Raw genomic sequence first — 71,040 nt, forward strand, 5'->3', positions numbered from 1 at the left:
ATAAATCGAATAGTTACAAGATGTTCAAAGGCTAGATGATAAATACAGTAATTAGTTACATTTCCAATGACCATCTAATAACTATCAAAAAATGGTATAACAGTAAATATTTCGACATAGGCCTTAACCTCAAAAGTAAGTCGAAAAGGGATCAAGTCCCGAATATCCTCACGGCCCGTAGGCACAATCATCGCAAGGACACCCGTCGCCATATTCCTCAAACACGGCCTCCGGTTCCTCCTCACCAATCTCATCGTATCCCGAGGGCTGAACTCCAAGTCCCGCGAGATATCCGTCACCTGCATCATAATCTAAAAAAAATGTGCGCACGAGGGGGTTAGCTCCACTGAGCCAGTGAGGGGATGGGGATGCACAAACACGCAATTCACATAGTCCAATGATGCATGCACATGTTAAGTCCATTTTTCCACCTAACAAACAACTAAGTCAATGGCATATGCTACTGTGACAACTCGGGAGACACTGTGGGTCACTTAACTTATCGCCACAATGAAACCTCAATTGTCACGTGGGACCTACGCTGATCGAAGCCTCCAAGACCACTCAGTGGCAGACCCCTGATAACCAATACTACCATGACTGGCCTCTCCCACCTCCACAGAATCCGGTGTACTGATTACCCAACACCTAAACCTCTGTTGGTAAGGGTCGTAGCATAAGGGTGTGAAATCCTAGCCACAATTATACTACATGCAAGTCCTATCGTCTCGAGAGGTAATCCGGGCGCATCAACTTTTCATCTGGTTTAGTGCCCGGTTACCAGCACGGCACGGCGCATACAGTTCAACATGACATTCAACATAATTTCTTCATAAATGTATATAGTGTTGGGGTTCCGGCACCGTACCCACCGCAGAGACCCATCAAGGTACAACATTTCCAATCAACATTATAACAATTATATATAAAAGTATGCAATATGCGCAAACATGCTTATTAATTATAATGATTACATAATATATAATGCTATAATAATAACAAGCCCAAACAACCAAACCCACTCACAACGTATACGCCAAGCACCAAGATTATCAGTTGTCGCCTCGATCAAGCAATAAGCCACAAGATGAATATATTAACCTAAACAAAGAGTGAAATAAGGTTAAACGAGCGAAGGGAAAGGATCCCCAAAAGGTCTCCCATAATCACTTAAGTATAAGGTTTTAGAAACAAAGTGGTTGCAGGAGTGGTTTCATGCCCAAATTCTGCAACCACATGTAAATCCTAGGAAACCAGGGGTTCAGGACAGTTTTAGTCAAGGTCGGTTGCAGATGTGGTTTCAGAAAACTGAAACCGAGTGTAAATCCTAGGAAACCAGGGGTTCAGGACAGTTTTAGTCAAGGTCGGTTGCAGATGTGGTTTCAAAAAACTGAAACCGAGTGTAAATCCGAGCTTCACAGGGGCCTTCTCGGGAAGGTAATTTCAGGGTGGTTTCTTGCAGGTCTGAAACCACATGTAAATCCTCACACCTTCAGGTCCAAAATCCGAAGGATCCCCCTCCAAGGACTCCATTTTCAAGTGGTTTTAAAGCACAAGAACTTCTAGGAAACTCCATCCTAAGCTCATTAGGGTCCTAAGACCTCTCTAGGTCCAACCAATCACAATAGGTTCAAGAAAAGGAACCGAGAAGAACCTAACCTAAGCATAATAGGGTCCAAACCTCAAATCTCTCAAATGGAAATGAGAACCCTTACATTAGAGCTCATAATGGAGTGAAATAACTCCACCATAGCTTAGGCTTTAAGGCTCCATCGACTTCCTAGGTTCCAAGAGAGCTCTAGGTCAATCTCTCCCATTACCCAACCCCTTTTAAAATCCGAAATAGAAGAAGGAAGAAGCTTCAATAGCTTACCTACCCCCAAAATGAGAGAGCTCCACGATTTATGGCCCAAGAGATGGGGTCTCCACCTTCCACCAAGCCTCTCCACCTTCCTCCTCCTCTTTCTCTCCTCTTTCTCTCCTCCACGATTTAGGGTGGATGAGAATGATGAAGGAGAAGTAATGTTCTCTCTCTCCGTCTTGGACTCATTTATAATAAATGGGTATTGGGGTACCTCTAGTCAAATGAGTCATGAGGTTTAATGGGTCGACCCATTAGTTCTATGTGGGTAAGTGGATGGAATAACCCATCATTGGGTCAATAGGTTAAATGGGCCTGCCCACAACTTTAATTAGGGAAAAGCCCATTCATAGATGGGTTCATATGAGATGGGTATAAGTCCCCAATGTACTTCCCAAAGGTAAGTGGGATCCGAACTTAAAATATTCCCTTCTCTCATGAATTAGCTCGAGCGGTTCAGGCCTGGACCCGCACTTCGAGGTCACCAAGGGAAGAATAAATAATAAGACTTGAGGGCTAGAACTTACTTTTCCCCTGTCATGGTTTATCACCCATGACCCCGAATAGCTTCGCCACGGCAATGCTAAGCTCATCACTGAACGAATTATCCAACTGAGGTGACGGTCCAGGATGCTCTCTCCTGAACTCCTCGCTTCCCGGGCTGGTACTTGGAGGGTAGTCGACGAAGTCGCCGTCAACGAACTTTCCCCACTGGCGGTTGAGGAATCTTTCCTCCACAGGCAAACCCGTACTGTGGTCAACGATTTTGTAGCTAGGTTTGACCATCATGGAGAACAGGTCACCAGCATACATGGTAGCGGTATCTACACGTCACGAGAAGAAATTATAGTTAATTATATCCCGGGGTACGGGTATAACAAGCATGCTTCCATTGGTGGTTCTTATCATTGGGAATCCCTTCTGTCATTGCATAGATGGGTGTTTCCTGTTGATCTGCAAAAACAGTCAGTTTGCTGAATTTGGAAGGCGAATAACTGAAATAATAGGATCTGTAATGTTGATTTAACCATTCAGTCCAGTTTGAGAAACCAAGACCCCTCTTTCACTCAATTTTTAGGAGTTCCATACTGTTGTGCTCCAGAGGTTTGGTGAGAGATGAAAAGTTAAATTGCTCAATCCCTTGGAGTGTGAGGTCATGTGAAAATTTAAACCTCAAGCTTAACCTTAACATAGATGAGTGGAAAATGGGGGACTTTCTGGCATTAGGGAAAGAAATTTTACAAGGACTGCTGGAAAACTGTTGAAGTGTCATTTTTGAGTTGAATAGAGTACAGTTTTGTATGAACTCAAATCATTTTGTGTATCACGGATGATGGTTAGCTACATAGAAATCTGGGCAGTGTTCCTGTCCAGTGGGCCAACGGAGGAATAGCTAATTTCATTTTTCATTGTTTGGAATCTTTGCTACTTCCATATATACAACATATACACAACGGCCTTATTCCAACTTAATGGGGGTGGGGTACATGGATCCTAGAAGAAAAGAAGTAAAAAAAAAAGGGGGGGGGGGGGAACAACATCGACACAAACTCTAGGGCATCAACCTTTCTTTGCTACATACCACTTCTTAACTGGCCAACATTCTGCTCTAGGCCTCGAGATGGAGTGTAATACAAAAGAAACAACATCACATCATCAAAGTCCAACAAAATGGGGTCGACCGCAAGGATCTTTGACCTCCAAACAGCTCTATTTGAGGTCATACTAGGAACAAGGCCTAAGCTAAGCATGTCTTTCTTCACCACTTCTCCTAAGGTTATCTTAGGCCTGCCCCTGGTTCTTTTGGTTCACTCAATCAGGATAATGTCGCTCCTCCGAACTGGGGAACCTGAATGCCTCTGTTGAACATGGCCATAAAATCAGGGTAGGTGGGTGGTTGTGGGAAAATCAGGGGCGTGCATGGCTGTAGGGGTGAATCAGGTTGGTGAGAGACAGATCGAGATTGGGGAGACAAAATTGGAGAGATAATTGGGGCGAAGAAAACTAGATTGGAGAAGAGATCAAGGTTGGAGAGAAGAAATCAAGATTTGTGAGAGAAGAAATCGAGAATGGAGTGGTGAATCGTGGTTTTGGAGGTGATAATTGTGCGTGTGGTTGTGAAAGGATCAGGAGAATGGATGAAAGTAGGGGGTGGGAGTGAGGGTCGTTGATGTGGGTGTTATCAGCGGTATGGGGAGAATCGAGATTCGAGAGGTGGATCGTGGGTTTGGAGGTGAGAGAATCTAGGAAGAGGCTGTGGGATAGAATCGTGGGTTTAGAGGAGAGGGAATCTAAGACGAAGATGGGAGAGAGATCTACGGGGGGAGTTCAAGGGGGAGGTAGAGCTAATCGGGGGTGGGGTGTTACTTACCTGGTCTCGGGATTTCGTCACTGATTTTCACCTAAAAACCAGGTTTCGTAGACCTGGAGAATGATCCGCTGATGAAATGATGAGGGCCTTCGGAGTGAGGGAGGAGCTCAGCGGTGCCCCTGTACTCGCCTTAGGTTTTTCCAAGTAAAAGTGTCCATTAGCGCGAGAGCGAGAGTGGGTGAGCGACAGGGATGCGACTTCCATATGCAATCAAAAAGAAAATACTGATATTTAGAAAATTGAAATGTCTCCTCTGTTTTATATTTCGTATCAAGATCTATTTTTTTCTGTCTGTGAAGTGTGCATTGTACATTGTTACCAAAAAAAGAAGTGTGCGTTGTACATGTTAACCTCTAGCATATGATGTTACTATTGGGATAATAATCCCACATTGATTACCCCAAAACCCTTCTGCCGCTGTATATACCTGTGAGTCCCCCCCACCCAAATAGTTCAAGCTATTGGGTTAGATATTTATGTAGTGTCAGAACAGGTCATGATCTTGCCCATATTGATTATAGCTTAAATTGCTCTTTTTTTTCTTGCTGTAGTTCTGCTGAAACAGAGACTGATAGACCTAAGACTGCTGGCAGTCCATGATAGATAGTTTGTGTTCTTTGGACAGTGATGTGTCAATAAGCTCGTCAATCTGACTTCTACAGGCATGGGATGGAGCAGTGTTCTTGAACTAGCAGGAGTGCCATTGCTGTTGACCATTTAACAGTTCAAGCAACTCATTTGTTGTGAGTAAAGGTCAATGGGAATATCTAAAGCCATCAAACTTGGGCTTCATTGGTTGATGTAAAGCATCCTACGTCTGAAAGTGATTGCTTCGATCCGTAGCTTACTTATTTCATGGATTGAAATATTATCTTGTCTGTGACAGATCAGAAGATATACTCTTTGTAGGATTCTGATTATGGGTGGCATGGGGAGAGGGTTAGAGTATCAATAGTACATCCATCATCCATGACGATTGACTGATTGAGGAGCCTTCCCATGCCATATTTCATCAGATAACGCAGGCATAAGTAAGTAATCAGAACCATATCAATTCAGTTGCATTTTGTTAAAGAATAGATATGTCCTTGTTACATGGTTGTCAATCTCTTTTGCTTCTGGGTTCAAACTCTCCTTTCTTCCCTTCCTTTTTCTCCTTTTTTTTTTTTCTTTCTTTTATTATTTCCTTCTTTTTCTAAATTTGCATAGGACATAAAAAGAAGTAGGTGTTTGGAACTGGTCAACATACATTCCCTGACTGCAATGTTGACCATAAGCTCTCTCTCTCTCTCTCTCCGTCTCGGGAAAGAAACCCAGTAGCGATTTCTTTGTGTGATTGACCTGCTCAGGCGAATCTACAAAAGGCCAGTTATAAGTAAATCCAGTTATAAGTGTGTATGTATGGTCTACCACGACTAGGGTTATAAGTATCAGTATCGGTTGCTGCATCTTTTACTGCCGATACCGATATGATACCTGATCGGGCTCTGTTGGATCCGTATCAGATGTAAATTCACAACCCAATCCATATTGGTATCAGGTACCAGTGATACCAATACATATCATATGGCCAATACAATATGGATACCTTGATCCATGACCATGACGGCCAACCCACATGATTGACAAAGATGAAGCCCTAACTCCATAATCAAATTCATTAATGTAATCAGGGCATCTCTCACACTCTCTCTCTTACATTATCCTCTTGTCTCTTCGAACATGGAAGGTGAAATGTAATTAAAAAGGGTGACGTGAAGAACTCCAACAGCCTTGTATGATTCTTTAACCATTATCACAAGAAACTTTGGTCGGCAATAATTTTCCTCCTGTTTATTATTATTAAGATTATAATATGTTTTCGAGTGAAGCACTTGAGCATATACAGGCCATAGGGATTGAGTATCTAAACCATTAATTTATATTTGTAATATGCCTTCCACCTTGTTTGTCCAGCACAATGCGTGGGGCACAACATGTAAGAGGGCGTCCTGTGCTGTGATTGTGATCCTCCATTTAATTGGGTCATCAGGAAGTCATATGATTGTGATGTTCTGATAATTTTTTTTATAAAGTTTCTTTTAAGCTGACCTTCCAAAAGGATCCGAGGGAGGTTAAGATTCTTATGATTCTATATAAATAGGTTGATTTAGATTGTTTCTTTCTTGTAGAGATGTTCCAGGTGGAAGCTAAGGTTGTTTTTAGATTTATGTATAGCTAATTCCATGCATCTAACCAAAAAAAAAAAAAAAATTACTTTCTTCTTTCAATTGTTCTTATCTTCCCATTCATTAACTGAGTGGGACTTTCTTCCCTTAATTCTTTCCATTTTACCAATTAAAAATCTATAACAATATGTAAATCCAAATTGGCTAATTCTTCTCTGATTGCACCTGCTCTCGTAGAGGTTTCTCGAGTTCGAAATGTTGTTGCTGTATGTATATATATATTCCTTGGATAGAGCCAAGGGCTGTTGTGGGTCATGAGTCATGACCATAGTAATAAAACTTGCATTCTAGACCCGGATCAAAATTCACCGGAATTGATCTGGAATTAGTACAGAAGCTAGCATAATGGGCCTGGACTGAGTGAACCCTAGAAGTGCTGTACAGAGGCCGATCTGACCACAGGCTGTTGTGGGTCATGACCATAGTTAAAAAATTTGGAATTGGGATCCGGATTAGAATTGACTGGAACTAGTGCAGAAGTTGCTGTAATCGGCCTGGAACAGGCAGAACCCTAGAAAAGCTATACGGAGAGGCTGATCTGACTCGGGAAGGATCAGATCGGTCGCAATCAATTCCGATCCGAATTGGCCGATTCAGCCAATCAAACCCCAATTTTTTTAACCTTGGTCATTCATGACCATTCCATATCATCCTCTCACATTTCAAGCAACTATTGATCAGAAATTTTTTTGGTAAACAAACTATTGATCAGATTACCTCAAGCAATATATACAGACAAAACCAAACTAGTCTTGGCAGAGAGATTGAAATGATTAATTATGTAGTAAATCATTAGTATTATGGAAAAATAAAAAGGGTTAGCTTTAGAATCATTGTGACAGAATCCTATCTGCTTGTCGGTCGTTCCAACTGTTTCAATAGAAACATTTATCTTTCCCCTTACTTAAGAGGCATATATGCACTGGACATGTTACAGGGTTTTAAGAATTAGGAAGAACAACCACTTCAAATTAATGTCTTCCAGGATTAGTTCCACCTGGCTGGAAAGTGGGTAAAGAATATTATCTGATTATATTCTTAGCCAACAGAACCTCTCAGCCTCTCAGGGGTAGAACATATGGAATGGTGGGACTTCCAAGTTTTACCACAACACAAACATTCTCTGCTAGTACCAAGTTCTCTCCTAGATTTATTAGTTTTTTGGGAACTGGGGTCTGTATTTCAAGTTTAGGAGACTAATTTACAATATAATTTACTTTGGTAATTTTCGTGGTTGTTGCAGATCAAGAGAAAGTAAGAAGAACATTACTTTTGGTCATCAGAGTAAAAGCAGATGCAAACAGTGTCACCATAGGGGTTGTTTTTTTCTTGAAGATCCGATCATGATAGCATTGGGGAATTGGGTTCTTATGAGGAATTTTACTTTTTTTCCCCCTCAATCTGAAAGGAGAGAAACCCCATGTGCAGAGATTCTTGCTTCCACAAACGAGAGATGTCTATGCCCCTCTTTCTTCCTATTTCCTCCTGCCTTCCCTACTTTTCTTTCGTCCTCCGATGCCTCTCTTTTATTCTCTCTCTGCTTTGTATAAAACAATTTTCCTAAAAAACGGTTTGCCTTTTCATAGTTAAAGCTGTTTGATTCCATGCAGCAATGAGTAGCCGTAATGAGTAACTCTCTATCTCTCTCTCTTCTACATTGAGTGGCCTTCACAAAGAAACACTTGTGGACATTAACGAGTTCAGAAGATCCTCTGCACATGGTTGTTGCAGTTCACAGGAGCAGCCGAATGATGGCAATTACAATGCAACATATGTTCTTGTTAGAGATTTTAAACGTTTAAACGATAATCTTGTTATTTGATTTGCCAAATTTCTACTGGTTTCCTAATGAAAATGGAGCATGATGGACAAGAGAAGCAGATTGGGAGAATTGATCTAAGTAACATTGGAGTTAAATTTAACTATGATTTTTATTCTCATTGCCGGGTGGGGATTGTGAATCCTCAATTTCTGATACAAGACCAACTGAAAGAGTTTTCATGGACCTCTCCTACAATAAGATGAAGAAAAACTGTTACAGCTGCTGCTTTCTTCATGATCAGATCCACCGGAACATACTTCTGTAATTCCACTCGAACCTGAACACGAGGAAGAAGATGAAGAAGGAGCAGGAGCTGAGTCGTTCTTGTCTCTGACCATCATGAAATCAATGAAACTAGGCCGAGCCGTACCGATATTACTAACTTTGTTCTCTTTCGAGGGTTGTGAGAAGACCTCATCATCATTTTTAGTACTCCTCCTCTTCAAAAATATGCGACAGAGAACCCAATCTTCCACTTGCGTGGCAGAATTCTGCCAAAAAAAGAAGAGATTTGGAATTAATTACAACTGGGTTCTCTTCCAAAACATTAGGGAATGTAACAGAATAAGAATGACACTGTTCCATTCTCTGAGTGCACAGAATTGAATTGAACTAATAAATCGAGAATGAAAATAAACCATTAGGATTGTACTGCAACTCACCTGGGTTAAGTTTTTCTTTTGTGGGAAAATGCAGGGAACAGTTGCAGAGCCAGCGAGTCGATATTCATGCATGATCCAATCGGTTCTAGACCCATGAGGAGGCTTCCCTCTGTAGAAAACCAGGGTCTTCTTAATCCCTACAACATGGTTAGAAGCTACGATTTTCCTGTCAATTCCAGTGGCTTTCCAATAACCGGAACCTGTTGCTCTATTGCATCTGTTCCCATTTGGATACTTGGCTTCTTTGGTGCTAAAGAAGTACCTCTCTTGCTCCAAATCACCTATATATGATGAACAAAGCAAATCCCCCATATTTAATAGAAATTTTTTTTCTTTTAAAAGAAAAGGGTATTCACCAAAGAAATGGGTCAGCAAAAAGGAACGCCTTTCTGATTCTGCTTTGAGTTGGTAATCCAAAGTTTATGGTAGTTTACAGGAAAGACCCTTCTCGAGGCAAGAGACTGTCTTGAGTCTCTTGACCCATATTGGAATGGCATTGTTAAAGCTCTGTTTCGTCATTATTTGAGATTGGGGATAACAGAGGCAGATGATCTTCTCCCTCTCTATTTTTTTTATTTTGTGAAGGAACTAACCTGGCAAATCCCACGGATCGTTCTTGCAGACATCGACCTCAGGGATGATTGAAGCGGGCAATGGGCAAGAGAAGACCTTGCGCTTCAGATAATGAACGACGAGCTCTTCGTCAGTAGGATGGAATCTAAAACCTGGAGGTAGTTTAATTACTCCATTCTTAACAAAATTAAGCTTCTCCATGCCGAACGATTATGAATTCTATACTAAAAGCAGAACTGCAGACTCACTCACCCACCCTGGAGAACTGGGTCTCTCTCAACTCAGCGCAATTTGGGCGGTGGAGTCTGTCGAGCTCTTACAATCCTTCCATCGTCAGATTCACAGAGAGAGAGAGAGAGAGAGATAGAATAACGATAAGAACAAGGAGAAGAAGAAGAAGAAGAAGAAGAAAGTGGGACTAAGAGAGAGATCAAGGAAGAGAGGTTGGTTTGAGAGGAAAAGGGTTGGTTCTTTATAGTAATGGCGTTGGAGGGGGTGGAGAATGGAATAGCACAAGTCGACCTATTTGGCGTAAATGAGACTCAAAACCTTCCTTTTGACGCATCTTTTACAGAGAAAGATAAGAATTTTTTTCTTTGGGGGAAGGATGAAGGGAAGCCCCTGTGGCCTGTGCGGCTCTGACCCTGCCAATCGAAAGTCACATCTTTATAAGCTTAAAACGCCTTTTAAGCAATTTTGTAAGCTTTAGTCCATGACGCCATGTGTGTGTTCTCTTACGCTTTCTCCTCTGCTGCTTCTACCGCTCCTTACTCTTTTATATATAGGGTAAAAAATGGCTTCTGCTCAACGATTTGAAACTCGGAATCGGTGTCGGTGTTGAATCTTTAAATCTGCATCCGCCAGTGATTTAGTATATGGTATCAGATACTGTATGTATCGGTCTGCCCGATACTGATCTGGATTGGTAATACAGCCACTAGCATAGTGACAAGTGGTTGCCGATTCCAAATGGTAAAAACCGGTATTGGATCGGTATCAGTCTCCACCAATATCGATACAAATTATTGATTTGGTTGATCCGACACTAATTACTAAAACCCTGGTCTCCGCTGATTCATCCGGGATTAGAATTGATCTAAAATCCTAGAAGCAGCTTCTCAGACTTGAAACTCCTCATTTCGATCCAAAAACCCTAGAATTGGTCATAACCATCCGAGATAACCAATTCAATTCCGATTTTTGAAATCTTTTTTTTTTTTTTTCGGTAAAGGATTTTTGAAATCTTGCATCTGCTTATTGTTATTCGGCTGCTCTTGAAAAATCTGTAAACTTAGCGTTATAAATATCGGTATTGGTGCCCATATTGGTATCTGTCCATATGCATATATGTCTTCTTATCTTCATTTATTATTGCCTCTAATCATAATCTTGTTTGGGGTTATATGGATTATGTAACTGCAAAATGCTCACAAGAAGCACAAGCACGAGTTCCGGGAAAGGACAATGAGGGGCTACAAAAATGGAGTTCCAATAGCTAGACATCATAATGAGATGGTTTGATAGATCCACCATGTTGGACATTGGGAATATACCCTCTACTACTTAAAAGGACAAGAGAACGCTATCTGGTCGTATAGCGAATAATTATCCTCTTCAATTTGCGGATATCTTCAATTTTTCCAATTCTTCTAATACGGGGGAGTGGACCTCACCTTGGATAGTGTTTTCGGGTAAGGGGTAGGGTGATCATTTTCGCCCCATGTGATGAATTAGAGGAATTAGAGGGGGCAACGAATCGGAGGGGACAACGATTGTCGTATAGCCCATGCACAAATGTGGTAGTCAATAAAAATGCGCATAAAGGTATTGGTTTGGATGTGATTTTCGATTTCACTAGGCGTGGAATAGTCTTTTTTGGTTTGTGTCTAGGCACAGGAACCACACTAACCACACGATCAATTAGTGTTCTTTTTCCCGATTTGAAATCAGCAAGTTAATATCAGGTTTTAAAAGTAACAACTACATCTTTTGTTAGTAACTAAATAATCCGTACTAGCAAGAAGTAGTTTATGTGCGGACCAAATTTTAATCCAAAGTAACTAAGAAAAGTTGTTCAAACTATGATATAAAATTATCAAAATGCCATCACATGGAGATGAATATAAAATACAAAATAGTATATTTTGTAATTTTAATTATTTCCTCTATTCAATTTAAGCTGAAATTATAGCAATGAGATGTTTGCCTTGCTGTCGTCTATCATATAGACTAAACAATGTTATTACCATGTGACAAATGGTAAAATGTTATGTTTAACTAGGTGTGAGGAGAGGAAAGAAAACCCATTAAGATTTCTTGTAAATGATCCTCTGAATTTATATGGCCAATTTTTGTTATCATCAACAATACAATTCTATTCTGCCACCAGGTTTATTACAACCAGAATTTCAAAGTTACCGAAGGGAGGGAGTGAGCTTCGTGATTTAATGATCTACAAACAAAACCAAAATCTACATGATCAAACTCCTGAGAAAGAGACAAAATATCCTCAAGAATAATTGTCATCGTCCCATCCTTGCCCGATGAGGCAACATTCAAGGCCTTGATAACACCTAAACAGTAAAATTCTGCTAAATAACAAAATTTATGAACAGTTACAGGGTATTTTTGTCATCTTAAGTATACCCCAAAAGATGTTACAGCCTCTTACGGGTGAGGTCATCCTTTGTCATGCTTAGAGTTGCTCTGGGTGTTCCCCACAACCCTTCGTTAACTCCAAGAGTACGTAATTGCCCCTAGTGCTTTCTCCCAACCCCTTCCCCTTCCCCTTCCCCTTCCCCTTCCACTTTGTGGTAGTGCAGAGCACGTACACTAAAACTTTCTTTTTAATGATTTTTTTGTTTGGTGGGAGGAAGAACGCTACCTACCTGGGGGGCATGCAGTGCGCTGCCCAGGCGTACAAACTCAAGGGCTGGCAAAATGACGGCGGCGCTCCAATGAAAAGGTGAAATTTCCTAAGGGTGCGGTGGTCATTTCACCGGTCTTTGTATTTGATACAGGAGCAGTGATCGTACACGCTTAGGTAATGTTCTCTTTCCCTTTTTTTAAAGGTAAATATGCTGCTATTGGTTTGTTTTCTTTCGTTTTATTCCCCTTTTCATATTAAGAAGTAAACCTGAAGATACTTGGGTCATTTGACCATATATGACGTGGGATATATTTATGTATGGTTTGGTATCATTTATTAAAAGTTGCAGTTATATAAATTTAGTAGATACTCACATATTACTTATGTTAATAATTAATAAATTTTAAATACAATATATGTAAAAATATAAAAAATAGGGTGAAATATACCTAAAAATCTGTCATGTAGAATGGAATTAAATTTTGTTGATAGATAGACCCTGTGGTTCTCTATTAGGCAGTTAAGTTTCAGTCCAATTGAAGTTGGCCAAGTGAAAAATTTGAAGATTTCAAATATCAATTCGTAAACATTAGAAAGTAAATGACTACATTTGGTTGAAATTGACATGTGCTGAATCTAGATGTGGCCTTTTCTATCCAACGGTAAGATTCACTACATCATTTGCGATTACATGGCCCATTAAGATAAGCTTATTTGCTTTGGCTGTGAAGTGGCAAGGAATAATTCAAAATTGACAAAATTCTACAATGATATGATCGAGGTGTTGGCTGTACGACAAGCTCTTATTCCGGGGTAATCTTGGAACATCTCTCACCTGATAATTGAAGTCGTCAAGATCCTCTCCCGCAAGACGTGCAGAATTCCCTGGCGTATTGCAAGCATAATCTTGGACTGCTGGTACATGATACAATGATTTAATACTGTCCTTTTCCACCACACTCTTTGCAAGGGTAACTCTGTGGCTGACTCTCTTGCAGACCTGGGCCGTCCTCGCAAGACTCCAGAATTTGGCTTCAACAACCACCTTCATGTATTTCAATTCTGCTCTTTGTAGACTCCTCTGGAACGTTGTTCCAAAGATAATAAGTTCTCATTGCCCAAAAAAAAAAAAAAAAAAAGAATTGATCGAGGTGTAAAATATATAATTTTTATATATTAAAAGAAGAAAGTTTTCATACATAGTCGTGTAAACCGTGTAAGTGAGAGGGTGAGAGTTTCAAGGCATTAATTAATGGGTGGGGATTTATGACTCTTCCAACTCTTTGTGAGAGACCCTCTCACATACACGGCTTAAACAATCGTGTATGAAAACTTTCCCCTATTTAAAAATAAAAAATTCCATACATATCATTTAAAATATGATTTTAATTTTTTTGTTAGTTAATTATGATATTTAACTGAATAATTCCTGTGTTTACTAGTTATGCTCTTAGTAAGTAGTAACCAAATGTCAAAAGATTCTTTGCACGGCCCACATAGGAAGGTCTTCTTGTGTGGTCATTTTGATTTTGCCACAAGGAGTCAATCTTATACATTTCTATGTATTGATATTTTCTCTTGTCTATTTGTTTTCAATTATTCTTTAAAGGGTAGTTGTAACAATGGGATACAATTTTGGACCATCTATTTTTATGTTTTATTTAATCTAAAATCTAAATCCTCTGTTCTCACTCAGATTGGGAGAGTGTATAATAATGTCTAGAGTACTGGTACACATGTATGGTCATATACGGGATCTGTGCCAATACAAACAGGAATAATTGATTAGATTAAATTTTGAAATTGAACATGTGGCTAATCTAACTCATGTCTTCTCTATTCAACAATCAGAATTTATATATCATTTGTCCACGCAGAAGAATAAATATGGCATTTTTTAAGAATATTTTCAATAGATATTATAACTTTGTTTTATCGTATGGTCAAATGTCATTTGAGTTGATACTTGACATATAAGTTGGGTGGGCTCAAGCTCTATCTATGCCACACCCCATGGACAGTGTGAGATGGTTTGGTTGGTTACCTGCAGGAGAGAGGAAACCTGATGCACAAATTTGGACTGATAACTATATAATAAATTGTTCAACTTTCCTTAGCCCTTTGGGGCCAGCCCCATGGCTTCTATGATTCTCATAGGATCCAAAATTGATCCGAAGCGCAAGTGTAAAGGTGTATGTTAGTGTAAGGGTGTATGTTTATGTTGGGGACTACTCGGGTTGAAAGTTTGGACATCCTCATTAGAAAAAAAAAATAAATAAATATATATATAAATCAAAACCTCAATTTGACCATAAATAAAAAAATAAATAAAAGAAAAGAAAAGAAAAAATAAACTAGGGCGAATCTACTGGTGGGTCCTGATCAGGATTGGTAAGAAGAGCTTGATGCTACATTCTTTATCGTGTTCTCATATAGATAGAATAAGAAGATATGGAGAGTGAGAGAGGAATATGCCACTTGATTTGTTCCCAATATGGAGTATATATGGTCGTTGATGGAGATGCCCTGGTGTTGAGGTGGGGTCCTCCGAATGCTTCAGTATAGAATCTACGCTACAAGGGCAACTATCTAATGATTCTAATCTACCTTTACTATTCTTACTCTCTCTATCTCTCTCCTCTTAGAAGAGAAAGGGCATTTTTGTCCTTTTAAATGTTATTGTGGTGGCCTTATGGGTTGGGTTGGTGCCTTTGGTGGAATTGGGAACAACAGGTAGGGTCCTACCTGCCCCAAAACAATGGACACCAAGTCGGATTTTGGGTAAGTGACAAAAATGTCACCTTCAAAAGATGCCCTTTCCAAGATTTCCACTATCCTTCTATTATACTAAAAATTCTATTAGTGAGATGGTTTCCTACGATTTCAGTGTAGGAGGAATCTGAATGTCACATTAACGATTGTTGGTTCATATATTTGTAGCATGAGAGAGAAAATAATTAGAAAAACTCAAATGAGAGGCTTTTTTTTTTATTTTTTTTGGGTAGAAACTTATGTGAAAGGTAAATTGTACTTTCGGGTAAGGTTTTCCATTCTCAATTGCATATTTACATATTCTTTGATTTCTTTTCCCTCTAAAATTAATTGGGGTATTGAAAATTTAATTTTTTGGAAAAGGTTCTTTGAGCAAGTGGCATAAAGAAGCACAGCAATGAAGGGCGTTAAAACGGTATCATGCATGGCAGGGCAGCAAGGTCTTTTCATGTTTAGAGGAGAGAGATGCACAGCAATGCTAGTGTATCGTGTGCCAAAAGCTCAGAGAACATTTTTCTTTTTCTTTTTATAAATTTCCAAACCCAATTTGTATGATCCCCCCCCCCCCACCCCCACCCCCACCCCCACCCCCACCTAAATTATGAAAGTGCCCTTCAAAACTTGCTTAGCATGGAAGGAAACATGGTTCTAAGTATTGATATTGTATCAATATATTGGTCGATATGTATTAGTATCATTGACAATCAATATTCATATGATATCGATGCAAATCAAAAGTATAGAGAAAAATTGATTCCTTTTTTATTTATGCCCAATGCGACCTTATTCATATCATATCGGTGTTGATATTTATATAATAACTTAGGAAAAAAATTCCCACATGATGCCAGAGTGGGGATTCCTATCCATGCCCTCTTATATAATGAGTCATGGAGTCCATACTGACACTCTCTTATCTCAATAATATGTGAGTCTTCTTCTCGACGAATCTATCTCATGCCTTTTAATTTGTATTGCTTTCCACTTTGATATTGTGGGAAACCTCTGCCCAAAAACTTAACAAAACTTGATATGAGTTCAGGTGTAAAATAGTAATACAACCAAATTCCAAAAAGAAATGATCTCATACCCAAATATCCACCAAGCACTACCACTTTGAAGGACCATTTGCACACTTGTTACATGATAATTTCCAAGATCATAGTCGTCTATCACACTTAATTTATTATTAATGTCTAATTTTTTATTTGTAAACTAATGTCCTCATTGCCATCAATGCAGGTTTTATTATATGTACCTTCCTTCATACCACAAATTTCCTTGCACTTCTAGTTTAAATGATGCCTCCCAAGCATTTTTTTCAAAAATTTGGAATGTGGATCGATCGAATTGGCTGATTTAGATCAAAATTGATCATGAGTGATCCCTATTATGGATGTTCAGAGCAGCCAATTCGAGGTTCTTAGGAACAGATCACTAGGTTATTCAGGTTCAAGGGGTCAATTCTAGGGTTTTTGGCCAAATCCATGGGGACTGATTTGACTCTAAATTCCGAGATTAAAATCCTTGCTTCCAAGGGAGGAAGAATATTCACAAATGCTCTAGATAGAGTCAAGCAGACAAGTGAGATGAGCACATATCATCTTCTGTTTGAAATTTGGATTTAACCCTGATATTTGTACCTTATCTAGCTAGACGTCGTTAATAAGTTGTGTGGCCTGGCCTGACCAATGGGTCAACCATGTCGAACCTATGGGACTTGGAGATTTTAAAATTCAAATCGGGCATCGTATCTCTCAATTGATTGAAAATGGACTAGAGTCTACTAGAATAAAAGGCTAGACTAGAGAAAGATGTAGTCAAAGAGGAGTATAGATTCCAACTTGAATCAGACGATTTCAATTCTGATTTTTTTATCCAAATCAATCAATTCGATCAATCTATATCAATATCGGTATTGGTATCGATGGTAACGGATACCGGCACAGATACCATAAACTAAAACTTGAAGAAACTGGATTTCGTAAGAACTAAGGAGAAGGGAAACCATTTTTGTGAAATTTATTTAAAAACAAGGCGACTTTGTGAGTTTATGGCTTTACGCAAGGGAAAGAGAAAGAAATTAGAAAGAGAAGAGAGAGATAGAGATAGAGATTCTTGTTGTATGGTCTCACGCCCACTCGAAAGGATGGAAAGAAAAGTTGGGTTTCGTAAGCCAAATTTCGGCTGGTTTTGATTCTCTCTAAATGTGATGATATCTCTCCATATCTTTTTTTGTTGTGTTGGGAGTCAAAGTAGTTTGCGTGTGGGCGAGGAAGAAGGTTTTAAGGAGCAAAAGAGAAATGTCAAAGACTGCAATTATTGTGTTTTTGAGTAGAAAATTGCTTTCTCAGTGCAAAATTTTCTTTCTTTTCTGGCTCTTATAAACAATGAAGAAGGGATCTATATATATATATATATTTTGACACCTCTTCACTTAAAAAGTCAATGGAAACACAAGTGGAAATGCCTCATGATGAAACATAAGAAGCCGAAAAAAAGAGAGAAGAAAAGAGGGCGTCACAATGAAAGAGAAGGAACGAAAGAGTGTATATTGACATGTAGTTTTTCTTTTTTTTACCAAAAAAAAAGACATGTAGTTTTGGTAGTGTAAATATTGTTTTCTCCATGGTTTGAGGTATCATCGGTATTGTATTGTTTGTATTGGGCGATATGTAATGATTTTGTCAATCATCGATCTTGATATCGTGTCAATACCGTATTGATGACATGGTATGACCAAAGGGTAAAGTAGTTAAAATTTGTATGTTTTTTTAAAAGAAATCGAGGGAAATTTGTTTGATACGGCCGATACATTTTGATATCATATTGGATTGTATGATTATTTGTATTAGTTTTGCAGGTGACCAATAACCGGTCCAATATCATGTACTAAAACCATGGTTTTCTCATAAAGAAATAGGTAAAAGGTTTTGTGCATGATACATGGTTGGATGGGGGTACTGTGGGGTTCTTTACCATACATGTTTGGCCCATCCAACCGTTGAAGATACAATTGTGTATTGTATATGGTTGTACATAAAAACTAAATCCCATAAAATATAAGAGAGGGTTTGCCTTGTGGTGAGTAATCTACAAGCCACATCAATTGTTGTCTTAAAAAAATATGAGAAGTAGTTTTCTGTCCGAGAGTGGGACCTACATATTTAGAGTAAGACAGAAAATAATGAAAAACCCATTTGAGAGGGAAAAGTAATGTGGCAATTCTGGACATTGGTGTCCTCTCTCTTTCTCTCACACACATACATTCATGCTATGGATATTGTTGCATGCCATTGGTTGAAGAAATTTGAATGGCCCACCTAAAAGTCTAGAATTCCTATCCTCACTAGCTTTGAAATTAATGTGTATTATTATTATTATTTTGGATGATTTATCTTTCTCTCCAGAGGACTTCCTTTCTTTGAAACATTTGATTTTCCATGAGGGAAGGAGTAGACGAAAACCATGACTCATTGTCTCCCACTTCAGATCGTGTGTGAGTGGTTTTCAAGGGTTGAATTTCCGTCTTATACTTCACTTATTAGAGAATTGGGTTTCAAAGAAGCCCACAAAAGTTAACCTTTCAAAGGTAACATAGAAACCTAGAAACCTAGAAATCCAGTGGTGGATTGAGATTGTTTTTTTCCTTCTTAAAAAGGAGAGTGAGAAGCTTATTTGATATGTTCACTTATTTATGTTAAGTGGAAGGTATTGTGGGAATTCTAATGGTTGGATACTAAGAAATAACTCCAATTGAATACAACAACTCAGCCTTATCCCAACTAAATGGGGTCGATTACATGGATCATTTCAAAACAAAGTAGAGAAAATGTAAATGAAATAAAGAAATGAGACAAGAAAAGTAAAAGATGAAAAATGGAAAATGAACAATGAAGGTACTAGGAAAGGGGATTAGCTGAGGAAATCAGGAAAATTTCAACTACATGGTATCAATAACGTGGATCCTTGCCCTCCAATAGGCTCTATTTAAGGTCATACTTAGCACAAGACCAAGGCTGTGTGTAGTATGTATTTTTGGAACAAATTCTAGGTCAATATAAATTAATAAATTTAGGTTGTGTGTGGTATGTATTTTTGGAACAGATTCTAGGTCTAGAACGCATTTTGAAAGTTTCAGAATATGTTCTAGACCTAAAATCTATTCCAAGAATACATACTAAACATTGTTTATAATATTTAAACTCAATCACATATCCTTTTATGTATCTCAATGCTTTAAATTGCATATGATGGTTTACCAACAAAAAAAAAATAAAAAATGCAAATGATGTACTACTAAAACTGACCATGTGAGGAACAATCCACCCTATCAACTAGGGAACTTTTTCCTCTTATGTTTTGTTTTAGTATAGATATGGTCTAGGAGGTTTCTTTAATGAGGAGTTGCTGATCTGTGTTCTTCTACTTTCGTAGTAGCTTTTAGAATTAAAACTATTTTTCAAAACAATATTAACAAAGATTGGCACCTCATAAATAAAGGTGATTATTCCTTTGATTGAACTTTGAAGTGCTAAAGTAAAGGATAAATTATTCTAAAATGAAAATGAAAGCTTTTCTTTTTTCCCACTTAATGTCAATCATTTAACTATAATGGTTCACTTTTGTTCTCTCTCTCTCTCTCTCTCTAACTATTTTCTTATATAATTTTGCAATTAGTATCTTCTATATCCACAAATATGATTTGGCAAAAAGAAAGTAGGTTGGCTAAGGCAATTATGGATTTTATTTTTGTTGGTCAATTAGGTCAACTGAGGTTTACTGGAGTGGTGTTGTCATTGTTGGCTTATTAGCCATATTGATGATGCGGCAGTGGCATTTGATGAGTCGGAAGAACTGAAATGGTCAAACAGTCACCTACACAGTAATAAGGGCATTTTGATCATTTGATAGGGTTACAAGGATACCCGCACTTGAAGAACACCATTTAACAGTATATTAAGTCTTTATATAGTGTTTGGCAAAGGGGTGAAGCAGCAGGTGAAGGTTTCATACTATTAAAAGTTGTGATTTCACAGTTTCATGCAATGGCAGCAACTTTAATACCATTTTTAGAAGGTTTAATGGTAGTTTTTGGTGAAGTGCTCTTCACAAAAAATGAAGTTCATCGAGTCGCGGTTCCAACGCAACTGGTTTTGTATCATTTCAATGTTGGACAAGAAAGTTACAGATGTTTTCGTGTCGATGTACGAAACGGAGCGTCGGATCGACATCTTGCATCAGATTTGGTTCATTTAAAAAAAAAAAAAAAAAAAAAAAAAAAAAAAAAGAGAAAAAGAAAATGGAGAAAATATAAAAAATAATTAATTTGTAGTGGAATGTGATGTTGGCATGACATCACCCCCATTTCTAACGTCACGAAGAATCTATTTAATTATGATTCTGCCCTTAGTTACCAGTTTTGGAGCATTTAACTTTGGAAGGTCGTATTTTGGCCATTTAGAGTCGAAATTGGATGAATTTTTTTTTGAAACTGCACGTTTTTTTATATCTATCCATTGGAGCCACTTTTAGAGACAGAAAACACAAAGACGAAGGTATAATATATGGAATACTCTAATTGATCGATCTGAGATGCTGTTTTGAATATTGGAGAACGTGCACGACATCAGGAAGGCTTCAAGTAGTAGGTTGGTCACGAAATTACTCAGGGAGAAGTAATCTTTTGTTTCACAAGTCCTATTTTATATATAGGGTTTGATTCATGTTGAAAGAATCCTAATGTTGTTCATGTTATTGGGAGAGACTTGTAATTGAGTTTTTATATTTATATTGTAATATCAATCAAGTTGGGACTTGATTGACTTGAGTATTTGAGGAAATACGAAACCCTTACGGGTATTCCTTCGTGGATGTAAGTAGCTTGACAGAACCACGTATACTTGGTGTACTGTATGCTTGTTATTTTGTTTTCGTATTCTTGGAATGTGTTTGTTGTAGAGTGGTGGTGCACTGTCTGGTAGACCTGGCCACATAGTGGTTGCGAGGTGGACGTGCATGTGTGATTGATAATTACGGAATTACCTCGATCAATCTTTGTGTGTGATTCTCATAGTCACGGGATCAAGTTTGGAAGAATTCTCGAAGACACTGATTCACTCCATTCCTTCTTAGTGCACCTGAGATTATCAAAATTTTCTATCAATTTTATAAAAGCCCAGATCAAAGCCAACCAGATAAGGATTCGATTTAGCCCGGGCTGTATTGAACGATTTCTATCAATTGGACCGGTTTGTTCTGAAATTTGATACTTGCCCCTATGATAGTTAATGTCATCTAACTTCCGTCCCTAATTATTAAAAATGGGCATACCTAGGCTCCCACCACTACAAGGTCTAGGGAGGGTCAAAATGTTTCTAGCCTTACCCCTGCTTCATGAGGAGGCTGTTTTTCAACTCGACCCCGCAACAACTAGGTCACCATGAAGCAACCGGAAAACCCTTGATCCATCTTTTTCATCATTTTAGGGAAAGGGGAAAAGAAAGTGGAGAAACACAAAAAAAAAAACGAAAGGTAGGAAAATTGACCAAAGGATGTGTGATACACGAGGCAATAACATTAAGAGAATTTCGTTCAAACGTGGGCATCATGGACATCAAACTTGACCAAAGCATTCCAGAAATTATCACTTGCTTTCAAAATCAAAGGCATACATGAAGTTGTTTTCCTTTACTCTAAAGTTAAGTGTGTCATGCAGGAATTAACAACACTTAAAGAAATTCTACAATCTACAAAGAAGAGTGTGTGTGTGTGTGTTTTCCCATCAAATGGATATTTTCTTGGGAAACAATTAAGGAAAGGCAGCCAGACGCAAAATTAATTGCTCAGTGGTCACACGCCTCTGCTTGCTTGCTGATGACTGGGACTACTTATTAGTGTTTGTAGCAAGTCATCGTGTAGTTGGGTAAATCTCATTCTCATTTTATATGAACAATTCAACTAAAGAAGACAAAGGAGAAGCTCCCAGCTTTGGAATGGCTGAATCGTTCAATTCCCACCGATTTTGGATCAGAATCAGCCGTGATTGATTCAGCTAATTCCGGTCAATTCCCACCGATTTTGGTTGATTTGGATCAAAATTGGTAATGACTGATTCGATCCCCAATTTCAATTTTCATAACCCTGTCTATGGTCATAATTTGGAGATTTGGACTTTGAGTTATGATTGCATTATAGTCCATTAGAGCATGATTCAAAATCCAAATGAGTTACCAAAAAAAAAAAAAATTCCAAATGAGTTGTAATGTGTCTAGTGGGATTTAGGATTCATTTCGTTGCAAAGGCAATTAAAGGGAAGGAAAGGGAAGAGAAATTTTTAAACTTAAAAAATAAAAAAAATTATTTTACATCCAATTTCTTTTGATTTAAAAGGTAAAATAAAAATTACATGTAGTAAACATGGTAAGAGAATTAAATAATTTATATAATCACATGGAATAATGATTGCAGAAGGTTTTATTTTTTATTTTTTATGATTTAAAAATTTTCACTTCCTCTCCCTTTATTCTGCTTTACAACCAAATGTAACCATAATGAGACACTTGGAAGGGGGTTGTTGAAAAAGATTCAAAACACAGAATCAGGATTTGGAATAGAATCGGCCTGGATTGGTATCGATCCTGGAATCGATATATTCTTTGGCATCTAGATATTTTCTATACAAGGAATGAACGAGCTGGAATCGTCCCAACTCTCGTAACTGTTGGAGGTTAGTTGAATGCCTAAACTGCCATACGATTTTTTCTGAAGGGGTGTGGATTTCATCAAAGCTCAATGTTGAAACATTTTGATCAGGATAGAGGAAAAAGAGTATTCAAGGAAGAGATTAGTTGGGTAACCTAAGAGTTGAGTGGACAAAGGTTTCCTGGGTGAGGCCCCCCCCCCCCCCCCACCAAGCTTGGCTGGCTGGAAGACTTAATTGTGCCATGTTGCATGTCAGATAGGGCCCAAGTTTAGTGGATAAATAAGCCCAAGATCCTTGCCCATATGTTAAGTTTCAATTATTCAAACAGGGTTTGTCAAGTAGCCAAACAAAATATAGAAGAATTTGAGACTATCAAAAGAGTGCTGAGAGGGTATGCCACCTCTTGAGAAGGTAAATGATAGTGTTATGTCTGAAATTTGATGTGGCAAATCCAAACTACAAGCTTTGACAGTTTGACTTGCCCAGGCCCTGTGTGCTTGGAAGCTCTACTCACGGGCTGAGCTGGGCTGGGCTGGGCTGAATTCAAGTCATTCGTGTTGGAGCCCAGTCTAAGTGCATGGATTTTGTGTGGGCTTTTAACATGAGTTAAGCTTAAGCCTAAACTAACAAGGTCAGATAAATCTAACACCATGTGCGATTCATGTGCATGGATTTTGTCTGGGCTTTCGACCACATGAATAGAGGGTGGGAGTAGGAGTGTCAAACGGTTGGTTCGGCTTGGTTTCGGTCGGACTGAATCTGGTTTCGATCTTGGAATGGTGAGATCAAAACCAAACCATTAAGAAACTTCGTTTTTGGTCGGTTTCGGTTTTGATTTATTTCGGGTTTTCAATATCGGGTTAATACCGGTTTAGATCGGTTTGCTTTCGGATTTGAGCCACAATGAAATCTTAAATTCATAATTTTTAGTGAGGAAAGATTCAATAAAAACACTTCAATTCACCTTCCCAAGTTAAAAAAAAAAAACACGTATACAACCGAAAATAAGAAAAATGATTTAATATGTTCATCAGTTCATGTTGTAATTCAAACAAAGAAGAATAAATTACATGGGGAAGAATAGAAGATAATTAATATTCAAATCAATGGATAAATAGAGTTTGTAGCGAAATCATTGTTACAAATCATATAGTTATTTATCATTAATTGTAAGGAGAAGGCAATTAAAATTGAAATCATTGAATAATCACTGAGAAGATAATTAATATTGAAATCACAAAAAGAACCCTACTATCAAATCATTTTGGATAACCAACTAATTTTGTATAGTAAACAAGGAGATCAATGGAAGAAGCATGGTTACAAACCAATTTCCTTTTTTTCAACCTCATGCTCATTGATTTGTAACAATTCCCCTTACAATCAGAAAATTGCTCACTAATATTGAAATCAATAGGTAATCAATCCACCTATTTCATAACTTTATACTCTTCTTATCGGTTTTATTCTGTTCGGTTTTCGGTGCGGTCCGGTTTTCAGCCAGTCTTGCAATACCCCAGCCCAAAACCAATCCGATAAGGATCGGTTCGATTCGGTCCGAGTTTTTTCGATGAGTTTCGATCGGTCTTAACTGTTTGGGCTAGGTTTTGACACCTTTAGGTGGGAGTATAATGATGATCAAAAAGTCCAATCACATGATCAGTTCACCCATGGAGAGGGAATTCTTCCTTCCATTTGGCTGTGAAGGAAAACTTGCATTATTATTGGAAAAAAGAACATTATCCGATTGAGTGGACCCTAAGCTCAAACACAAGAGTGTGAAATTACCACCTCGCCTCCCAGAAATACAAAAATCTCATCTATCATGATTCTTTGACGTGAAATCTCATTGGCCCCTGTGCTAGAGCAGGAGCCACACGACCAAGCAATGCTCATTAACCAATCATTGTTTGCGACACCAACCTCAAGAACTCTCTACCTTATTATCATTAGGGAGAAAGTTCTTTAAGCAAGCGGCATAGGGGAGCAAATCAATGAGGTGCGACAAAACAATATCGTACATAGAAAGATAGTGAGGTCATTTCATGTGAGGAGAGAGATTGACACAACGGCACAAAGCTACTAACGCACTCTACCTAGGTGGCTTATAGAAACTTTTCTCATATTATTATTATTATTATTATTAAGTAGGAGTATCATTTTTGGTTCGGTTTTGATATCAGTTCCAATATAACTCTTTATTTGCTTATCAAACGATTTTGCCCTCAAAGATACTAATATCATACCCTTTTGACAACCCATATAAGTGAACCATATCGGATGGGTAGTAGTGTCGGCCAAAACCGATACATATCCGCAGATATAGCCGATACCAATCCGATAATCAAAGTGTAATACATCAACGGGGGGATGGGAAACCGAATCTAATAGGGGGTTTAGAGTGTGGAGTTCACTGGCAAGTTATGAGGAGTCGTGCGTAGGAATTCTACAAACCAGCATCGTGGCAATCTTTTTCCCTTAATCTTATTAGCATAGACAGAAGATATTGTCAAACTAGGGAAGTCTCTTTCCAATCATTCAAAAGTGTTTAGTGAAATAAAAGGTTGTGAAGTTGCACGATCCAATGGGTGCCACACCAGGGTTCTAAGAATCGGGAATCAGATTGGTGACTCGGGTGATTTGAATTGGAATTGGCTGTGATCACCATTCTGATGCGGCCGATTCACACCCAAAAACTTTGTAAATTCCAAGATTTTAGATTAAAGGTCCAATTGAGACAAGCGTGTGTCCATTAGAGAGTGCTGCCGTGCTAGTAAAGGGAGACAAGCTTCATTTGTCTGTAGGCCAAGAGAGAGAGAGAGAGATATAGGGTTTAACAGATTGATCGGATCCCGAGAATCAAACCTGCATTTTCGATTATTCGTTCTCCAGTCTCCCCAAGACACAGCAGACGGATATGATTCGCTCTCTCTATCAATGTCTCTCAATTGTCATAGCTCTTTTTCTTATCTTATTGAATGTGTCAGATTCTTCAAGAACCTTTAAGATCATTAGATACTTAAGTTTTTTATTATTAGTTAAATAATCAAATAGATTATATTACGAATTATCTGAATTCGGATCCAAATATCTTTGACCGGATAGGGATAACTCTACACGGGTAGGAATGCATATCGAAATTAAAATTTTGCCCATCAGTTTATATCTCTCAGAGAGGAATTTGCAGCAAGAAAAATTTGATTGCCCCAAGTTTGAAGGATCTTCTTTCAAGAGACTTTCAAAAAACAAATCAAAACAAGAAGCCCCCTATAAGTTAGTGACTGGGTGAAAAGATCAAATTACTGTACAATTATTCTCTCCCGAAAAGGGTCATCCTCCTTTGACAAAAAAACCTTACTAGGAAAGGGGAAGATGTTGTGTAGTCCTCTTATCATTTTCAATGTGATTTTCTCTCTGTGATGTGTATGTATGTGTGTCAATGGCCTTAAACCTGTATCAACTCGGGTATTAATTTTAGTAGAAAAGAGAGTTCACGCTGTGAGAATTTGGGCCTTGTTTGTGTTTGGATCTGCCCATCTCCTACAGAGACACTATCTTCCTCCTTCACTGGATTGATGTAATCAGACACTGCTGCTGTAATCTCTTGAACAAGATCCACTATCACTCCATCCACACCCATTAAATATTGCATGTAAACCGCTTCAGGAACATTACTGAAACAAATGAATAACCCATTAGATGTCGCAATGAAAAGAGGGGGGGAAAAAAAACAGAGAAGATTGAAGAATTCTGAGATAGCATACTTCAATTGGCCATAGGTTAGGAGTGAAAGATTAGCTTCTCTCATAGTGTTGACGGCTGCTGGATTTCTGAAGATGCCTTTAACTTCTGAAACAATCCCTTGCAAACCACATGCCAAGCAGAGCTTTACAGCTTCCTCCAAGGAATTCCTTCTCACATCAGTGTAACTTTCAGTCCCTCCATTTGTCAGGAAGAACACCTGGTTTTTGTATTACCAACGACCATTATTAATACTCATTCCTGTTTGACACCAATAATACCAGAAATTATGGGAAGAACAACCAGAGTCCTTACAGGATAGATGCTCTGCAACATTTTGATTAACCTTGCTGCATCCGGTTGGAAGGTTGAGAAGATAATTGGCCTCTCATTGGCATACTCAAATACCACCTGCACACCCAGTTGGGAGCAAATAAGAAGTAACCCAGTGAGAATTAAGGGATGAAAAAGTGTTTGATTAATATAAGAAAAGTCAAGAAGTGGGAAGCAATACCCTTAAGACTGCCTGAAGAGCATGAATGAGCTCTTCATCTCGATAAACAATGTGGTCATCGAACTTCAGTTCGATGTTGAAACCCAAAGATGGAGTGACCTTCTGAAATGCTTCTTGTAATGTACAGAACGCATCATCTTCTTCAACTTTCCAGTTGAAAATCCTGCCATCTTTAGTTTTTCTTAACAGAGTTTTCCCAACCTGAATATGCAGTAATTTAAAAAATTAGAGACCAATCTCAGTTCAACCCAGAAAGAAGACCAGAAGAATAAGGCAAAATGAATCACATTTCCAGGCTCTCTTTTGGGTCCATAGCAAAGGAATTCAGCTGAAGTAAGATCTGTGAGTCTTCTCTCAAATATCTCACCCTGAAAAATCAAATGGCATCGCAAGACAAGAATTAATCCAGAGAATTGAAGAAAAAGAGATAAAACGCAGAAGTATCAAGAAAGGATGGGTTATAGTGTGAGAGAGATCATCTTACATTTTCTTCTGTGAGGATGAAATCGTCGTGGAAAATGACTGGACAGTCATCTTTGGTCACCTACAAAAATGTAATTTTTGTTTACAAACCTTGTCTAAGGTTCATCGCTCATCCAATAAATTCTATTGAAATCAAAAGTCACAGACGAAAACCATAAAATAAAACATATCAGTATTTAATGATATTGAGACCAATGACAGAAATAAAGAGGTGAAAAATGGATTAATACCGTGAAGGAAAAAAGAGAGAAAATAAATGGTCCGTATAGAACCGATCCGTATTGGTATCCTGGCCAATCCTAGGTCCAGGGATTGGTATTGGTCCGGATTGAACCCGGATCCGGTTCAAATTATGAAAACCCTGTGGGCAGATCCGTGGGCTATGCAAACAGGTACAGGGCACCTATACTGGACCGATCCAGGCCGTTCGATACAGGGTCTGGTCGTAAAAAGTGTCCTTTTCAAGCCTTGAAGGCCGATCCGGGCTTAATCCAAATCGATATTGGTAGACTGACACCACCGTGCCCAATTCTGATTCTTATGAACAAGCGACAAAAAGTTCGCAAATTTGTCTTCATAGTGGAGTAATAATGAGTTTTCCTTAACCATAGGGGTGTCAAAGTTGGGATCGAACCAGATAAACCGGATCAAACCAAACTGAAATAGATCGGCTTAAAACGAGCCAAAGTCTTATTGGTCTGGTTTTGGTTTTGAGGATTACGATCCCAAAATCAAACCAAACCGAAACTGGCTCAAAACTCTGACAAAAAACGAAACCAAATCACTATACCCCAATAACAAACCACTAACAACCCGAAACCCATTAAAAATCATATTTTTCTATAATTTTATATAAATGTATTTGATAGACTAAGACCAAAACCAAAACCGATCTGATAACAATCTAATACAAGAAACCGATGTAAATCAAAAACCAAACCGTAATAAAACCAAACTTTCCTTATTGATTTGGCTTTTGGTTTCACTATTCCCACACCAAACTGAAACCGACTCAAACCGACCAATTGATATTCCAAATTTTAGATGCATGTAGGAGGATATTTAGAGGGTATTTTGCGGAACATACTAAAAACCCTATAAGCGTTTGTTAACCCTAGGATAGAGTGATTGAACTATCAACCATGGTGAAGGAAAACTTTCTTCCATATCAATCAAAATATGGTCTAATGTCCAGAAGATCATCTACATGATGGATGGCCCAGATTGGAATTCGTCATTAAGACACTTGGTCTCTATTCTCTCCGTATGTCCGTGCACATACATCTTCTAAATACCACAAATCCTTGTCAATCTTTCTTCGGAAACCACGGCAGTTACGCGGAGAACCGCGACAAAATGGCAGTTTCGTACGCGGCGGACGTGAGGCGCATCGCCAATTACGAGCGGCGACGACGACAACCTCAACATGAACAGCGTACGGTACGACTGAAAAAGGGCTTAGGAGGAGGAGGGCAAAGTGAGAAAGTTGTCGCCGGAAATCTCACCTGAACGTCGAATTCAACGAAATCGACGCCGAACTTGCCGGCAGTATTGAAGGATAGAATAGAGTTCTCTTTGATGGCTTTCATTCTACGATCAGGAGAATGCAACATGTTCATACCACTTCCTCTGTGCCCGATCACTTGAAACTTTGGCCATTTCAATGAACTTCGGCCGGCTCCATCGTTTCCTGAACAGAATAAATAATCAAATTAAATCATGAATAAAAAATAAAGATCTGAAAAATAAGCAAAAGATTAGAAAAAAGGAGGATTCATATGGTCAAGATCATAAACTAACCTTTAGGGAAGCGAGAGGAATAGATCGCCGTAGCAGCATGCTCCGGCACCTGATCGAGATTGGGTACGTCGGAGACGAGAACAGCTTTAAGAGCCATTGCAAAATTACAGAAAGATCAAAGAATTCGAGAGATGGGACACAGTAGTAATTGAGATTTGTTTGAGCTCTGAATGGAGGAGATTGGAGGGAGAGTATTTAAGGAGGGGAGGGATATGTAACGGGAAGGAAACGGGATCAAACGGACGAATATTCTGAAAGTTTGGATTATGCCACTGGATATTCGGATTTCCTTTTTTAAGGGGTTAGTGGAAATTCGATACCGTCACTGACTCACTGTGGATTGGGGGAATTATTTTGGACTTCCCACGCCTATGGGAAGAAGGAATGAAGAAGAAGAGAAGACCATAAAGGAAAGTGAGGGTAGGGTTTGGCAGAAGAACCAGAAGCGAAACACGGTTTCCGTTAAGTCTGGTGAAAGTGAATTTCTCGGGAGCCGATTTGAAAGGAATATGCGGAGGAATATCTCTTGGATCCGTTTTCTGACTTTGGACGAGACTATATAGACCACGCGTCTTGCGGATCTTGCCTTCGCTATCTCCCCATAACCCATTGTTATTTTCTCGTGATATGATATCTCTTTTTCTCTTCTTTGGATATAGGGTACACGTAATACATTATCGAGCACCGCTTTTTTTTGGCCTGTTTCCAACTCGGCTTCATGGATTGCCTATTTAAAAAAATAAAAGGTTATCTAGATATCTCACCAACACCAAAAAAAATAAAAAAGTTTTCTAGATAAGCAACACTATCGGCCTAGAGGGGATCAAAATGGTAGGTTGCTATTTCATGCTGTGGTCAGTCAAATCAGAGGTTTAGAAATTTGGAATTGGGGAGAAATCACCGTGGTTTTGATATCGGTCGGATTTGTCCCGATGCAACTGGGTTTTAAAACCTGGAATCGAGTTCCGGATCAGTTTCGACTGATGCGAAATACAAATTGGATTGGAAACAGTCAGGATCAGTGAGAAATCGGTAAATATCGATCCGAATATGCCCTGACCCTAGTTTATGGAAGGGGGTCAGCTAGAATCAGGTCAAAATCGGAATTGATCTTGACCGATTTTGATCCAAGTCGATCGATTCTACCAATTTGATCTATATTTTTGAAACCTTGGATTAAGCCTAATTCGATCAGACTCAATAAATGAAGAAACGAGTTGCCTCCGAATCTAATCCATTAATTTCGTCAATTTTTATCTAGAATTTAGAATAATTTGTCGGATCAATTGGGAGTTTTTTATTTCTTCACATCCAAAATAAAGGCTGTCGTATACAAAAGAAACAATTTCAGGAAGTAGGGAAGTGCTAATTTTTTTTAACCCATAATAAATATATATTTCTTCTCTTGTTATGAATAACTTTTTTGGTTTTTTTGAAAAGAACTTCTTATGAATAAATTGAGCAAGAGACAGAGAAGCACATAAATAAGATACACGATAAAATGAATTCATATATGAAACAATCATCAAAATCTTTTTATTTGAAGAGGAGAGAGAAGATGCCAGTGTACCCTCCTTGACGGCTGAGAAACTTTTTTCCTATATTTATGTTGCGAGTGCCAGATGCCAAATGTATCATGTATGCATTTGTGGCTTATTTCAATTCCCTATCTCACTTTTTAATGGAATTTTTCTTTTTGTCTATTTTGATCATGGAAGTTTGACCATAAAAAAGAAAATCATGGAAGCAATGGAAGGTTGTGTTGGAAAGTTTCATGAAAACTTGTTTTAAAAATAGTGCTTTGCTTTTGTACCCTCACTTGTGCTTTGCTCAAGTCCAGCTTACGTTCACTTATGTGAGTGTACAAGAACGGCTCACATCCGTTAAGCTGGAATCCACCCCATGGGACCCACATGGGTGGATTCCATCTTAACGAATGTGAGCCGTTCTCGTACGTTGGATTCCATCTTGATGAATGTGAGCCGTTCTCGTACGTGAACGTGAGCCCAACTCTACTCTAGAGGTATATATATAGAATAAGGGAATAAGTCCTTAGAAGAAAGATTCTCCCTTCACCCATATAACTTGGGGTCACACAAACGCGTGTTGTGCCCTGCCATGTGTGGGTATATGGGTCGGGCTTGTTTTTTTAAATGACATCTTTTTGTCATGGGTTGGACTTCGACTTGGGTTACCTTCTTGCGGCCATTTAAATGGTAAATTAATTAATTAATTTTTTGTATGAACATGTTTCTACATAAAAACATGACCATATGTACAAGAGTGGTCGAAGGCTCTAAGATTCCATACAATTAAATCTTCAGTGTTGAAGTCATCTCTTCTAGGGTCATATCCTTTCAAAGGGTTATCTTGAAAGGACATCATCACCTCTATAAATAGGAGGTCTCATAACACTCTTACAGTCTTAATTTTCGTACACCTCCCTCTCTCTCTCTTTGTTCTATACTCATCCGAATTTCTTCATTTCTGTTTTGGTTTTTTCGTTTATGGAGTTGAGCACAGCCCCAAAAGTATCCTTATGAGGCCTACACAGCGAGTGCACATGGACTAGAAGGTCAATCAGGGGTTGTTTATCTTGGGAGACCAGTTCATATCAACCCAATTACACCAGTAAAAGGGAACTAAGGTCTTAAGGAAAGTGATCGGTGGCAGGACTCAGCCCCACCGATATCTCCTAACTTTGTTTCAATTTTGTGTTTATAGAAAATGTGTTATACACATTAGTGAAGGACCCAACTACTGCAACAATACTTCATCAACATTGAATTTCAGTGACAATGTTAACAACAGATAAATCAAGTTTATACTATACATTACTACACATTCATATGATAGTTCCACACATCAGATAGATGAAGGATGATCTGGATTGATTAATCACTTGTCAAATTTAAAGTCAAACTTAAGCATATGTCCCCCCCCCCTCCTTTAAGTATGGGTTCAAAGGACTCACCATATTCTACATCTTTCGTGATTACCCGAAAAAAAATAAAATACTGGATCTTTCCTATCATTAGTTAACCATACGACGACCAAATTTGGCCAATATTTTTTTTTTGGGGGGTCATTGAGAATGTAATTTTGATCAATTGATTTTGATTAAAGAAGTACCAAAATTTATCTACAATAATACATTTAGATAAGAAATTATCTTTCATCATGTATATGGTTAACACCAATTTTCTCCGCATAATTCATCAACTAGTTAAGTCACCATATGATAGAGAAGTACATTAGGATTCGTGTCATTTCTTAGTAGAGTTAAGTTGGTGTGCTTAGTCCAAAAATTTTACATTTGGCATGTCAAATGGGGTCCACATTATGTGGATAAGTAGACCTCAATGTCTCCTATCCTCCTGTTAAGCTTCAGCTTAATTAGATTTTGAAAATCCAAGTCTATGTGAGGGTCATCTCAAAATGCAGGCCAATACAATACAATACAAGGAATTTTTTTTTTTTTTGGGGGGGGGGGGGGTGTGGTGGGGGGAGGGAGGGGTTGCTTGTAGGAGGACTGAGTGAAAACTAATTCATAATTGTAGACGGATATGATATGTGCCTGTACAAGGCAATCCTGATTCCTGACCATTCAATTACCTAAATTTGGACATTATTCAACGGTAGGACGGGTACTACCTGGTCAAGGTAGATCTGGTAGTTTTGTATTAAATAAGTTCCGCTGGCCATTTACCCCCACTCCCCACTAGATAATTTAAAAAAAAACTAAAAAAGCTCCGCCGGCCCATAAATACGTGGGACTCTCTCTGATAACAAAATGCTGTAATGTGGTGGGATCCACAACGTTGTGCCCAGCTATGCGAATCTTGGATTTAATAGGCTGGTGCTCGTATGATGCAGCCAGTCATCACCCAAACTTGTCCGATCATATAAGCCACATTGTGTTGATGGCTCAAGCTGTGCTTCCCGGATCAGGCTGCTTGTCCCTGAACATATCATATCATGTGCATCATCAACTATAGACATGGGAGTTTTGGGTAGCAGTCTCCATCAGATTGGATTATTCCTATTGGTCTTCTGTATTTGTTCTATAATTACTTTATACTCTAGTCTTCTCCTTAAATTTGTTGACCAAGTTTTCCTATGTTATTTTTCATCAAAAAAGTTTTCCTATCTTATTATTATTATTTTGATAAAGTCTATTTTACTTAGATCCGGTTCCTCTTCAGTGCACTGTGCAACTGGAGAGCTCCAATCCACACGGTAACACACATTTCGATGTTTTGTCATATGGATCGAAACCTCCCCAACCACACGATGTGGCAGCCCAATCCATTTTACTTATCCTTGAATCAGACTCTTAGGGTACTTCCTACAATATTGATCCCAAATTGCTTACTTTTTAAAGTCTCAATCTTAATCAGCACAGGTACTGCACAAGAGGAAAAAAGAAAACCTTAAAATTGTTTGGGACATAGTTTCATTCACGATCATGAGGTAGTCATTGCTTCAGCCGTAATATAGGAATGTCAAACCTATACGACAATTGAGCATCCCTATTCATACTATTCATATGCACGACTGCGTATAGAGACTTTCACCAATGTGTTCTTGTCCATGAAAAATGTGAAAATCTTATGAGCAAGCAGCATAGGGAGCCCACCAATGGGATGCAACAAAATAATACTTGACATTAACGGGTGTACCAGCGAAATCTTTTCATATGAGAAGGGTGCACTCTCTTGGGCCTGACCAAGGATTTAATTCACAATATCAACACCAGTATGTGTCACCAATGATACCAACATCGAGGACTGGCCGTATCGGATCAATAGGAGATCCAATTATTAAATTTTTAACAAAAAATTGATATTCAATCGAAGTATCAATATCGATCACGATCAGTCCGACACTGATACTTAAAACCGTGGCCCCATCGGCTTCGAGAATTTTTTTTCACAAACCTTAAAATTTGACCTGAAAGTTTGGTCGCAATTGGTGGGACGGCGGCGAGGGATTTTGGTTTCAATATCGCAGACGATTTGACTCGTGAGAGAATGGGCTAATTATCACAGAACACTTGAAAATAAAAAATAAACATCAGGAGCCCATGTTCCAGAAAAGTATAGAAAATATGCTGTTGGATTTGCTGTTTGAGTTCTACCAAAAAAACAAAAAACAGATTCGCTGTTTGCGGTGGGAAGTTTCACATCCACATTCCATATATGTACATGAATTCTTCTCGAATATTATTAGTAGTAGTGAAGCTTCTCGAATTAATGGTAAAGGGTATTTGTGTCACAAAATCTATCAAATCTCTAATTATGAACAGTAACATGCTTCAAGGTATCGGTTATCGGTATCAATATGGCTGATAAATATCAGTATTGCAAGTAGGTGATATGATAACGAAGTATTGAGGGTAAAACAGTCAAAATAAATGAAGGCAAAATCTAGCCGATCAGTATCCATATCAGTCAGGACGATATGGATCCCATATTCCCATTACCGTAACTGGGCACGTGCGGTACGTTACCAGCATTTTCATTAAAAGGCGTCATTTTCTAGGGGTGCAATGTCGAATATTGTAGAGGAAAACTTTTCTACTTTATGTGACAATGGTGTGGAGGTGTGGGACTCACTGTACAGTCTCCTCCATTTGAGTCACCAGTACCTTTAAGTGATTTGAGTGGAACAATGCTTTGCATAAAAATAAATGGAAAAAAAGAACGATAACCAATTGTGTGGTTTCTATGCCAACATAAGATTGAGATTATCATCTAATCACTAATGAATAAAAGATTTTTTTTTTTGGAGAAAGGAAATGAATATATTAACATAAAGAGAATTTAGAGTCTGAAGTATTGGGGTGATGTAGGAATCCAGCTAAGAAGTCAGCACAAAATTTAGTCTTGCGCACATGGAAGTGGAGATCTATAGAGTGGAAGTGATCCCGCAGGTCCCAGACATCATGCACGAGGTCAAAGGTAGTCCAAGGGATGGTGACATGACCATTTAAGATCTGAATGGCTAGAAGAGAGTCAGAGTAACAGAGGATTCGCTCCATCCCAAGACAGCGAGCTTTGTGAAGCCCAACGCGAATGGCAATTAGCTCCATTCTAAGAACGTTGCGCTCTGCTGTTCCCCCAGCAATGGCAAAAAGGGGAGCACCGAGTTGATTTCGCCCGAGACAACCATAACCACCACCATGGGGGCGGATAGAACCGTCACAGTTTATAGCAACCCAGCCTGGAGGGGGAGCCAACTAAGAATAAGGGACCTCCCGGACAAGAGTCAGGGAGGCTGAGATTTTCCAACGGTTCAAAAAAGCATGAGCGAAGGGGGTGTCAGGCATAACACCTGCTGCCGAGTGGGAGAACTTCACCCTGGTATCCTCAATGATACGAAGCACAATAACAGAGTAATGATGGGCTTCATTTTTTAAGGCACGACTATATATTGCGCTCAGCCCATATGCGGTAGATGACCGCAGAGAAGCTGAACTGTTTGATGCGCGCCATGAAGGAGGAGCCAGTGAAATGAGAACTAACCCATCCAAGTTCTCCTTGCCAGGTGGGAAGGGGGTCTCACCTATAATCGCATAGCAGTAACACATGTTGCCAAATGGAATGAGAGAAGTGCAACCAAAAAAAAGATGATCAAAGGTTTCATCAATCGAGTTACAAAAGTAACAGCTCCGCTCAGGGGAGATACCCCAATCTGCCACTTTGGTCCGAAGAGTGAGAGCCTCTATGGCTGCCAGCCAGGTGACAAACGAGAACCTCGGGTGAGAAGAGGTAGCCCAGGCCAGATGATGCCAAGTGATTGTGGGTTGAGGAATGCGGGTGGCATTCCAAGCCGATTTGACAGAAAAGCGACCAGAAGGAGAGGCTGTCCAAACTGTTGTATCAGAGGGTAGCCGGGTGTAGAGGCGGGAAGCTATAATCTCAGGCCAGCGAGCTGTAAGAATAGGATCAGGCGTAGGGGAATCCAAGGTGGAGAACAAGGAAGAAACCGTGTTGAAGGAGGCGTGACCAAGAGCGGGAACAATGAGCATACCTGGAGAAGAAAGGAGGCCACCAGGCAGCCAAGGGTCGTACCAAAGCAGAGTGTGAGCACCGTCTCGAAGGAGAATAGTGGAACAACTAGTTGCCACCTGCCGTGTGGCCAGAATAGCCTTCCAGGTAGACTAGCATCTAGTGGGCATAGGGAGAGACCAGATGGAGTGTCTCCTTAGCCAACGACCTTTGATGAAGTCGACCCAACAGGAGTCATCTAAGGAGGAGATACTCCAGATATGACACATCAGAGAGGTGTGGTTCCAATCAGTTAGGCGCCGCAGCCCTAGCCCTCCCTCAGCTTTTGGGAGGCAAATTGTGTGCCAAGCGACCTTATGGGAACCTCGCTCGGACTGTCCAAGCCACAAAAACCTGGCCATGAGCCTTTCAAGCTGGCGAATAGTCCGAGAAGGAAGCCTAAAGACGTTGAGCCAGTAAGAAATTGTGCCATAGAGAACTGAGCGAATGAGCTGTAATTGGCCTGCAAAGGATAACACCCGGCACTTCCAAGAAGAGAGACGACGCTCAATTCGAGTGATAAGGATGCCAAAGTCGTTGGGGTGCAACTTCTTGGAAGAAATAGAAACGCCCAGGTAGGTGATCGGAAGAGACCCTAGGGGAATATCTAAAGAAGCCGAGATCTATTGCTGCAGGGCAATGGGGCAATTTGCAAAGAAGAGATCAGACTTTGCTTTGTTGAGAGAAAGCCCAGAGAGATGCGAAAAGTCAGTGAAACATTGCTGTAGGATCCCTGCATTCATCACCGAAGCTCTACCAAACACAAACAAGTCATCTGTGAAGCATAAGGAGGTGATAGCTGGCCTTGCACAGTAGGAGTGATACTGGAACTGACCACAATCCGCCAAGCGCCCATGGGAATCAAAGAAATATTGCAGCACAATGGAGAAGAGAGCAGGAGATAAAGGGCAGCCCTGCCGAAGGCCACGGGTGCCGGAGAAAATCCTAGATTGCCCACCATTAATGACCACCACAAAGCTAGGGTTTGTGACACATTCAACAATCCACCCAATGAACTTAGGGGGGAAGTTAAGCCGAAGGACGAGCGTGAATAAGAAGCTCCACTGCACTGAGTCGAAGGCCTTCTTGATTGAATAAAAGAATTTCATTCAATCAAATGCTCTTGCACACATTCTTGTTGTTATTGGCCCCCCACACTGGTGTAGACGCTACAGCATCAAACAAGTATCTCTTCTAAAAAAACATGCTCACAATTGTCACACAAAAACTAATTTTATGATATATTTAGGGAAAAAGAAAGGCATGCGGCTGCCAATTCAATGTTGTGGCTTATAGGATTATTTGTGATTCATTAAAGCGAGTCAATACAAGTGGTTAGTGTGTTCATCCCTCTTTCCATATTATTGACGAAAAATAAAGATTTTGCTTGCTAGGAATTAAGCAAAGGTTAAGATAATGAAACTAAACCAAAATAAATTGAAACTTGTAGTGATCATCAACAATGATAGTAGAAATAATCAAATTTTTAGAAGGGAAAAGGAAAGGTGACTGGTCACATGGTTATTATGTCTAAGGGAAGGAGAATGCAAAACGTTTGTTTAGACCAAGTGAAATTGAAATTCTCATCCAAACCAATGCTTCTGCGAGCACTCCCATTAGCCCCCTTTGGTACAGGGGCTACACATCCAATTACCGTTCTATTGCTCTTTTTAAAATTTCATAATTAAATTTAGGGAGTGTTTTCCATCCAGGAATATACTTTACGCCGACAGAAAACAACCACTCATAACCCCCCTTCAGTATAATTAAAGAGGTGGGGGGGGGGGGGTGGGAAGTCATTACATAGGGGAGAAGAAAAGTAGACACTGGGGTCCAGGGGTTTACTGTATGCTCCCAAATAGAAAACATTCTCCCTTAAATTTAATATATTTTCAATCGTTTCCTCTCTATTTAACATATAAATTAAAAATTCAATTAAATAATTTAATTGCTATATTTTGTAAGATAAATGAGTTAATAATGCTTTTCCATCTTCCTTTTTAAATCCGTATCACTTCATTTTATTTTCCTTTAGGTTTTTTTTTTTTTTTTGTAATAATAATTTTGACTCAAAATGGGTGTAACACAAAAATGAATATAAAAGTTGTGGTTAGTTATCCATGTAACGATGGAATGTGACGTTTTAAAAAATCAAAATATAAATCTGAACCCAATTTTTATGATTTGTTTTTAATCTTAATTATTTGTCCCTAAGGCTCCCGTGTTTAGCAGGGTCTTGGGAGGTCATATGTACGCAGCCTTACCCCTGTTTCCAGGACTTGAACCAATGACCAAATGTTCCGCAAGTGAGCACTTGACCAATGTGCCAAACACAACCTTCAAATTATTCAACCCTACATACAACTTTAATCCATATAATTTTTCAACCAATAAAAATTGTAAACTTCTTGGTATTTTTTATGGTTCCCTGGATTTGTTACTGTTCGGTCACGAACTGATATAGTTCTACCAAAAACAAAACGAACTGATATAGTTTATTTTCTTGCAGGCCCAATAAGCACAACAGTCCATCATAAGCAGTAGTAAGGGCCTGTCCTTTCTAAAATATTGATATCGCGTTCTCTGGGCCTGGGCCTTTTACCACGCTTAGTAGTTACCAGTTAGGACTAGGACGCTATCATCTTTTTTTGTTTTTGGTGTAAGGACGCTATCATCTATCATCTAAAATTCTGGTCGTGTTTGGTTGGAGGTTTCTTTGGAGACGGATTTGATGGGATCTGGATTTCTTAACTTTTTTTGTGTTTAGTTTTTCGGAACCCGGTTCTGTGTTGGATTCTAAGAAACCACGGAAATCTATTTTATAATGTAATTTTGGAATCCACAAGAATTTACCCCAAGGGGTGAATTCTAAAACGAATTCAGGTTCCTGGACCTAATATATATACGATGGATTCTAGTGGACTCAAAAAATCGAGACTGAACTTCACTCAACCTAAAATTCTAGGGTTTCTCTCACGATCGTCTTCAACCATCTTTGCAACTCTCTCACAGGTAGCCATCTTTGTAACTCAACCGCTGGTTACTGGGGCATCAACCATGGCACCTCCTCCTCCTTCAAAGCCCTCACCTTGAAATTGACGATGCATTGAACACTCGGAATTTGCCGTCTTTTGTTTCCCCGAAGAGCTCTATTTTCAGGTCTAAATGGTTCATCGCTGCGATTTTCAGGGAATTAATTAAATCTAATAAAAGAAGGAGAACCAGCATCGTCTTCAAACTTGACGTAGAACAAGCGGCAGAAATGGTTTAAGTTTCAATGTGAAGGTATCCAAATCAAGAGCTCCAATCAACCTACAAATTTGGAAATAGGTAATTGACTCAAGAACCTATGGAGGCAACCAACAACCAAGTCAGTTAATCAGCTGTCGAATAAAATCAAATCTTCTGAAATCTGACCAGACGTAGTTGTAGTAGCCAGATCTGGTTGCAGAGTTTGATCTCTCAGTAGAAGTGCCATTAAGGTGCAGGAAATCTAAAGATCAGGTCACCTAGAGGTAGCAAATAAACTCCCAACTAAACTCTCAATAGATTCTGACTTCTAGTAGTTTGTAATCAACCCAACATCATCAATAGGTAATAGCGAAGAAGAAGGTAGGTAAGTAGAGAAAGAGAGAGAGAGGTTTTGAGTTCTAGCAGTTTCTACTCAACCCAACGGCATCAATAGGTAACAGGAAAGAAGAAGAAGAAGGCAGGTAGAAGAAGGGCGTGTTTGTTTGATTCCACCTGACATACCCAGGGCAACCAAACAGTTTTATAGTTGGATTCCACCTGACAGACCCAGGGTAACCAAACAGTTTTTTTTTTCCGAATCCAAATCCACATGAACCAGATTCTTAAGAAGCTGATCAAATATTAGGATCCGTCTCCAAAGAAACCTCCAACCAAACAAATCGAATTTTAATAATTGGTCCGATTTAATATGGGCCAGATCAATATCAGGTGAATCGGTGTCTCCCGATCAAATCCCGATCCTTGAAAATCAGTCCTGAGTCCGTAGTCCCTGATTAGGTTATCTAACACCGTTAATCTATTCTAATGAGATCGATTCTAATTCGACGGTGTAAAAGAAGGAAGTGTGTAGCTACTAGCTAGGTTGCGGGGAGCTCTTAGCACGTGGATCGAGGATGGATACCCTCTCCCTCTTAAGGATTTAACCAGTTTTCTTTCATTCTGAGAGGCCAAGTCGTTAGAAACGTGTAGCAAAGGTTTTTAGGGTTTTAGTTTACTCGGGTGATTTCGGGAAAAGAAGATATTCTAATGGATCCTTCGTCTTTAAACCAACAAGAGTTGGAGAAATTTCTGGATGTAAGATTTCTGAAACTTCATTCTTCTGGTCCCTAATTTCGTTCAGATTGTTCGTAGTTTGTAGCACTGTTATTTTCATTTTTTAACGATTTTGTGATTGTTTTGATGGTGTCTTTTGCTATTTTTATTTGTAGAATTTAGTTCCTATTACTCTAACCAGTTTCAAGTTGTCCTTTATGCTTATGTTTCACAATGGAGAATCAATTCTGTTCTCCATGAGTAACATTTGATCTATCGTGGATTATAGTGCTATTCATGAATAATTGCAGGTGCCTGAATTTTAACTTGTTCTGTACTTGTTGAATGCCTTCTTGATGTAGCAATAGAAAGATATGGGAAGTCAACCCCCTCCCTCTGTACGGGAGAATTGAAATTTCTGACATGTTTGTAGGTGTTATTAATAGTGAAGTCTGAAAACAGGGAAATATTTTTCTATCCATTTGGAGTTCTCCTTCTGCATTATAGGGATAGAAAAATGCGGAAAAACCACGTAGAGGTCTGCTTTAAATATGGCTATGCCAAAGAGCAACCGTAGCTTTAGAGATGGTTATATGACAAGGCCCAAAATTATTGTCATTGTTACAAAATCATTGATGATATTAGCAAGTCTCAGTGGCCCTGTTTCCCACTTGACTAAAGACGAGTTTAAACTGAGTTGTGGCTTACAAGTGTATGTGGTCTCCAAAGCAGTGTCTGTAGTTCTTCATCCGTTATAGAGTAGGTGAAAGCTTCGCTTTGCTTCTAGTTGTTTCTGTTTTGTGCTGATTAGATATTAGAGAAAGAGTCCGCTATTGCCATTCTTGGATCCAGTGGTGGATGCTGATTCATCTAGAGGATAACTAGCGGCTCCTTTGCAAGGGGTGGTTTTTAGTTGGTGGTGATGGAAGGCGATTCAATGAAGATGATGGAAATGGTCATTGATACTTGATTGATATGCTCATTGAAGTATCAAGCCTTCTCATGAAGATTAACTCAAACTAATAGTCATTGGTGCTTCGTGCCATCTTGGATACTAGTATCCGTAGAGAGGCTTCCATTTACCTGCCCTGATTAAACATTTCATTCTCTTGGTCTTTAGGCTGGCCAATAGATTGCTGAATACTCTTTCAGATGGAAGTGAAGATGGTCTAATTGGCTCAACTTCTGTTAATATATTTTCTTCTTGTGCTTCATCTTTGCTTCGTGGTCCAATGTTCTTGCTTCCCTAACAATGGTACTTTGGGGATTTATTAAACGTCAACTATACCACAATTCGTAACGTTCATGGATTTATGTCCATGAACCAGTGAGGGTGGTGTTTTGACTTGATCCATCACTTTTGACTCTCTTTGTCTGAACCTTGTTGTTTTTGGCCTTGTTTGTTAGGAGAAATCACTATTATGTTTTCGTAGTCCACTTCTCTTTGGAATGGACTGTGGATGAAAAATAGTCTCTGGGTTGAGAACTACATCCAGACGTTTAATTTTGTAACACAAACAGTTGTCACAGTGTAATCATTCGAAGATTGATTCCCTTAGTTGATTTTATATTCCAGTACAACATATATAACTATGCAAAACTGAAAGCCTGTCAAACAACTAACATCTTGGTCTCTCATAATCAACTTTATATAATTAATCCTGCGTTTGTTTTTTTGGTATATTGCCTACTGCTTTAAATGCAGGATTAATCTCAACCCAGTAAAACCAGCAAGAGGTCAATCACAACAGGATCATAATATGAGATAAACATTAATTGATAACGGAATTTTTTTTTAAAATTCTCTCCTGAAAATATATGTTTTAGCATATGAAAGAAGAAACAAGAAAGGATATGACTTTGGATTCACCACCAAAGGCCTGCGAAATGGAATCATCACCAGATCCAACCTATTGAATCACCACAGTCCAAATGCATAGGATCATCACTGCACCAACAATGATGTAGTGAATACTTTATTTTTTTTCTCCAAATTACAAGAGAGTATAAACCCCTTTCCCTTTAATTATAGCTTTAGAGAAACGAACAAAAATAGGAAATCTGTAGTATGGTAGGAGGATCCGTTAAAACTTATGTCTTACTTCAAAATAGCTATCTAGAACATTATAAAAAGAAACTATGGCTGGACTGTAGTATAGCTATCCAATCCTACAAAATAGAAAGTAATAAGCCACAAAGTGAAACCCACAATCTCCATAGTTGCTGGAATATCTTTAATAAACTATTCCCCTCTCAAATCTCCTCTAGATGTTCTAGAATATCCTCCAGATCTCCTCCTTATGATTTGCATCGTCTTTCTACATACTGTATAACTGAAGTTTGTTGCATGAGACATTGGGACCCATAGAATGGTCTGGGGCATCCTTTTTTGAACATAAGATGCTTAAAAATGGTTAGATCATCTTCATTTTGGCCACAGTTATATTTGAGGTGGGACTTTTCTATGATGGGTACTGTTTGTGGATGCTGCAGATCTGTTCAATTGGTCTTTTCTATGATGGGTACTGCTTGTGGATGCTGCAGATCTGTTCAATTGGTCTTGGCACAGGATCCAAGCTGCATTTCAGTCTATTCCTTTTTTATTTTGTTGGCTAAAACCAAACTGCTTTACCTTTTCTCTAGAGTTATATCTGATCTGAAATTTTTTTTTCCGGGTGGGGTGGTATGTGTGTGAATCTCATCTAAACTATTTAACATTGTGGTGTTGTGTGTACAGCAAGAAAAACAGAAAGCTATGGTAAATGAAGTTGTGTCAAAGCTTACAAGTGTTTGTTGGGACAAGTGCATCACCGGAAGTCCAGGTAGCAAGTTTAGCTCTAGCGAATCAACCTGCCTTTCCAACTGTGCAAAGCGGTATGCGGACATGACCCGCATCATCGTGAGCCGCTTCCAGTCCATGGGCTGACTTTTTAAAAGTTCGTCGAGCCATAACAATCAAGATATTTCGTCATTTTTTTGGCTTTTACTTGTTTGTTGGTTGATTATCAGCAGAAAATTGCCTTTGTAACATTGAAGATTGTATTTACTTTTGTCTGGCTTTAAATGTTGCAGATAATGAGTCATTGGCTCCGGTTTTATTTGACAATATGAGGTTAATATGCTATTTTTTCAGGTAGAACATGATTTTTTGCAGTTGCTTTTGTATATGGGTGAAAGGGGAAGAGGATGTGCTTTTCCCCAGCTGTGTTGCAAATGATGCACACTGCTGTGACTTTGGAAATGGAACCAATTCCGATCAATGAGTAGGTTTTTTCTGGGGACGTGTCTCTGGTTTGACCAATGATGGTTGATCAAAACTATAGTGGATTTGTGATCAGTCATCAGTGTATGATGGACATGGAAGAGTGCCCTTCTCTCGGTTCACCAGAAAATTTTATCTTGGTTGTTATGATACTCTCTGCTGTTTGGAGCTGAATTCAGGGAGTAATGCTTTTTGGGAATTGGTAAGTCATGTCCTGCTCCTGCATCTCTCTGGCATTTACTGGTCGTTTCTTCAATTCCTAGTATTCTTTTCTTATCCTATAATTTCTCTCTGATGGTGGACCTTGGTGCAACGGTAAGGATGTTCCATTGTGTCCAAGAGGTCACGAGTTGGAGTCTCTAGAAATAGCCTCTCCACGAAGTGGGGGTAAGGCTGTGTACATTATGACCCTCCCTAGCCCCTGCAGTGGCGGGAGCCTGGTATGCTTTTAACCTTTAATTTCTCTCTATAGTCTAATATTGGTAACATTAATGGCCATTGCTTGCGTATTGCTTCCTCTTGTTTTTTTCCTGTTCTACTGGGCATTCACTAGCTTTTATACTTTTTATTTTTTTTGAGTTGATCTAAATGTTCCTTCCCTCTCTGTTAAACCTGGAAACCACAAAGCCAATCAGCCAAAGGTGGTGAATTAAGCTGGTACTCATTGTTTCGTCTCTGAAACAGTTTGCTTGTTATCTTGTGGTTTGACATTTGGTATCTCCATTCCAAAATCAAAATCCTGACGACAGAGGACTTCATTGAGCTAGCTCAGATTTGGTGTGTGGATCCGGCCTTGTTTTGATTATCAAAGCATTTTACATCCTAAATGCTCCAACTATTTGTTGCAACCTCGATAAGAATTATCTTTTATAAATGGGTCTATAGGTGTATTTAGAACTAAGATATTTTCTTTTTATTTTCCTTGTTTTATTTTTAAAAGAATTTTAAAATAGAGGTTTAGAAGGCTTTTGAAAAATAAGATTTAATTATGTTATTTTCAAAAGCTGTATGCATGTGAAATTATGCTATTACCATCATTGAAAAAAAATTGCATATTATATCAAGAGGATAAATAAATTATTTGTCACCTTAATAAATAGGCAATACACAAGGGAGTGGGTTGTATTTTAGTCCGAAATTTGTCGAGTATCGTAATCAAACGTACCACTATTTATCTAACGATTTTGGAATTGTTTTAACATTCTACCATGTCACAAGATTTTGTGGACGGTTTAGGGAAACTTTGTCTTGATACGGCTATGAAGTAGGTTTGTTACATTGATGAGGAAGGGAGAAAATACACAAAACCGTACCAGGGCTTGTAAATGTAAAGTCTTTTCTCCTATCAGACAAAGGGTGCCGTGAAATGATCACCCTACCCTTTGGTTAATGCATGTGCATGTGCATGTGTTCCCATTGATCTTTGTGTTGGTGTAATGACCACACAGTCGTGCAATGATCCTTCTCTTTAAGACTATTTGAAAAAGGCTTTGTATATGGATTAGGAGAGAGTTTTCATACACGGCTGTGTAAGTTGTGTGTATGAGAGGGTGGGAGTTTCAAGGCATTAATTAATGGGTGGGGGATTTATGACTTTTTCAACTATTTGAGAGAGAGGACACGACCGTGCATGCTTACACAACTGTGTATGAAAACTTCCTCCTATGAATTATACAAGAACCATTTTTTTCAAAGAATACATATCAAAGTTTGGTGCATTATTTTTATAGAGGAGTAAAAATTTCAGCTCTGAGTCAAACTCTTATTTGTCTCTATGTAGAAGGTTGGAAAAAAAATAAAATTTCTGTTAAAATAATTTATTATTTTTTTTATTTTACTATAAAATGAAAAAATATATGATATTTAATATGAAAAAAAATTTTACATGGATGAAAAATTTTACAAGACGAAACAAACTTTTTTTGGTAAGAAGAGATTATACTGATGATAAGCATGTGTACAACCAGTGGCTTCACTCAGACAAAGACCATGAAACCACAGAATGGTAAGCGGCCAAATTATCATACGCATGATAGATAGGGCATTCCGAGTCGGGGCATCTGTAATAGAATTTAGATCCCTTGGAATACAATGAAAATAAATAGACTGCCTCACATCTGCAATTGTGGTTGCTGCGTCTGAAGGAGGCACATGGTGTGGATAAAGAAGTAAGGTATGGAGTTCCTTGTAATCAATTTCCACTTGTAGACGAAGATAACCCGCCTCTAGCGCCTGAGTAAGAGCATATCGAACTAATAAAGCCTCTCCTTGCAGAGCAGAACTAAAATGATGGGGAATTGAAAGAGCTTTCACCTGGACTCCTCTGTGGTCCCTGAATATAAATCCCAATCCACCCTTGGGAGTTCCCCTGAGAAAATACACAGCTTTCTTCAGATTGCAGATTGTGTTGAAGAACATTTAAAAGATGCTCTCTTCCATAAAACATATAAAATCTGTTTATATTTAAAAACTAAAGAACTCCTTCCCCGGAAAATCTTTCCAATGATACAACGTCATTGCGATGAAGAACAATACCAGCATTATAAAGAATTTTTGCTGGAATTCCCAAAAAATATAATTCGAACTGAAGCCCACAATCAGTTCAAACTTATCTTCTACCCTGGCTCCGAACCTTGGAGTATTGCTGCTGTTGAATGGGGACTAGTAGGCCAACTGGTCTTCTCTAGTGATAATACTGCTGTCCACGATCAATTGCCCATGATGATCAGAACCATGATCGCCCATGCCGTCGCCAATTGGAGATATCTTGCGCTAAAGCTGCATCACTATTTACCTTCAAAACTCCTACTGGAGGAGGTGTCCACCACGCCTGACCAAAAGAATCGTCCGTTGGAGGCGAAACAAACTGGGCCTTGAGGAAAAACCGAACGTAAAAGTATAACCAGTTTAATGACTAAAAATATGGGGCAAAGAAGAACCAACCAATGGTTGAGAATTGAGATTGGTCATTGTGGTGGGCTTGGGCCTCAACAACTCATCTTTGGGCGTTGTGGGACCGCGGGTTTAGGAATCGGAATCGAGTATGGGATCGATCTCAATCGATATCAATCCAATATCAATTCGGACCACCCCGTATCGGTCTAGATCAGATAGATTTATCCACCTTCTATTTAATAAATGAATTTTTTTTTACATTTCTACCCTTCATCCATACAATTCACTGATACACCTTCTATTTAATAAATGATTTTTTTTTTTACATTTCTACCCTTCATCCATACAATTCACTGATACGGACACCGTTTATATCAATCCAGATCGGGCAATTCTGCTGATGGGCTACCGATCCCTAAAACCGTGTTTGGGACTGGTCCTATTACACAATGCTCTCCTGCATCCGGTACAAGAAGATTCATTTTAAAAATATCAACATATCGGCCCAACCGTATTGATATTGGGCATTGGATAAGGATTAGTCATAGCCCAATTCCTGCACTACCTTCTAGCCAAAAACAAACACTGGACGTCAAAGTCTTCCACAACACCAACACCAATCTCGCATCGGTAACGGGCTAACGGCTATTCTTTCATTTCAAACATTTCCATTTCCACTTAGAGAAAAGGTAGGAATGGCGAGAACAAAAAATAAACAATAGGGGGACAAATTAAGAATATAATAGAAATCTCACTCTTCTCATCATCCCATCTCCGGTCTTTCTCCTTCTTAAAGGGGCATTAATGGAGAAGACAAGACCATTAAATTTCTGACCGCAACTTAACGCTCGCGTTTATCACTGTATTTGTTTGCTCTGGAGCCTCGCATTCAATGCAATACCCATCCGCCCACTCCCCTCCAATTTTTCCCCTCACATCTTTTTTCAGATTTCAATTAATGTTTCCTCCTTTTCAGTTTCCTCATTCATCATCATCATCATCAATGGACACAGTAGAAGCCTCACCCCACCCACTACCCCTCTTTTTTTAGTTCTCTCTTTTCTTACAATAACTACTCGAAAACTTGTAAACTTGAATCGAAAGGGGTAAAAACCGAAAAAGGGTATTCATAATCTAAAAGGACCCATGAAAAGAATATCATTGATTCATAGCTGCAAAGAAAATAAATTAAAAAGGGTTTTATAGAAAGATTCATCAATCAAAAACTTGCACAATATGATAATCATGGGTTGAAAACCAGTCGATAATATTGTCTTTGGTGTTCATAACTGTAACCTGTTGAGATCTAAGCTCGCTGATGAAAGCTCTCCTTCTACTGTTTTTGTGGAGACTGAGGCCGAGGAATGTTGTGATTGTGAGACTTCTTTCATCTGTGGTGATGGAAGATTCGATGATAGAGGCCTTGCAGGTGGGGCTGCGCACACAGGGATCACTGTACGAATGTGCACTGCAGGAGCCATCCCCTGTGCCTGTGCATGGAATCTTCTGGTGTTCAGGATATTAGGAAGAGGAAGAGCTGCCCTGGTTGGATTTCCCGTCGGAGCTGCTGCAATTGGAGTAGAAACAGATCCTAAACTGCTGGTTCTCATCTGGGTTCGCTGGCTACAGTAATGGGTCAATGGGAATGGCCGCAGATAAGCGGGTTTATCTGTGCCTTCTGATTTCCCATTGAGCCACTCGTCTTCATCTTTTTGATGTTCTTCCAATGGAGGTGGGATCTCCTGAATGTTAACCTGGGCTCTGCTTCTAACCTGTACTGGAATGGCCCTGTTTGATGAGTGAAGTGATGGCTTGTTTTCTCTGACAGAAGTAGTCGGTGGTAAGATCTTTGAGAAGCAATTCTGATTCTGGTTCTGCGTTTGGGTCGGATAGATTGAGGAGAAATCAGAGATTAGATCCATCGATCTCCATTGCTGATACTTCAAGGTGTTATGGCAGGAAGAGCTGGAGCTAATATTGTTTTCTCCATGACTCGAAACCAGTCTTCTTCTTGCCTGGTTTTGGTCTCTCTGTTTCAAGGACTTGTTTTCATCTTTGGGCCGGTAATTTGATAGAATCCTTGTAACAACTACCTCCTCCTGTTCTTCACTGCTATCACCATCTTTCTTTGTATGAGATGAAGAAACCAAGTTTGGAACTAGACGGACACAGATAATCATTCTTAGAATGCATGAAGACATCAAATTCAAATTTATGGAACAGAACAGACTTCCAAAAAAACTTACTTTGCTTTAAAGCGGACCAGGCAGCCATGGCAGCATTCTTCTCTGCTAGCTTCTTTGTTTTCCCCGGTTCTCCTGTAAAATTCATGCCAGCAAGCTCAACGGTGCAAGTGAAGACAGGTAGGTGGCCAGGCCCTGATCTCACGGTGGTGTAAAGTGGGAGGTTCAGACCAGCTCTGTGAGCAGTTTCTTGGAGGAGGTTCTTATAGACTCCCGTCTCATCCTGTAGGTAATTAAAGAAGGAAAGAAAATTGGGAACAAAAACAGAACCACATAAGGTTGTCCTTTCAATCTCTTCAACTTTCAAGAAAGCAAGAATAAGTTTGATCTCTATGGGTTTTTTGTTTTTGTTTTTGGTTTTTCTTCCTCTGTACTTACAAGAACTCTTGCTGCTAGAGACCTTGAAGGACCTCTTGTTGATAGGGTGTTGAGTGCTACCTCAGCTGCTGCATGCTCTGCTTGCCTGAGTGTGGTACAATAGCTGGGAGCTTCAAAGATCTCACCATTAAAGTTCACAGACGCCTTGAACCGAGGTGCATGATCAGGTCCTTCTCTGATACATGCATAAGAAGGAAGGTTGAAGCAGCTTCTCTGTGCCAGTTCTTGCAGCTGGTTCTTATACATACCTGCCATGAGTTATACCCATTAAAAATCAAATCTAGATCCAAACCCACCATCCAAGCCAGGGAAAAAATTTGAAAGATAACAACCAAGGAAGCAAAACCCAGATGACCCAATCACCTAAAAATGGCCAAAACGTTTGCAGGAATGTAAAACAAGAGAAAAAAAAAATCTACCTGTTAAATTCTGAGAAGGATAAAAATGAAGGAGCCACCAACCTGAATTTGAGAAAGAATGAAGAACCCACCTACTCCACCAGTTATGACACTCACTCTTACATGTGTGTATTTTATTGTCTCTCAGGAAACAAGCATTGATATGAGATAACCTCAGTTTAAACTGGGCAGGGGAAATGGAAAAGGAGAAGAGTTGGGGTGTTTGAGTAAAGAAATACAGAGCTAATGAGATGAAAATCTCAACATAAGTACTTAGGCAGGTCGGGTGGGGTTTCTCATCTCTGTAACAGTAAATGTTTCTGACCACCATTTGCTGAAGAAGAGAATTGGAGTATCCACAATTCCACTGTTGAGCGAATAAGCCAGTTATTCTCATCAGCTCTTGGCCATTAATTATTTTTATTTTTATTTGTTATTTTTTTTGCAGGGGCCGTTGGGGCATTTATGGCATCAGGGTTCCATTCTGGTATCTTGACCCTAATTAAAACCAATTAATGCATACAAACTGGTCTTTAATTTAAAGAATTTTTCAGTTTTTAATATGTCAAAGAGCCTTGGATTTTCATCCACGGTCCAACCATTTTAATTTTCTACTCTAATCTTGGTTTCAAAAACCCAAATTGGATTTGTTGAATCCGTTGATTCGTATTGGAATCAACACCAACTGATCCCGGAAGATTCATACCGAATTCAGTCAATTTTCAATCCTAGAAACCATGTTTGAATCATAGTTGGAAAACCAGGTTTTCTGACTCAACTTGCCTTTCAGAAAACCTGGTGATTCAGACCGGTAAATATCACCAAGAGGTTTACTAATTATTTGACTGTTGGCAGGTTTCTTTGTATATGTTGTCCGAAAAGAGGACTCGATGATTATTCATTGCCGGAACCAAAAGTTATATAATAAATATATATAAATTAAACAAAAAAACAGAAGATACAGAAAAATATGAAAAAACCAAAAAATACAAGAAAAATAAAACAAATCATGAATTTGTTGTTATTTATTGAAAAGTTTGATAGAAATTTCTTGTAGCTTCTAATGTATATATTGAGTGTTCATCTAAATTTTATGTTCTTAAGTGAATAGTGACTCATCAATCAGAAAAATAGAAATGGAATCCTCTCCCTCATTTCCACCCCCAAAAAAAGGAATGGGTGTTCATTAATGAAGATCAATGTGACTGATTAAATACACATGTATACTTCTTGTAATATTTCTATAATGGTCCATTTTGTACACCATTTAGTTGAGGAATAATTTGATAAACTATAAAGAAGAGAGGGAAACTTCACAGTTGTCATCCATCAAGAAGTTGCAGGGTGACTTAGGGTTTTATTTTCTCTCAATGAACCATCGAATGAGAGGATTCGAGGTTTTCTACCATCTCAATCAACTCAAGCAAAACAACTTTGTGAGATTTTAAAAGAATCCTAGACTTGCTGATTTTGTTTTGACTCGGGTGAAAAGAGCGAGTCTCATTTGACATCGACGAGCGATGATCAATTCTTGTCATTTTTTATCTTAGCGTAGTCTACACGACTCTTGACCAAGTTTATAAAAAATTTGATTCACTCGCAAGACTCGTCCCAGTCAAAACCCAATTTTCCAACTATGGTTTGAATCACTCATTTAGAACGATACAGAGTGAATGTCATTTTGAAGAGGAGGGCTTACTTTGAGGATTTTGCCTTTGAAGAAGGGCAAAACGCTTGGCTACTCCGAGGAAGCAGCTTCTGGGCAATCCTTTTGATCTTCTTTAAGAAGTCACATTTAATAAATTTCAATTTGTACATGTCTGTCCCTGCTGTGCAACTGTTGCTCTCTCTTTCTCTTCCCACAACCTCTGGACTAAGTAACATTCTTTTCATCTTTTCCTGAGTTGAATTTGTCTGAGAGAGAATTCAGCTACACTGCTGAGTTTTTAACTCCTGCACTGTAGTAACATAGTACGATTCTGTTCATAAAGAACTCAGTTACTAAAGTGTATCCCTTGTCATGGTCCCACGTTGCTTTTTTATTTTTTTTATGGAGGATACCCTTCACTATCGGTGACAAATCGATTGGTTCAAACTGGACCGAATTGGTTTCAGGTTGGAGTTTTAATACAACCAGTAAAAGCCAAAACCAAATTGGACCGGCTGAAACTGAAAACCCAATAAAACAAGACCGGACCGATAGTAATCCAACAAGGAAAAAAACCAGGAATTTACATCAATTTCCTTACATGTGTATACATGTAAACCGAAAGGCAAATCAGACGAAACCTGATGATAGCTCGATTATAAACTGCTAACCAAAACATACAATAAGACTTCAGATCAAAACCGAAAACTTCCATAATGGTTTGGGTTTCGAGTTGGTCTAGTAATAGACCAAAACCAATTTAACCCAACCAGAATCGACCGATTGACACCCTTAGATCTTAGGTATCAAAATTATCTAAAAGAGATGCATACTAATACATGGGGAGGAATATTTAATGGAATTAGATTAGCTAATGTAAATTATGTCCTCTCTTTCCAATGATCGGAATGGATACATCATTTATCCACGAGACAGAGTAGGCGTCTTCTCACATTTGGAAAAGCAACATACCTTCGCGGGATTTTGAATCATATCAGTGTTTTAAGAATAAAGATAGGGTCTAAATCTGCCAAAGCCGATCACGATTCGCCTACCGGATTACTAAGGCTTTTAGACCCTGAATAAGATTCAGATAACAGATGTTAATGGGATTCAAATTTGGCTACTGGTTATGGGATCTGAATGTGTTCTGTTCATGCATATACATCACTAATCACACATGCTAGAGAATCCAAAATCAATACAGGCACACAGAATTAAATAAAAAGTGAGACTTTCAACCGCAGCACAACCAAGACAAGACTAAAGAAGAGAAACAACTCGTAGTGGCACACGATTCCTTCAAGACATACAATTCAACCTGTTCCACCTTCTATCAACACCCCTACTTAGCAAGTTCAACCCCAAAAGCTAACACAGCAATAACATGAACATTTGACAAAGCAAGTGTGAAACTCACAGATGGATCCTCACACTCACTCTTTTAACATTTCTTTCAAAGCAATGATTTGAAGCACGGCATCCGAGTTCAAGGCTGTCAAGTTGCCATCAGCCTTCACTACCAACCTGGATCAATTTACTGATGCTGGTCGCTAAGAAAAAAGCATGAAACATCTAAAAAAACCAGTCCACAGTCCACACCCACAACAAACCCTTCTTTCTCTCTTTGTTCCGCCCATTTCATGTATTCCTTATCCAGAGCCTAGAATCTGTTTAAGAATGCCGGTTTCCGGCTGTCTGACTAGCACTGCTGTCACCACCAAAACGGTTCGACTCACCTGCTCCTGCTGCCAAAGCAAGAACTTCAGGTGAAATTTCCCAGCTACCACTTTTCCTGCCCCAACTAGAGCGTCTGGGATGTATTGCACGCCCCTCTGTACTCTCTTCAGGAAGACTCCGACTTAAATCTGGGGATACATCATCAAGCCCACCATCTTTGTTATTCAGTCCGTTGTCGTGGCGGAGCTGCCCTCCAAAATCACCAATCCCAGCCCCAGCTTCTCTCCACACTGGCTTCCTACCCATTTCTATGTCTCCAACAGCTTTACCCATGTTTGGACTCATAAAACCCCCACCCACAGTGCGTGGAGGCAATGCCGGCTCCAGTGGAACCTTAGCCCTGAAATTGTTTTTAGATAGAGGAATGCTGGTGCAGAATATTTCCTTAAAGTTCTCTATCACTCCCTTGTTATATGGGTTGGCTCGCCTATCATATCGGTATCTGAAATTCTCGTAAGTAGTCTGCCACATCACAGTGAACCTCCATAATCAAAATGTACTTTATTTTGGGAGTTACCCAAAAAAACACAAAAAAATTGTCAACAATATGATCTTGATCAGAACAAAGTCTCTTACCTGGTTTGTACTAACGAGATATAAATGGAACACAGTAAGGCCACCAACAAACCATACTGATATGAAGGTGTATATTATCAGCACAATGGATGCAGGGCTCTTTGTCATTGCTTTCCAGATTGATACGTCATCAGAATCCATGATCGTCTTGATGTAGACCCAGCAGAATCCGAATACATATATGCAAAGCAGAGTCGTTGAGAAGACAAACATGAAGAAGAACCTGTAATTCCTCTGCAAATGCAATCATCATACAGTTAAAATTCATGGATCTGACCACAATTATCCCAAAAAATTAAAGTTATCGTAAGAAAGGTAATAGGGGTTCAGGCAGGATAAAAGCTAGAGAAGCATCAAATTCCACACCAAGAATGTTCCCACTTCCCACTTTGGTCGTTTAGCGCAATGTCATCTCTAATGCCACCCATACCAACTTGTTTCTACAAAACATTCTCACAGCTATTATTTTCTCTCATCAAATCCTGCATGCATGCTTATTATTTGATCACATCCAACATGATAATCCTCAGAGCATAATCCTGCTAAAGAACATCTGATACATGAGGTCCAACAATTGGCCATAATCCATTTAAAGCACCTTGATGGCCTTCCTAACTATAATATAACTGTTTCCAATGGTGAAGAAAATGTATCCATGGAAATTCTTACCAACTGTAAGTAAGAAGATGGTAATCATCAACTATATTAGTGTGGACAATGGTAAAATTCAGAGCATTTTAAATAAAATGCATGGGTATGCCATCCCTTACCAGCCCAATACACTGTCCCACCCAGGGGCAATGGTGGTCAAATCGTTCAACACAATTATTGCAGATTGAACAGTGTGAACAACGAGGAGGCCTATAAAGCATGCAAGTGTCGCAGTACTTGATCTTAACAGTGATGCCATTAACAACAACATCCTTCATGCGAGGCAAACGTAATTGTGGAGTCTGCCCACCCCCAACTTCAGCATTCCCATCATAGCCTTCTGGTTCTGGAGGGTGTGCATTTCGAGGTATAATACCAGGATCTCGTCCAGAGGTTAACAGAAGAAGAACTAAAATCTGAGGAATCAAAACACATCCATCAGTTGACATTTAAAATATCAATTAATAATCATTCAGTCTTCCACCCCACCCCCCACCCCCAAAGAAAAACTCCCTAATAAGATTATATTACTGTATCAATCTAATTAGAGAAAATATGAGTAAATATATAAAAATAAAATAAAAAATTGCATAGTAGATTTTCCAATCTACAGATTTGACTAGACCACCCATTAGCTTTCCCAAAAGGACTGGATCAACTTTTAATTTCCACAATATAGAATAAAAGATGAGCACTATATCATATTCAAATTTTACAGAGGTAAAAGACCACCCATTTTTTCTTTTTTCTGTTTGACAAGTTCATTTTATTGTACTTAATTCAGTAAGAAATGGTTATACTCAATAGGGCAAAACACAGCTATGCAACAAATGCAAGGAAACAATTCCTAAACTGGAGAAAGAAAAAAGGGAAATAGAAACGAGTTGTTCCTTTCTTTCTTAATAATAAGGTGAGAAAACAACCAGAGGGTATCGATTTCAAATAAATATGAGTTCCAGAAAGATCGGATTAAAGGTTCAGTTCAAGGCACACAACCAAACAATAACTACAAGTACAAATTGTCTGCAAAAGAAGACCCAATGCAAAGCCAATTGGCTTAGATGTGTAAATCCAACACCATTATTGGACATATACACATGCATTTCAGGAGGGGAGCTTTAGATAGCATAAAAAACAAGGACAGGGCCCACAATGTACGGGGTGGAATCGGCCATTGCCAAAGATGTGTTAGCAGCATGTAGAACATTCCTAATTTGCCAACAGGGGAAGAATATGTGGGTGAACTTGTGGAAATTGGATGGTGGAGAGTAAATAAAAAGATAAGGAGCATGTTAGGATCACTTATAAGTTATAACAGCCAATATAGGAAAGCGCAGAGTCACATTTTGAGCAAGATATCCAAATGATACTAGGGGGAAATGAATATACATGATTTAGCAGAATGTTATACCATGTCCCATGCCTAACAGGTTCCTTTATTTGAAAATTGATTACCACTTTAATCACCAGTAGCAGTTTTCTGAGTCAGAAAATAGATTCTCTACCTCCACTCCCAGAGAGAGAGAACCTTTTATTATAGGATGATTATAGCCTTACATTACTTTCAAGGTTATCCAAATATTCACCTAACTTGTCTCCATGAAGCCAAAAGATCAAACAGGTTGCATAATCAAAGGCAAATATTACTCAATTAGTTGCCTATTTTGGCCACAAGATTATAACATCAGCAGATAATTTGTCAACCAAATTCCTCCGTCAGAAAATAGATTATCTATGCCTCCCCCCCCCCCCCTAATTCCTAATGAAATAAGAAAATGTTAATGCCATGTGCGAGATGTAAGTAAAGTAAATAGTAAATTCAGAACGAAGACAATACTCACATATATTGTGAATGCAACAGCAACAACCATTACCGATATTCCCAAGTGGTGAGAAAAATGATCCATCAGTTTTTTGGCAACGAAGACACAGAAAACTATAACAGGAGCAACAATAAGGAATATGGTAAGCACCAGCGATCTAACATCTGGACCAAATATAAACCTTCCTTGTAGAAAGAATATCTGCATAATAAGATACCATGTCTTGATAAATTATCCCGAGTATAAACATATTGAGAAACTCCACAGTAAGAAATCCAAGCTTCTGAGAATTTAAAATTACACATGATCTAGAAATACAGCGGAGAAAAAAATTAGCCAAATTTCCACAACCACGATGGAGCTCACACATACACCACAAAGAATAAACAAATAAAAACCCAGTACGAATTCAGCAAACAGCGCTGGGTAACATGTCATACGAGAAAGAAGAAACTTCTCTATATGAAGTGATCGGTAAATGTGAAGTCATCAATTTTAGGCTAGCTAAACGCTAAAGTAAGATTGGCAAGGGAGATATTGTCAATGGTACTAAAACAAGTTACTGGATCGTATAGAATTACCAGGAATAATGTAGGAACTAGACTAGGAAAAAGATCAACTAAATGGACATTTGATGACAAAAAGAAGCTTGTAATATTAAAATGTTTACCATTGGTCAACAAAGATACCTATGCTCCAGTTATAATATTATTTGGGGCTGGTATGTACCATGTCTTCCCCCCTCGAGAATTAATAAATGTGGCATGACAAAACACAACCCCAACAAACAGTCAAATTCCAGGACCCAGCCACTCTGCACCAGCAGGTCCAATGGACCATAGCATAATGCAGGCATTAGAAAAAAGTGGATGCAGGTCTCACACAAGCTATAGAATCCCAGGAAAAGGGCTTAAAGACCCCTTCCTAGGTCAGTAAGTCTTTTGACCTGCCAATTAAGGCTTTGTTGGCCCACTCCTGGGCCCCTTGCTGGCATCTTTTGGCAAGGAGCCAAATGTCAGTCCCAGACATCATTTCAATCATTATGGAAATGGAAAGATTTCAAGGAAATATGAAGAAGTAAAGGAGTACTTTAAAATAATTAAAATAAAGGTATTATTACAGAAATGATAGAAATTCTAGATAAATTAATAAATTCCCAAAAATGATAGAATAATCACCAATATATACAACTAAATCAAGACACCATCTCATAAGCAAAACAGCAATCCATCCAGAATGTTTTAAGGAGAACAATAGATATTAAATAGTTTCACTTGCCATTAATCTTTTGAATGGCATGAGTTTCACTCTATACTCAATTCATCTAAGCCTTGACCCAACAAATGGTGCTAGCGTCCACTCTATACAAAATAATAATTCAATCTAGAAATGCTCCAAGTTGAAGCAAAAAACTTCATAATAATGTAATACATGATTATTCACCCCCAAAAAAATGTAATACATGACACGTTTGCAGTGTTCAGATTTCTTGCTTTCCACGTTTTTTATTATAGTTATATAAAATACAGGACATGGCAAAGAAAAATGAAGTATCTGTGCTGCATATTATTTAGTCAAAAAGACAATAACTTGTGAAAAAATATAACATAAGAATGCAAGTATCCTCATTCTTTCCACCATCTATTTTCTTATGTTGAAATTTAGCGTAATTTTTAAATTTCTGATCAAATGAAAATAATAAAGAAATTTCCAGAGCTCTTTGGTGATCATATTTGCAGCATTGGGCCATACAAGTGGGAAGATTAATTCATATCATGTTTCATGAAACTCGCATCGAACTACATCCTACCTCAAAGAGTTTATGAAACGTTCAACCAAGGTAACTTATGGTCATCAAAAACATGGTCAGCAGACTCCTGCCACTGGTTTACAATCTCATCCATGGCTCTCAAATCCATAGTTTTGGGCCAAAGAACATCATTGTTTGGACTTCTCCTCCTATCCATACAGTATATTCTTTAATAAATTCAATCAAATTTAAATGTCTGCCTACTTCAGAATATCAAAGATTTCCTTATTCCACCATTTCAAATTCTTATTAATCCCTTACAATTTAAATCTATAACAACCCTCCCACCCTCAAAAAAAAAAAAAAAAGATATATTTTCAGAGATCCATATATTCTCAGAGTTAAATGGTACAAGTCTCCCTCTCATTAAGGTCATATCTAAAACAAGTAAAGATGCATTCACTTGTAGGAGGTCCCTTGAAATACTCTCTAATAAGTTGTTGAAACCACTCATACCTCTAGTAACTGAACTGGCCCTATTGTCATGTGAGAATTTGATGATATTAAATCCTCCACCCTAATACCAAGGCATTCAAAACAGACCAATGCTGTGTAATCTTGGCATTTCAAATCAAATCAGGTCCAAGGGTCTAAAGTGAAGGAAAACGTTGAAACCGAATTACTCCTACAAAGATTACAACATGTCTGCATCTGACCAGATCAATTATCATCCCTCCCAAAAAAAAAAAAAAAAAAAAACCATCGAAGAGAATTGTATTGTCTAATCCCCTCCCAGCTGACCAAAAACTCAGAGATCTCTGAGATTGGTAACTCTGGCCAAGATACAAAAATTTCATTAGATTGTTCCATCCCATCATGTAGATATCTTATTGATTCGAATTACTTTCTTGAACTTAGATTTTAGTTATTTAATGATTTAATCTAAATCTATAATTTGATTTTCCAAGTCTTAGTATTTCTTTACTTAATCACCTTTAATTCCAATTCCCTCTTCTCAACTGGACTGGTAGCATTAATAGCATACCACTGATACAAGGAATTTAGTATCAGGATTGGATCCGGCTAGATCTGCCGGAACCGATTCAGCCAACACTGACTGAGACCAGCAATCTTACCCAAAAGATTGGCCAGTATACCGAGACATAAATCCTTTGCCCCAAAAATGCCACAACCATAGTCTTGATTACCTGAGCAGAAGAATTTGAATCTTTGATTTGTGCCCTTTTTACTGACAATTGCTTTCCACATAATTGACCATTAAACCCAGTCCCATAACCTAAATTTCCAAAGCTACATCTTTAGGAAACATATCTCCAGAGACACTACATTAGCTCAGTAAAATTCCATCTCATCCACAAGATATGTCAATGCTTGTTAACCATAAATTTTCTACATCAAAAAGATATGTCCATTGCCTCTATGGTCAAACAGTTTAAGACAAGTTCTTGTTTGCTCATCAATGATCAAATATAGGGATTCTCAAAGTAAATACTGATTCCTCTCTATATCCTCTAAAGATTAGCCAAATTCCTGGTATTCTGCATGCTTCATGTACGAGAAGTACACACCAACTTTAATGAAACCAGGATTCTCTAATACCAACTGATGTAAATATATCAAAAAGAAACTACAAAGAGGCATCCACACTCCATATGGGTATGAATTATATAACAAGAAAGGGGGAGTATGATCGCATGGGGGAAATTACTAGATCCATTTCCCGCTATCTAAGGCTAGAGAGAGAGAGAATGGAAACAAATCACCCACTCACAATTTTCAAAGAAAAACTGCTTTGAAACAGCTGAACTTCCTGATCCTCTGAATCAAAAGGAAACATCTTTTGGGTAATCTAAAGTATGGCAAAGTCATCCACTGAATTTTAGGCTTACCTTAGCTGCACATCAATCTACCATTCAGCGGATTATGGTTAATCCTAAACAATGATATTCAACTGAGGGTGGGAACATAGTTCCATATGGTTTTCCCCGCTAATTATTTATTGAGTTCCAAAAGTTTCTGAGGAGAATAACGAAGGATCTGTGATCGATGTTTTTGAGCTTTCCATAAACTTAAACCCAAGCAGAAGGTTTAAACAACTGTTGAAGCCAAGTATCCCAATCGTCACTCAAATAGATGGTTATCCTATCCTCTACTACTTTGCAATATTCAACCAATATCCTTGATACATAAACTAGATTTTGTGAAACCTGCTCTACATTGATACAGAATAAGGAACCAAAGCCTCCAATGTAAGAACTTTTTTCAGAGGATAACTGATTCGTCTAGCACTAACGGCCATACAGAGATATAGACTACCCATTGCCATTAGTTGCACCTGGGTCATACAAAAGATAGAAACTTTTTAAAGCCACCAAACAACTGAAGCCAAACTGAACGTAGTTTCAGATGAAAACCCCATCTATCTCCCGCGAATCCAATAAATTTAATCTGTCCTGCATATACACTAAGCAAATTCTCAGTCCGCATACTTTCTGCTCCACAAAAAATCCAAAAACTAAATGAGGGAATGAAAGGAATCACAATGAGTTCAATGGCGCTTATGTCAAAGTTGAAAAGGCAGAAAAGTAACCAAAACGACAACTTTTGACGCCATGTTCCAGAACAAACAAATAGAAAGAAAAGATGGAATTAGTTTTACTACCTTAAAAGCAAGATCTTTCGGCTTTGTAATTGCAGGGAGACGATAAACCCCAAACCTCGAATTCAATTGGAAATAAAACCGGAAGCCCTATAGTTAATTTAAGCAGGAATAAAAGGGAAAGAAATCTGGGCACTTACATTGCTGCCTTTCCAGGCCTGGTAGGTCCTGAGGTTCTTTGAGCCATCGCCTCCGGCTGCGGCGCTCGGATCGGAACCCTGAGGCGGAGGAACGACGTACATTTTCTCGTCCTTATTCTGGCTCCAGATCCCCCAATATTACAATTATCAATTAAGAGGAGGGAGTGAAAGAAGAAAAACAAAATAAAACAACAGAAAGCAAAGAAAGGCGTCTGTCTCTATCAGGGTTTCGCCATACCTCCGATGCTGCGGGAAGCTATGACCCTCTGATGCGTCAGATTATCTCCGACAACGGGAAACAGTAGCCGGAGGCCATGGAAAACGTTGTCATATGAATTGCCCAAGGTTTCCGTCACGTACGGATGGTGATTCAACAATGGCAACCCTTTCTTTGTATAAATTGCCCTTTTTTTTTCTTTTTAAGTGAGAGAGATGATCAGGACACGTCGTGACTCATTAGAAGGGAAATCAAACTCTGACTCTTCCATACATCATTTGACGATTTGACATTTTCAGAAGATTTTTTACGGTAAACAGAGTTAGAGAAGAAAAACTCTCTCTCCCACTCTCACGCGCACACACTCTCTCTGCAGCTGCAAATTGCAAAGTGAGAAAGGGGAAGGGAAGAAAAAGAGGAAAAGATACCCTTTTTTTTTTTTTAACAGAAGAGCAGCTGTCTGCAGGAGAAGAGGATGAAGGGGATTTGAGAGTGACGTGGCATATATCTATTGGAGACCTCAGTTGGAGACCACTCTTTGTGGAAACTGGGAAAATGACCTCGTGCGAAAAATATTAAAAATCAGGAAACAACATTCAAGTTGGATCGGTTTGTTTTGGATCCGGATCCTCTCCAACCATCCATCCATCCAATTTCATTGGAGAATTTTGACATGCATTTCCACATTTGTCAACACAACATTTGGAGATACGTGTACAAGTCCTCCCGTTATTGGATGGATAATTAGAGATGAGTTGGGGTTGGGGTTGGGGTTGGAGTTGGAATTGGAGAGGATCTTTTTCTGATCATTTTGTGGGTTGGGCCTTCACCCTCATCGTCCCTTGTGAATCAAACCTCGCAATTCCAACAATCCAAAATGCTCATTTTTCCCAAATGAATTGATTAGGAGTGCAAGTTTGGCCCCGTTGATTCAAACCAGCCTTGAGCCAGAATAGAGCTTGGACCAAACCAGGCCAAGGTTGAGGCCTTGGACTAAGCCTAGCCCAACTCAATCCAACCCTATCTTCTTCTTCTTCTTCCCACTACATCCCCTTCATCCTGCCCATGATCAATAACAATCAGGGTCAGCTCAATCAACCCTGAGGGTGGGTCAAGCCTGAATCCAACTAAGGGAACTCAAGATTGGACTGAGATTTTTAAAAACCCAACCAACCTGACACTATTGCAGCCCTAATATAATCAATAGTAAAAGGACTTAATTTGAGAAGGAGCAAATCCGTCAACCAGGCAACGTGGTTTTCCCCTTCTTTAATTACCTATTTTTCCTTTTTTTGTTTTGTAAAATTTATTTATTTGTCTATTTACTCTTCTGCTTAGCAGCAGCAAGTGGGCAATATATTTATTATTTTTTTGAGAAGAAAATACATAATTGATATTGTTAATTTAAATTAATTAATTAAGGATTGTTGGTACGTAGTGCGAGTTGGTAACGTCGGCCGCCAATAATTTCCTACTCGGAAAGCAGAACCAGAAGCAACAACTCCTGGGTCAACAAAGGGTAGAGCCAATAGAGAGGCCGCAAGATGGAATCTTTTCTCCCTCCACAGTCCACCCCCAATTCTTGGCTTTTGGTGCTGAGACTAAAGGATGTCAAATTCCAACCCAAACCGGTCAGACCCATTAAAATTGATTGGAAAAACCGAGACGAGTTGAACCCAATGATAAACAGTTCGGTTTTGACTTTGATTTTTCAGAAACAGCATAACCAAAACTGGCCAACCCGAATGGACTTATTGAACCGGAAATCAAAACGAACCTAAAAGGAATCGATGAAACTAAAATACTGACAAACTAATCTTTTCTTTGTGTTTTAAAATATGGAAGAGGTTTCTTTAAGCAAGTAACATAGTGGAACACACCAATGAGGTGCGATGGAACAATTTTGTACATGGGAACAGTAAGATCATTTCATATGAGAACGAGAGATTGAGAACATATGTTATCGTACCCTCCACTAGTGGTAGAAAACCTTTTCCCTTAAAATATCTATATGGAAACTAAAATCAATCTGCATTGAAATCGATTTTGGACCAATCTGAGCTAGTTAAAGAAAACCGATAAAAGGCCAGATCGAAATCGAAAGAAATCTTCGACTTGGATCAGTTATGCACTGAAATAGATTTAACCCAATCAAACCGACCAAATAACACCTCTACTGAGACCGATGTTTATTCCATGGGAAGCTCTCTGATTGGCTCCATCCTTGGTTGATTAGGAAGACCTACTTCTAGTACCCCAAGGGGTCAGCTCGGTTGGCAAAAGTCCAACTCCTCAAACAAGAGGTCATGAGTTTAAACCACCTTGGGGCCTATCCTGGTAATATAATATATAAGCTCCTGATAAAAATTAAAAAAGAAAAAAGAAAAAAGACCTACTTCTAGTAGGCAGAAGCTCAAGAAAGCATCCCAAATATTTCCTAAATGGCACTCCTATGGACTTTAGTTTCCTTACGAAGTATGGACATGAGAAGAAAATGCTATTAATTATAGTAGTTAAATCACCAAACAAAAAATTATAGTAGTTAAATGATAGTATTGCATTTAACACTTTTGATCAATTAGTCAAATAATTTTATTTCCCAAAAAAAAGGCAATTTTGATTAGAAATTAAAATAAAAAATAAATTTATTATTTATTTATTAATAAAACCTTGTGTTAAAAGAATTTGAGGGTTAGAAACATTCATCAAAAATAAGACAGTGAGAGAGAAAATGTTAACCTCACTTAGATTGTGACATTAGTCTAAGGATCGAGTTTCCCTTCACTCATCGTGGGGCATGAGAGTGTGGGAATGGATATCGAGAGGGTATTTTGGAACATACTAAAATCGTAGGAGGAGTTTGTGAACCATCCTCTATGGGTGGAGGAAACCTTTGTCCTTAGTCTAATCACTTCTTAGTAAAATAATAAACGAAAAAAGAATGTTGTCTGATTGTGTGGCCCCTGTGCCTAGACATAGGAGCACTCGAAATTACCATTCCGCTTCTTGTGAAATAAAAAATCTCATCCATGTTGATTCCACTGTGCATATTTTCATTGGCCCTACACCGGTGTAGGACTACACGACTAAACAACAATCTCTTGCCCAATAATAAAATCATAGGAGGTGGATCACACCAGACTGCATGGCCCTTGCTCAAGTGTGGGGCATCCAATAGGAATGAGATTTTTCATTTTTTCATTTCACATGGGGCAAATCGGTCATTTCACCCTTCCCGTGTATGGACGAGTGGGCATAGGTGCCATGCATCCTAACAGCCTTCTTTTACCCTAAAATCATATGTCTCATATGTAAGTTTTTGGGCAAAAGATTCTTATAACAATGCTTTGTGATTTTACATAATGCACAAGAATGTATTAAGATATATTTACCCGCTAGATATCAAACAAGAGATAAGGATAAAAAGAGGTAACCTAAGCAAAATCTGCGTAGGTCCCCGTAATTCGAGTGAGATTGTCATGGTGCAAGAGCAGATATGGAATATGTGTTACACCCGCACCCCGGATCATAATTAATTATTATTTCTTCCCCGTGATGTGTGTTTATCACTGCCACGTATGCTGGTGAGCTGTTCTCACTGGTGGTCAAACCCAGCTACAAAATTATTGACCACAGTGCGGATTTACCTGTGGAGGAAACTATTCGGGGTCACGGGGGACAAACCATGACAAGGAAATAGTAAGTCCTAGCACTTAAGTTTATTTATTTACCCTTTCTCTCGATGCCCTTGAAGTGCGGGTCAAGATTGGGACCGCCCGGGCTATTTTAGTTGAGTTGGGAATATTCCATTTGTGGGTCCCACTTATTTAAGGGAGCGTGTGATGGGCTTATAATCCCATGGTGGATGGACCCATCCCCAAGTGGGTTCTTTTCTATTTGAAACCTGTGGGCATGCCCATTTAGTTAAGAGGCCCATTCAACTTAAGGGCCCATTTGACTCTATTTGACCCAAAGATGGGTTAACCCATTCATTTACCCTAAATAAGACCATGGGTCAACCCATTAAGCCATCTTGGATCCACCCATTTAACTCTTAACCCATTTGACATGTGAGATCAAAAAAATGGGTTTTATTCTATTTCTTACCCAACCAATTGGACCCATCCCCAAGTGGGTTCTTTTTTTTTTAAAACCAATGGGTCAACCCATTTAGCTATTGACCCATTTAACTTAAAGGACCCAAGACCCATTTTCTATAAATAAGACAAAGGGGGGGGAGAAGGATTCATTTTCATTTCTTCTCCCATCTAGCCTAAATCGTGGAAGAGAGAAAGAGGAGAGAAATGAGAATGAAGAAAGAAGAAAGAAGGAAAGAAGAAAGAAGGAAGGAGAAAAGGAGGAAGAAGGGTGAAGAATCTTGGTTGGAGGTTTGAAGATCACTTCTTGGAGCCTCAACATGGAGCCTTCTACCTTGGGGTGGGTAAGCCATTCAATCCCATCTCTTTTCTTCTATTTTGGGTTTTGGGGTTTGGGAAATGGGAGAAATTCGACCTAGGGTTCTCTTGGAACCTAAGGAATCGATGGAACCTCTAAACCTAGATTATGGTGGAGTTATTTCACTCCATTACAAGCCCTAAGCCTAAGTAATCTCTTTCCATTTAAGAAATTTAAGGTTTCTACCATATTATGTCCTAATTTAGGTTCTCTTTGTTTTCTCTTAAATCCATGGGATTACATGGACCTAATGAGGTCTTAGAACCCTAATGGACCTAGGAGGAAGCTTTCTTGAAGCCTCCCTACCTTTAAACCCCTTGGAAAATGAATCCCTAGTGAGAAACCCTTCAATTTTCGGTTCTGCAGATATGTGGTTTTACACTCGGATTCAGTTTTCTGAAACCACACCTGCAACCGACCTTGACTAAAACTATCCTAAGCCCCTGGTTAGCTAGGATTTACATGTGGTTTCGCACTGCAAGAAACCACCCCGAAATTACCTCCCTAAAAGGCCCCTGTGAAGCTCGGATTTACACTCGGATTCGATTTCGAAACCACATCTCGCATCCGACCTTGACTAAAACGTCCGGGCCCCTGGTTTCCTAGGATTTACACTCGGATTCGTTTTAAAACCACATCTCGCATCCGACCTTGACTAAAACTGTCTGGGCCCCGGGTTTCCTAGGATTTACATGTGGTTGCAGAATTTGGGCATGAAACCACACCTGCAACCACTTCACTTCTGAAACCTTATACTTAAATGATTAATGGGAGACCTTTTGGGGATCCGTCCCTTTACTTAATTAATCCTGTTTGCACTCTTTATTTAGGTTTAAAGTTTTCATCTTGTGACGTGTTACTTGATTGCGGCGACAACTCATAACATCGGGACATAACACAAATAGTGAGTGGGTTTGGTTGTTTGGGCTTGATATTATTATTGCATTGTATATTATGTCATCATTATAAATTATTAAGCATGCTTGCGCATATTGCATATTTTTATATATATGAATGTTATGATGTTGATTGGTAATGTTGTACCTTGATGGGTCTCGGTGCCGGTGGGTACCGGTGCCGGAACCCCGAACACTATATACATTTATGAAGAAATTATGTTGAATGTCATGTTGAACTGTATGTGCCGTGCCGTGCTGGTAACCGAGCACTAAACCAGATGAAAAGTTGATGCGCCCGGATTACCTCTCGGGACGATAGGACTTGCATGTAGCTGTGGCTAGGATTTTACACCCTTATGCTACGACCCTTACCAACAGGGGTTTAGGTGTTGGGTAATCGCACACCGGATTTCGTGGAGGTGGGAGAGGCCGATCATGGTAGTATTGGTTATCGGGGTCCGCCACCGAGTGGTCTTGGAGGCTTCGATCGGCGTAGGTCCCACGTGACAATTGAGGTTTCATTTGTGGCGATAAGTTAAGTGACCCACAGTGTCTCCCGAGTTGTCACAGTAGCATATGCCATTGACTTAGTTGTGATGTTAGGTGGAAAATTTACTTAACATATGCATGCATCATTGGACTATGTGAATTGTGTGTTTGTGCATCCCCATCCCCTCACTGGCTCAGTGGAGAGCTAACCCCCTCGTGTACACAATTTTTAGATTATGATGCAGGTACGGAGGAGCCGGAAGCTGTGTTAGAGGAACATGGCAACGGGTGTCCTTGTGACAATTGTGCCTACGGGCCGTGAGAATTCTAGGGACTTGTTCCCCTTTTGTTTATTTTAGGGCGTAGGCCCATGTATAAACATTTACTGTTATACCCTTGTTGATCATTATTAGATGGTAATGAAAAATGGATTAACTACAGTATTTATCATCTAGGCTTTGATCATCTTGTAACTATTAATTTTATACGCTTCCGCAAAACTAGTGATCATTTGGAATGTAATATTTCCCTTTCCGCACTCTGATATTATATTGTTTTAATATTAGTTATGACTGTGCGTTGGAACACTGTGTCAGTGATCGTGGCAGCTTAGTAGGATGACAAGCGTCGTCCTAGTCACCCCTTATAATGTATTTTATCCCTTGTCTGGGATGGGGGCGTGACAGAGTGGTATCAGAGCAATGATGCTCTGCACCGACCACAGTCTCGCGGACTCTTGATTTACTCTCCACAATTAGGTTCTAAACTAAAAATCTTCAAGAACATAAATGATTGTGTGCAGACATAGGAGAAGACTGGTTGTGGTGAAACAAAAACTTAGAAGATAATAGGCAACATGGCACTTAGGACTTGAACCATAGGCTGTTAAGCTACAACTTTGAAATTGCTTAGTTGAGCCTTAAGTAGGTCATAAATGAGTAACTATATGTTAAAATTCATAAACAACGATGAACCAATTATAACCAAGCATAATTATCAATAATGATTTAAACAAGAAAGAAGTAAGCAAATACATAGAGATACATATAAGATTAATTACAAATATTCAATCGTTCCAAATCTTCTTGGGAGGCGATCATATCCTTCCCATTTCAACATTCATGATTTCATCTATTCCAACAAAGACATATGATTCTATCCTGCTCAATCAAAAGATACTAATCTAACACCATGATTGTTCCAGATTCTCTGCTTCGGCATAATTGTGTCTTTCCCAACTCAAAATGCAAGATCTCATCTGTTCCAACTCAAAACATTTGATTCTGTTCATCTCAGATTAAATATACAAGTCTACCATTTTTAAAAAGTTCCAAATTGGTCATCCTAAGATAAGAACTAGAAGAACTGATCCGGGATAACTTCAATTTGTTGAGAGAAAGCTGGGCTAGTCATTTGCACCACCGCTACCACCGCGACCAAGAAAGGTGTCGATGTCACCTACCCCTCTCTCGATACCTCTAAGCGCCAAGTCTGGTTGGAGAGTTGCTTCATGACCTCATCGAAGCCATCCACCACTCGTAGGTTCAGCTGCCTTATGGTCGTCAGAATGTCAATACCTCCCACTTGATTAAGGTATAGGGATTCCTTCTAAGTGAACAATAGGTCCTTGCTCCTCCAATGGACACGTTGATAACGCCGGCCAACTGTGCTGCAATGAAGGCTATAGGAACCCCCTTGACACATGAAACAACCTGATAATTCTGTATGCCTGGGTTCTCGGTGTCCAGATTTGTATAGAATGGTAAATGAGTTGTAGGTAGTATGGTTCAGGAAGGTTGAGAATGTTGGTCCACCCCAATGCCTCGAATCTCTGCCCCACCATGGAAGCTTTGAGATCATCCAACACTACATCCCGCCCTTCCACTATATTTTTTTAAAAGCGGAAGTAGTCTGGGTAAAGCTCTGGGTCCTCTACCTTTTGAAACCATAGTGGATCTAGGACAGTTGGTGCAACTTGTTCAACACATGCACGCTGTGTTCTTGGAGCCATTGATTGTTTTAACCTGCAGCTAAAAGCCAAGATTGATAGCAAATTTGTACCTTGAATGCTAAGGCCTAAGTAGATGATCAATGTAAGGTTGTGAAGTTCAAAACCTAGTCCTTGATTTTCCTTCCAAAGCAAATTAAATTTCAGCAGGATTCTTAGGCTAGAAAATTTTGATTTTATCCAATTGTGATCTAAGAAGTTAGGGAAAAAAAGAAAAGGCATGACCATTATGTGAATGACATGATAAATAATGAAGATTCATGGTCATAATATGCCTAGAAAGTAATGCTTTATGCAAAACAGTGAGTTCAAGCAAAATATGGACTTATTTGATCTTGAAACATGCTATAAACTTTAAAGAAAATTTTTAGATTTTGTGATTGGAAGTTTGAATCTTGAGAAACAAGTAAAGTTGGCTTGTGACCACTCAAAGGATGTAAACTAAGCCCTATCTAGTAAGACCGATTCATACATGGCAAAAGAGAAGAGAAAAATTCGAGTAGGTTTTGGTTTTTCCAAAATCCAACCTAAATCCTTGAGTTAGATGCCAAGATCGTATGCAAGCCCTTGTATAGGTTGCTTATGGTGAGAAAATGGTTAAGATTAGATTGTGAACAGTCTCATCGAGCAAAAGAAAGCAAAACCCCAAGTTTCCAAAACCTAAATTGTGTTTTGGGGTTTCTCCTTGAGAGAACTCGATGGGAGAGAGAAAGATCTTACCGAATGCGATTGGATGTTGTTGAGGAGTAATTTGGAGCACTAAAATCCACCGAGGAGGGAAGTGAGAGCAAGAATGATCGCGGCTTTTGGTTCTTCAAATGTATTAGAGTTGTGTTTTGAAGGAGGGAAATAAACCTCTAAGTCGTGGGTTTTAAAATTTTAATTTTTGGGCCATGCGGTTTCATCCGTGGATTCAATTTTGTGAAACCGACCGAGAATCCATGAATTTCTAATAACAAAATTGGTTCTCGTGAAAGCTCGGATTTACCCGTGGTTGTAACTCATCGAAACCACACCTAAAACCGCCAAGCCATAAAGGGTTTTCTTGCCCTGTCTTGATGAACCAACCTATGTTAGGCTTTTATTACCTCTATTTGATGTTTCCCTCGCCCCTCTTGTGGCATATCTTACCCCGGTAACTTAAGCTTTATGCTTGACAAATAAAATTATAGAAGTGAAATGTCTACAAGATGTGGAAATTGTATTGTGACAAGAGCATATAAGGGAAATGAGACATGATAACCAGAGGAAGATGTTTGGAGTGAAGAGAAATGAATAAGATCAATGCACATGTAAAATCTGTGTGAAATCCCTAGTGCATGGACGTGAATAATGAGATCAATGTGAACAACATATACTTTTGGCTACTTTACATCCCAACGAATATGAAACAAGCAAGTTATTGGATGAAAATACCTCAACAAGAGACAAGAATTATTTATTTGAGGAAGAGAGGAAAGATTCTAAGAATTTTTATCAACGATCATGTATACAAGAGAATATGCTTGAAGATAAGACAATGTGATAATTTTCTATGAGATTTTATGGCATGTAAAAGGATTAGATTTGAACTTGAAGAGTTTCTTCAAAATATTGTGAATTGAGGACTTTACCACAACCAAAACCTGGGCATAATCCAAGTAAAATTCAACTAGACATGACAGCATAGTGATAATCTCTAAAATGCTTGCAAAGACTTGAAAGTTTATAAAAGATGCAATAATCAAACAAGGATCCAACAACTTAGTGCCATCGATCAAATAGGACTTGATTTACACCCAAAAACCCTAGTTCCAATCGGTTTGGCATGGATTTGGTGTACATGGTCATGGTATTACAAGCAAAGTCAAGACATGATCACAACTTGAAATGATTCATCCCAAATCCAAGAAAAGAGAAAGTAGGAATGGGAAGAAAGCCATATCTTGAACAAGTGAGAGTTAAACCTTGAGGCTTAAGATTACAAGAAAACCACCCGAGGGAAGCTTGAACGGAAGTCCTGAGAGCTTTTTCTCCCCTGGGTTATGTTCCTTTCTTTGGAGCCAAAAGTG

General features: G+C 38.9%; 6 protein-coding genes and 1 long non-coding RNA gene across 8 annotated transcripts; 2 read left to right on the top strand and 5 right to left on the bottom strand.

Annotated features, from left to right (window-relative positions):
* The first annotated feature begins 4,807 nt into the window (after positions 1-4,807).
* Positions 4,808-5,598, top strand: LOC122670385. The gene is made up of 3 exons (XR_006334205.1): positions 4,808-5,033; positions 5,119-5,263; positions 5,442-5,598. It is a non-coding gene; the product is annotated as an uncharacterized LOC122670385 (long non-coding RNA).
* A 2,774-nt stretch (positions 5,599-8,372) lies between these two features.
* Positions 8,373-9,720, bottom strand: LOC122672654 (NAC domain-containing protein 83-like). 2 transcript variants are annotated; one of them, XM_043870118.1, is made up of 4 exons: positions 9,538-9,720; positions 8,945-9,225; positions 8,687-8,773; positions 8,373-8,644 (listed from the first exon to the last, which is right to left on the bottom strand). In XM_043870118.1, exons 1-4 carry the CDS (start codon positions 9,716-9,718, stop codon positions 8,459-8,461), a joined length of 735 nt encoding a protein of 244 aa, XP_043726053.1. In that variant the 5' UTR covers positions 9,719-9,720; the 3' UTR covers positions 8,373-8,458. The 2 variants fall into 2 exon arrangements, with proteins under 2 accessions (XP_043726053.1, XP_043726052.1); XM_043870117.1 differs by having other exon boundaries at positions 8,373-8,773.
* A 16,585-nt stretch (positions 9,721-26,305) lies between these two features.
* Positions 26,306-29,587, bottom strand: LOC122670356 (glycerophosphodiester phosphodiesterase GDPD1, chloroplastic-like). The gene is made up of 8 exons (XM_043867198.1): positions 29,402-29,587; positions 29,107-29,291; positions 27,603-27,662; positions 27,406-27,486; positions 27,119-27,319; positions 26,920-27,015; positions 26,628-26,824; positions 26,306-26,537 (listed from the first exon to the last, which is right to left on the bottom strand). Exons 1-8 carry the CDS (start codon positions 29,496-29,498, stop codon positions 26,309-26,311), a joined length of 1,146 nt encoding a protein of 381 aa, XP_043723133.1. The 5' UTR covers positions 29,499-29,587; the 3' UTR covers positions 26,306-26,308.
* Positions 29,588-35,210: 5,623 nt separating this feature from the next.
* LOC122671123 lies at positions 35,211-36,434 on the bottom strand. Its single transcript, XM_043868219.1, has 2 exons — positions 35,738-36,434; positions 35,211-35,626 (listed from the first exon to the last, which is right to left on the bottom strand). The coding sequence occupies exons 1-2, from the start codon at positions 36,432-36,434 to the stop codon at positions 35,211-35,213; spliced, it is 1,113 nt and encodes a 370-aa protein (XP_043724154.1).
* Positions 36,435-40,674: 4,240 nt separating this feature from the next.
* Positions 40,675-43,873, top strand: LOC122671007 (mitochondrial import inner membrane translocase subunit TIM8). The gene is made up of 2 exons (XM_043868085.1): positions 40,675-40,779; positions 43,475-43,873. The coding sequence occupies exons 1-2, from the start codon at positions 40,732-40,734 to the stop codon at positions 43,661-43,663; spliced, it is 237 nt and encodes a 78-aa protein (XP_043724020.1). The 5' UTR covers positions 40,675-40,731; the 3' UTR covers positions 43,664-43,873.
* A 4,304-nt stretch (positions 43,874-48,177) lies between these two features.
* LOC122671124 (double-stranded RNA-binding protein 3-like) lies at positions 48,178-50,336 on the bottom strand. The gene is made up of 4 exons (XM_043868220.1): positions 49,935-50,336; positions 49,516-49,763; positions 49,141-49,360; positions 48,178-49,052 (listed from the first exon to the last, which is right to left on the bottom strand). The coding sequence occupies exons 1-4, from the start codon at positions 50,308-50,310 to the stop codon at positions 48,178-48,180; spliced, it is 1,719 nt and encodes a 572-aa protein (XP_043724155.1). The 5' UTR covers positions 50,311-50,336.
* Positions 50,337-52,827: 2,491 nt separating this feature from the next.
* On the bottom strand, positions 52,828-61,086 carry LOC122671006 (probable protein S-acyltransferase 7). Its single transcript, XM_043868083.1, has 5 exons — positions 60,922-61,086; positions 56,370-56,552; positions 54,648-54,944; positions 53,878-54,111; positions 52,828-53,763 (listed from the first exon to the last, which is right to left on the bottom strand). Exons 1-5 carry the CDS (start codon positions 61,021-61,023, stop codon positions 53,236-53,238), a joined length of 1,344 nt encoding a protein of 447 aa, XP_043724018.1. The 5' UTR covers positions 61,024-61,086; the 3' UTR covers positions 52,828-53,235.
* Between the last annotated feature and the right edge of the window lie 9,954 nt (positions 61,087-71,040).

The sequence above is a fragment of the Telopea speciosissima genome, chromosome 8, assembly GCF_018873765.1.
Source record: "Telopea speciosissima isolate NSW1024214 ecotype Mountain lineage chromosome 8, Tspe_v1, whole genome shotgun sequence".
In the NCBI taxonomy this organism is placed as follows: domain Eukaryota; kingdom Viridiplantae; phylum Streptophyta; class Magnoliopsida; order Proteales; family Proteaceae; genus Telopea; species Telopea speciosissima.

Coding starts and splice junctions, on each gene's coding strand:
- LOC122671123 (XM_043868219.1), bottom strand. CDS start 36,434: ATGCTCATTGTTCCCGCTCTTGGTCACGCCTCCTTCAACACGGTTTCT. Junction 35,627..35,737: donor GTTCTCCCACTCGGCAGCAG/GTGTTATGCCTG, acceptor CTCCCCCTCCAG/GCTGGGTTGCTATAAACTGT.
- LOC122672654 (XM_043870117.1), bottom strand. CDS start 9,718: ATGGAGAAGCTTAATTTTGTTAAGAATGGAGTAATTAAACTACCTCCA. Junction 9,226..9,537: donor CGATCCGTGGGATTTGCCAG/GTTAGTTCCTTC, acceptor CATCATATATAG/GTGATTTGGAGCAAGAGAGG. Junction 8,774..8,944: donor AAAAGAAAAACTTAACCCAG/GTGAGTTGCAGT, acceptor TTTTTTTGGCAG/AATTCTGCCACGCAAGTGGA.
- LOC122671124 (XM_043868220.1), bottom strand. CDS start 50,310: ATGAGAATAACTGGCTTATTCGCTCAACAGTGGAATTGTGGATACTCC. Junction 49,764..49,934: donor TCCTTCTCAGAATTTAACAG/GTAGATTTTTTT, acceptor AACTCATGGCAG/GTATGTATAAGAACCAGCTG. Junction 49,053..49,140: donor CTGGTCCGCTTTAAAGCAAA/GTAAGTTTTTTT, acceptor GTGTCCGTCTAG/TTCCAAACTTGGTTTCTTCA.
- LOC122671006 (XM_043868083.1), bottom strand. CDS start 61,023: ATGTACGTCGTTCCTCCGCCTCAGGGTTCCGATCCGAGCGCCGCAGCC. Junction 54,945..56,369: donor CTGTTGCATTCACAATATAT/GTGAGTATTGTC, acceptor TTGATTCCTCAG/ATTTTAGTTCTTCTTCTGTT. Junction 54,112..54,647: donor TGGGACAGTGTATTGGGCTG/GTAAGGGATGGC, acceptor TTGCATTTGCAG/AGGAATTACAGGTTCTTCTT.
- LOC122671007 (XM_043868085.1), top strand. CDS start 40,732: ATGGATCCTTCGTCTTTAAACCAACAAGAGTTGGAGAAATTTCTGGAT. Junction 40,780..43,474: donor AGTTGGAGAAATTTCTGGAT/GTAAGATTTCTG, acceptor TTGTGTGTACAG/CAAGAAAAACAGAAAGCTAT.
- LOC122670356 (XM_043867198.1), bottom strand. CDS start 29,498: ATGGCTCTTAAAGCTGTTCTCGTCTCCGACGTACCCAATCTCGATCAG. Junction 29,292..29,401: donor TTCCTCTCGCTTCCCTAAAG/GTTAGTTTATGA, acceptor TATTCTGTTCAG/GAAACGATGGAGCCGGCCGA. Junction 27,016..27,118: donor CTCTTCAGGCAGTCTTAAGG/GTATTGCTTCCC, acceptor CTGGGTGTGCAG/GTGGTATTTGAGTATGCCAA.